The sequence below is a fragment of the Zingiber officinale genome, chromosome 7A (assembly GCF_018446385.1).
Source record: "Zingiber officinale cultivar Zhangliang chromosome 7A, Zo_v1.1, whole genome shotgun sequence".
In the NCBI taxonomy this organism is placed as follows: domain Eukaryota; kingdom Viridiplantae; phylum Streptophyta; class Magnoliopsida; order Zingiberales; family Zingiberaceae; genus Zingiber; species Zingiber officinale.
In genome coordinates, this window is record NC_055998.1 from 86,069,534 (window position 1) to 86,141,622 (window position 72,089).

Sequence of the window (72,089 nt, forward strand, 5' to 3'; positions counted from 1 at the left end):
AGGATGTACTCGGCATCTTCCCAGCTGACGCATTTTAGGAGCGGACGGGAGAAGGCCTTCTTGTAGAGTTGATCTCCTACGAGAGTGAACCGACTAGCCCTTCTCTTCAGTAAATGAGCTTCTTCCCGGTCGGAGGGGGAAGCTCCCGAGCGCAAAAACTCCACAATAATTGTCCTCCAGTCGCTCGGGTATGTGATGCCCTCCCTCCGATCGACATGTGCTACTAAAGATACTTGCTCGATCGGCTTCTGAGAGCCGACCGGGGATAACGCGCTTGCCAGCTTGGCCAATTCATCCGCCACTTGATTCTCCGCCCGAGGGATCTTCTGAATAATCACCTCCCTAAAGTTGAGCTTAAGTTTTTCAATAGCTTCCACGTAGAGCTTGAGCCTTGTACTATTTATCTCGAAAATCCCCGAGATTTGCTGAGCGGCCAACTAGGAATCTGAATAAAGGATGACCCGGACGGCTCCAACGTGCCGAGTGGCCTGCAATCCAGCAATAAGGGCTTCATATTCTGCTTCGTTGTTGGTCACTCGGTAATCTAGCCGGACGGAGAGCTGCATCGCTCTCCTTGTGGGGACAGCAATACTATGCCAATACCGCTCCCGTGTCTAGTGGATGATCCATCCACAAACACTTTCCACACAGCTTCGGGTTCCGAGTCCTGCACCTCCGTCACAAAATCGGCTAAGGCTTGTGCCTTGATAGCCGAGCGGGGTTGATATTGGATATCAAATTCGCTTAGCTCAGTTGTCCATTTGATGAGCCGTCCGGAAGCTTCTGGATTTAAAAGCACTCGTCCCAACGGGCTATTGGTCTTGACGATAATCGTGTGCGCCAGGAAATAAGGACGAAGTCTCCGAGCGGCCAGGATCAGAGCAAAGGCCAACTTCTCGAGTCCGGTGTAGCGGGTTTCAACATCTTTCAAGATATGACTAAGGAAATATACAGGTTGCTCCTCACCTCCCGACCGGACTAACGCTGATCCCACAGCCTGCTCGGTTGAGTGGCCAGCACAGGTAGGGAATTTAAGTACGTCTTCAGTTCTTCAAAGGCCCGATCGCAGTCTTCATTCCATTGGAACTTTGTAGCTTTGCGGAGGACTTTGAAGAACGGAAGGCTCCGGTCGGCAATCTTGGAGATGAAGCGTGATAGCGCTGTAATCCGACCGGTCAGCCTCTGTACTTCCCTCATGTTCCTGGGCGGTGGCATGTCCTGAAGAGTCTTCACCTTGCTAGGATTAACTTCAATACCCCGTTCGGTCACAATATAGCCCAAGAAACGTCCTCCTTTGGCGCCGAACAAACACTTATGAGGATTTAGCTTGACCCCATATTTTCTGAGTGTACAGAAGGTTTCTTCCATATCTTCGCATAAAGTGGCCGCTCGGAAAGACTTGATGAGGATGTCATCTACATAGACCTCCAGGTTGTGTCCGATTTGCTCGCGGAAGATCCTATTCATCAATCTTTGATATGTTGCTCCGACATTCTTCAGTCCGAACGGCATCACCGTATAGCAATACGTCCCGTCCGGTGTAACAAAGCTAACTTTTTCCTGATCCTCCGGGGCGAGCGGCACTTGATGATAGCCTTGGTAGGCATCCAACATACATATAAGCTCGCATCCGACTGTAGAATCTACGAGCTGGTCGATTCGGGGCAGAGGGTAGAAATCCTTCGGGCAAGCTTTGTTCAGATCTCTGAAGTCGATGCACACCCTCCATTTGTTGCCCGGCTTGGAGACGAGCACCACATTTGCTAACCAGCTTGGGAATTGAACCTCCCATATGTGGCCGGCCTCTAAGAGCCTTTCTACCTCCGCGCGAATGATAATATTCTGCTCGGCGCTGAAATCTCTTCTCCTTTGTTTTACTGGCCGAGCGTCCGGCCGGACGTGAAGCTTATGCGTCGACCAAGCGAAGACGTCATGATTCATCTGGAGGCATTTGACCACTTCTTCTTTCTGTTCGTCCTCCAGGTCGGCGGCAATAAAGGTTGTAGCCTCCGATCAGCTCGGATGGATCTGAACCTCCTCCTTTTCATCATAAATTAAAGCAGGAGGTTTCTCGGTTATGGCGTGTACCTCGATCCGTGGAGCCTTTCGCGCGGCGCTGGATTCGGCTCGGACCATTTCCACATAGCATTTCCGAGCGGCTAACTGATCTCCTCGCACTTCACCGATTTTGTCCTCGACCGGGAATTTGATCTTCTGATAGAACGTCGACACAGCAGCTCGGAATTCACTTAACGCCGGTCGCCCCAATATCACGTTGTAGGATGAAGGGGAGTCGACCACCACAAAGTTTGTTGTCCTCGTTCTCCGGAGCGGTTCTTCCCCTAAGGAGATAGCCAGTCTTACCTGTCCGACCGGAAGAACCTCATTGCCCGTAAACCCGTAGAGGGGGGTTGTCATGGGCAGCAGCTCGGCTTGATCGATTTGTAGTTGATCAAAAGCCTTTCTGAAGATGATGTTGACCGAGCTGCCAGTGTCAATGAAGATACGGTGGATGGTGTAGTTGGCTATCACCGCTTTGATGATAAGGGCATCATCATGCGGCACTTCAACTCCCTCCAGATCCTTGGGCCCGAAACTGATCTCAGGTCCGCTCGCCTTCTCTTGGATGTAACCCACCTCATGGATTCTGAGCTGCCGGGCGCTTGCCTTTCTCGCCCTGTGTGAATCTCCTCCGGTCGGCCCACCCGCAATAATATTAATTTCTCCCCGGGAGGTGTTGTTTCTGTTCTCCTCCTCCCGAGCGGACTGCCTAGGTCGCTCATTGGACCTTCGAGAGCGATCTTCATGCCTTGGAGGGAAACGCTGTTCGGGAGATCTTCTATATGTTCGCCGACCGGACTCTTGATGCCGCTGCCGGCGGTCGGGTGAAGGCGATCGACGAGGGCCACCCCGTCGTACGGGATGGGTGATTGAAGGCAGGCCCCGACAGTCGCGGGTGTTGTGGGAGTCAGTATTATGGAAAGAGCAAAACATTGGGGTCCATATCCTCTTTTTCTTCATCTTTGGCCGCTCGGCCGCTACCTCTTAGACCACCGGGGACTTTACATGATGTGCCCGGGATGCCTCAATTCTTGGTCCTCTTGGTGGCTGATGGGCAGCGGGCTGCTTCCGTTCGGCATGGGTCGGACGTTCGGCATGAGTTTCCTTCCGTCGGGCAGCCTCCGCCTCTTCCACATTTATATACTCATTCGCCCGGTGTAGCATGTGGTCGTAGTCTCTGGGCGGTTTGCGAATGAGCGCGCGGAAGAAGTCACCTTCCGCAAGGCCTTGCGTGAAGGTGTTTACCATTGTCTCCGAGGTGGCTGTGGGGATGTCCATCGCTACCTGATTAAATCGCTGTATATACGCCCGGAGAGATTCTCTTGGTTCTTGTTTGATGGTGAACAGGCTGACGCTTGTCCTTTGATAACGTCGGCTGCTCGCAAAGTGATGAAGAAATGCCTTTCGGAACTCCGGGAAACTAGTGATAGAGCCATCCGGTAGCCTCCGAAACTACCTATGTGCAAATTCCGATAGAGTGGTGAGAAATACCCGGCACTTTACGCCATCGGAGTACTGATGCAAGGTGGCGATGCTGTCAAACTTCCCCAAGTGATCGTCGGTGTCAGTCGTCCCATTGTAAGCTCCGATCGGCGGTGGTGTATAGTATTTTGGTAACGGATCCCGATGTATGGCTTCAGAGAACTGTCGGTGAACCTGCTCGGGTGGTGCGTTCGCTTGGGGAGCTTTGCCCTTCCTATGATCCCGAACGGGAGGCTCATCGGATGAAGATCCTTGCTCCCCGTGAGCGGGCGCGATTTCTGGGGGAGTACGGAAGAGTGCCTGAGGGAACCCTCCTGTTGAAACATATTCCGAGGCCTGCTGAAGCCGAGGTTGTTTGCTGTTGCGCTCGCTCAGCCTGTGCTTTCTCCTTTTGCTGCGCCACTGCCTTGGCTGCCCTCGCCTCGACTATAGCGTCAAACTCTTCTTGTGAGAGTGCCACGGTATGTAGTCTTCCAGCCTCGTCCATTGCCTCTGCTCGGATGCAGGTGCGTTCCCACAGACGGCGCCAAATTGATCCTGTCCGAACCTGGGTCAATGGACGCTGGGGATGTGGCGCTCCCTGCTGTATCCTCGAATGCTCCGGCGAACCTGCAACAAAACCGAGCCGGGAGGGGGATGTCCCGGCGACGGCCCTCCGACGCTCAAGTCAGGCGAAGGAATAAGAAAGCGGCTGAGAAAATGGAGACTTGTCTACCTTCGGTTGAAGAAATGGAGGCCTTATATAGACCTCTCGAAGGAGCCTGGGCACACCAATCGAAGCGATCACCTGCTTTCGACCATGCCTAGGTGTGGGCCTGTCAGAAGGGCATCCATAAGACCATACTGCTACTGTATCAACCTGTCCGTGACGTGATGGTGGGGCCTTTAATAGTGCCATCTTGCGTACAGTCTAATCATCATGCCTTTGCTGACATATCATATCCCGAGCCGAGCGAATAGGCCGCTCGGCTAACCACTGTTCCCTCGCCACGATTCCGGCCGAGCGGACACCTCCGCTCGGCCACTTGGCTCCAGTTCTTCTGCTTTGGCGTTGGAAACCCAAACCTTTGGCTGGGTAATCTCTGGTTCCGCTCGGACGGGACCCCATCTGTGGGTCCCCCATTCTTACCACCGGATCAGACGGCATGGGAGAGAGTCGACGGGCTCGATGCGTCTGAGGGACGAGGATCTGTGGAAGAGTACGCGGGTGGACGAGAAGGAGACTTGTGGCGTTTCCGAGGGACGAGAAGCCAGGAGCGGAAGCTTGTTCGAGAAGGTCGGAAGTTGGGTTCGGGTGAGCCCTATTCCGGATGACCGAAATCACCCAAGCGAACGGAGCCGGAGAGGAAGACCCAGACAGAAGCAAATGGAGCCGAAGCTGGAGGCCCAGAGAGAAAGTCAACTAAAAGTCGGCTTTTCCCCTTCGAGGCGCCCAGAATGATTCCGGGCGCCCGGAGCAGTCCGGGGCTCCCGGAACGATTCCGAATGCTCGGAGCAGTCCGGACGCCTGGAACCCAAGTTTTAACCATTTCGATGTGGTCTTTAACCGTTGCTTCGGAGATAAGTTTTTATCCCACTCCAGACACTTGGAACCCTTTCACACATCCCGACCAAGGCTATAAATACAGTCTTGGTCCCAGAAGCTATCAACAATAAGCATTCTTACAACAACATTTGTACACATCTAAGTTTTTGTTTAGCTTCTTAGTTTGTGTGCTTTCACTGCTATAAAGAGACTTCTCCGCGTAAAGGAGATTCTTAGTGCGATTCAATTTCCTTGGATTAACAACTTTCCTGATTGTAACCAAGTAAATCTGTGAGCCTCGTCTTTTCAGTTTATTATTCATTTTTATACAAGTGTTTGTTTAAGTTATAAGTTGAGGAATTTATTTTTGTTTTGATTTATGCAAGAGCTATTCACCACCCCTTTAGCCAGCCGCCAAGCGTCATAACAAGTGGTATCAGAGCTAGGACGCTTCAGGAGGACTAACCGCCGATCGAAGCACCAAATCAATGGTCGGACTAAGTATATACCCATCGAAATTCGAAGGGGAGTTCACGAGTTGGAAAAAGAGAATGCAGGTATTCTTTAAAACTGATTTTAAATTGCTTTTAATAATGAAGTTCAGTTTTGTAGCACCTGAAAATGAGGAAAAATCCCAGTGGACAAAGAAGGAGCAGGTCGACTATGTGGCAAACGACAAAGCAGAGTTCCATCTGCTGAGTGTCCTACCGCCACAAGAAGTCAACCAGCTTTGGGAGAAGTTCCTTGAGCTACACGAAGGGATGTCCGAAGCCAAGCTCACGAGACAGGACTTACTTCGCAACCAGCTCACCAACCTTCAATTTGAAGAAGACAAATCCATTGCACACCTTCACTCGAGAATTAAGGAGCTCATCACTGGACTTTCGAATCTCAGAGAAAATGTAAGCAACCGAGATTCGCTAAGGTAAGCTCTAAATGTTTTCTCTAGAAATACGAAATGAGCACCATTAGTAGATGCCTACTATATCTCTAAGGAATTAGAATTTGTTACCTTAAAAGAGTTATTCTGAACGTTTAAAATCCATGAATCAAGATGTGCAGATTAAAGGAGCCGAAGTACAATATTGCCCTCAAGGTGAAGATGGATGAATAAGAGTCAGAATCTTCTTTCGACGACAAGAAAACAGCGATGATGGTAAATTAATTTAAAAAGTTATTTAAATCTAGAAAAACTAACCATTTACAGGGTAGAAAGAGAAGAAAAATCAGATGCTACCACTGCAATGAAGAAGGGCACGTTAAAGACAACTGTCGTAATTTGAAGAACAAGGACAAAGGCAAGAACAAGAAGCCAGTCCACACGAAAAACATAAAAACCTGAAGGCGACGTGAGACGAAACGTCGTCTGAATTAGAGATTGAGGATTTCTTCGGACTCGCGTTAATGACAAGCTACCAAGACGACGAAAATGAATCAAGCTCGTCTGAAATGAGCATCGATGAAAGGGAAGCGACATCGAAAGAAAGCAGCGCTTCAGGGGGAGTTACGGATAACAGGATTGACATGGTAAGTCAGGTACGATCTCTTCCTCCTGATAAATCGTTTAAGTTTATAAAATATTTATCAAAGAATTATTGCAAGCTAGAAAAAGAAATTAAAGAGTTAAAATTAATTATGGCAAAATCTTGTCCATTAAAAGAATTTGATAAAATAAAATTAGAAAATGATAATTTACAAAATGAAATAAAGAACTTGAAAAATCATGCATGCTTGCAGTGGCGTAGCTAGGATTTTCACTCAGGAGGGGCAAAGCGACGGAGTCGGCGAACGATGACAGTGATGCTGGCAGCAAACAACGGTGTCGGCTAAGCGAAAGAAATCAATTAAGTAAATTTCACCTCAATTAAAAGGTGTTTTTTATGGAGCATCGGTGAAGCGACGCGTTAGCCAAGTGAAGACAACGACCATGTAATAAATGACAGTGACGATGGTAGCAATCGGTGTCCGACGATAGCGACTTAGGCTATAACGGTAGCGACATGTCGCGAAAGATTTTATGGGTAAAATTAGAGTTAGAAAAAAAGAATATGAAAGAAATAATAGGAAGAAAAAAATGAAAAGAGGAAAATAAAAGTTCGGGATTAGAGGAGGAAGAAGAAAAATGGATAAAGAAAAAAATTGACTTGGGAAAAGAGGAAAATGGGTTAGGTTGAAAGGGTTTTAATTGGAATTTTTTTTGCTAAAAATACGAGAAAGTTTCAAAAATTATGACTATACATTTTTTTTTAGTTTTTTCCCCACCGTATTAATATTTTCCTTGAATTCCAGGGGGTGCGACCGCACCCCCTGAGCCTTATATAGCTACGCCCCTGCATGCTTGAATGTTAGAACTCAAAATTATAATAGATTATGCTGACATCTTAGATTTCATAAGGGATAAATTAGAAAAAATTCAAAGAAATATGTTCCTAAAAAATTCTTAATTAATCTAGTTGACTGTAACCTATATTGGGTTCCAAAATCTTGTCTAACATGAATTTTAATTAGACTTAGCGCTTTTAGTGAGAAAATTAAATGTTTGAATTTCCTTAAGAGACTTTGTCTAGAAAGTGGTTGTTGCTCATATAACCAAGAAGACCTAGTATCTCGCCACAGCGGAAGTCGATTAATGAAATAAAATATTTAATTGATTAACTGATAAAATATTTAATTATAATTAAATAATACTTTAAATATTTACTCAATTTTTTTTTTGGTTCTTTTTAACTTAGAATTAAAAAAAAAGAACTTAAAGTTTTTTTTTAAAACATTATTTCTACAAAAATTAGTTTTTACAAATTTGTTTAACTTAGGAAATTATTGATATTTTTTATATTAAAATTTTTTTTATTTATAAAATTTTTCTAAAACTATTTTAAGTGCTAGCAAAATAATTTTTAAAAGTTTCAAAGTTTTTCAAAAAACTTGATAAACTCTTCAAAATGTTGAAAATTAGTTTTTTTAGCTAAAAGCTTTCCTAATTTTTTTTTTTGAAAAATTTAACCCTTAGATTTTTTTTGGTATCCCATTTTTTATGTGATCAAAGGGGGAGAAGGGAAGATTAAGTCTAGGAGGTGATAGTTTAACCTTTTTAAATTTTTGCACTTTAATTGCAAATTTATTGCTTTTACTTTATGTTAGTTTACCCTAACTTAACTTGGGTTGCTCACATCAAAAAGGGAGAGATTGTTGGTACCCCAAGGTAGTTTTGATGTGATTAAACAAGTTAAGTTAGGTTCTATTGTGTTTAACCTTGTGTCTAAGTGTACAGGAACTTAGGAGCACAGGGCATTGAGCAAAAGACGCAACTAACGAGAATGACGACACGGGAGAGATTCGACGACTAGGTGCGTCTGAGGGACGAGGATCTATGGAAGAGTACGTGGATGGACGAGAAGGTGGCACATGGTGTTTTCGAGGGATATAAGAAGCCAGAAGCGGAAGCTTGCTTGAGAAGGCCGGAAGTTGGGTTCGAGTGAGCCCTATTCCGCATTGTCGAAATTACCTAAAGGAGCGGAGCCGGAGCGGAAGACCAGGACCGATGCAAAAGGAGCTGAAGCTGGAGGCCCGGAGAGAAAGTCAACTAAAAGTTGACTTTTCCCTTTTGGGGCGCCGGGAACGATTCCGAGCGCTCGGAGCAGTCCGGGCGCCCGGAACCCTTCCGAGCGCCCGAAACTCAAGTTTTAGCCATTTCGACGTGGTCTTTCATCGTTACATCGAGGATAAGTTTTTATCCCACTCCAGGCGCCTGGAACCCTTCTAGGCGCCCTGACCAAGGCTATAAATATAGCCTTGGTCCCAGAAGCTATCAACAACAAGCATTCTTACAACAACACTTGTACATATCTCAGTTTTTGTTTAGCTTCTTAGTTTCTATGCGTTCACTATTGTAAAAAGGCTTCTCCGCCTAAAGGAGATTCTTAGTGCGATTCAACTTTCTTGGATTAACAACCTTTCCGGTTGTAACCAAGTAAATCTGTGAGCCTCGTCTTTTCAGTTTATTATTTATTTTTATGTAAGTGTTTGTTTAAATTATAAGTTGAGGAAGGTATTTTTGTTTTGATTTATGCAGGGGCTATTTCCCCCCCCCCCCCCCCTCTAGTCGGTCGTCAAGGGCCCTAACAGTTCGCTGTACAAGTTCATCAGGAATATAAAGTAAACGTTTAATAAGGAGGGAGTCCGAAGGCTTACTCCTCTATTGCCAAAAGTTCATATTCCAGAGATAGTGATGATGAATCCATCACACCCAAAGGGACTCTCTTCGATTTTGAATATTCCATAGAATCTGACATAAGAGAGTCATATTCCATATTTGCAAGTCACGTAAACCAAATCCTCCTTCTACTTTGGATAGACATATAGAAGCCCAAGAGATTGGTGGATGTTTTGTTGACCATACAAAGGAACGAGAGATGTCATATCTTGTCAATAACTTCACTTGGTTTTAGAAGGATAGACAACCAAAAACATTCTACTCCTTGAAGTACCAATCTTATAAGTTCCAACCTTCAGACATGGGAAAGTGTGTGCTTCGATCAAGATACAATCTTCTTCCTTATGAAGTCAAGAAATGCCTCATAATTTGCAATCCTCAATTTCTCCGTTGCTAATAGAATACCAAGATATCGGAAGGGAAATGTGTCTTGTTGAAAACCAGTTATATGTAGTAGCTCCTCCCTTAGTTGGTCACTAACCTCGACCATATATAAATTGGATTTCATCGAATTTGCTCGAAAGCTCGCTTTATCACCAAAGATTGTTAGGAAATCCATAATGAGGTTAAGAGTAGAAACATCGGCCCTTGCAAACAATAAGAGGTCATCGACATATGCTATATGTGTGAGTTCTACTTCTTGACCTTTTGGATGATAATGAAAAACACCTAAACATAGGCCAAACAACAAAGGGGAGAGGGGATCACCTTGTCTCAAGCCTCTTCTTCCACTAAACAAACCATGCAATCCACCAATTAGACTAACAGAGTAAGAAATCGTAGTTATGCATTCCCTTATCCACCCATAAAATTGTAGGGGAAACCCAAAACTAACAAGTGTGAACATAAGAAAACTCCAATCAACCGTGTCAAAAGCCTTGCGCAAATCAACTTTGATTATACACCTTGGAGAAATCCGCTTACGAGCATACTTTCTCAATAATTCTTGGGCTAAATGAATGTTATCACATATGGATTGACCTTTGATAAAAGTCACTTGAGCTGGATCCAACAATATATCTATAACTTTTGCCAATCTTGCCGTCAATATGTTGGAGATGATTGTTGGGACCTTGACGTCCGCAAGAGGGGGGTGAATAGCATCTCACCAAATTGATCACTTCTTCCTACACTTGTTAGTTACACAGCGGAAATACAAACAAATATAACAAATAGAAAGCAAAACCTAGAGGCAATAACCAAGACAATCAAACCTCTAATACGTTTATGTAAAGTGGTTCAGAGATTAGGGCTCTTACTCCACGGTTGTCCGTAAGATGGACGATCCCGATCCATCGGTGGATGACTCCCCGACAAACTCCGGCTAGCTCATATAGGTCCTTGTGGGTGGAGAAATCTCACCACAACTCTCACAAGAACACTTGAAACGCTAGGGCACAAGTAGACTACTAATAGGGGTTAACCACCTCTATTTCGTCAACCTCAACCAAGCTCCCAAGGCTTGGTTATATAGGACACGGATTAAAAAATTCCGCCTACCAGTCGACTATCCTCTTGTGAAAATTTGACCGTTACATCCCAATGACTCGATATCATTCGACTGGTAAAAGTACCAGTCGACTGCTCCACACTGGCTGAGCGAACAGAAGCATTCTGTTCGCTCCCAGTCGACTGCCCAGCCGACTATACCAGTTTACTGATGAAACCACCAGTCGACTACTATAGTACTGCTACAGTAACGCTACGGTAAAATCCTAATTCTAGGATATTACCCTTGAGTACATTCACTCAGCACTCGTCCTCGCCCAACCAACCTAGACCTAGCCTTCTAGCCTCCTCCATCAGTCTTGCGTCTCTCGGATGTCTCCCCATCTTTCACGTCTTATCTTCTGGAGCTTCCATCGGCCTTGTCATTATTGTCGGGTCTTCCTTTGCCAAGAGGTCGCACCTCTGAAACTTCGTCCATTGCCAAGTCACACTTGGACTTACGTTGCCAAGACTACATGCTTGAACTTACACCTCTAAGACTCATCCTTGAACTTTCCTCCTTTGCTAAGATCACACTTGGACTTTCCTTGTTGTACCTACATCCTGCACACTCACAATGCATATCAAATACAACAATAAACCTAACTTAAATCTTTTTCCAAACATCAAAACCTAGGGTACCCAGATTGTTCCAACAATGACCTTGTAGAAAACCGTACAACATGAGATACGCCTAAATCCAAAACTCTTAGAGCTTAATTAGATTTAGGGATGAGGGCTATCAAGGTGTGGTTCCATTGCTTGAGGAGCCGACCATTAATGAAGAAATCCTTTATCACCTTGATGAAATCAACCCGTATATTATCCCAAGCCGCTGTGAAGAATTTTGCATTGTAACCATCCAAACCGGGGGCTTTATCGACGCCTATATCAAATAGATCCTTCTTGATTTTTTCCTTCGTGATTATGGCATCAGGGCTGATGCTTGGGCTTGAGATAATCTATTCCCATGCAAGGAAGAAACCTTAATGGGAGAGCTTTGGTTGGCCTCACCCAAGAGACCTTGAAAATATTCCATAAATTCTTCGGTGACTTCATCCAAACTAGTTGTTTATTCTCTGGATTGTTTGATGAGTGTAATAATAGTATTTCTTTTGTTATTTCGCTTAGCCAAGTCATGATAAAATTTGGTGCATCTATCACTATTCTTGAGGTAGATACTCTTAGCACATTGTTGGTAGAAGAGCCTTTCCACCTCTGCTAGCATTATTCCTTTCTTTCTTATTGTGCTATAGTCACTTGAGGGCTCTTCTCCATTAAGAAGGGTTCTTTGAACATTTTCTAACTCTGATTTTGCTCTTGATGCTTGCTCCTTGATATATTGAAAATGAAGCTTATCAAATTCCCTTAGTTTACCTTTCAACTATGTAAGTTTTGTCTTGAGAGTAAATTGTGCATTGCCATATACGGGTACCTCCCATGTATTTGCCGTCAAGTCTTTAAAATCATCATGTAATGTCCACATATTATAAAATTTGAAGGGCCTATTGGATCCTCTCTGTCTTACAAGTTGAAACTATGCTACAAGAGTGGTCCGATAGATAACTTGGGGGCGTAAATTCCACATAACTTTCATAATCCGCAACAAGCTATTGTGAATTCACCACAGCATGATCTAGCTTGTAAGAAATCCTTCCATTCGTCCATGTCAAATGACACCCAATACAGCGAAGATCAACCAAACCACAAGTGTCAACAAAGCACAAATCATGTATCTCATAGTTAGAAACTGATTCCCCACATTCTTTGTCTTGGATTGCCAAAGGTGAGTTATAATCTCCTATAATGAGACAAGGCTCCACAATCATTTCTCCAAGGAGGGTAAAAGAAGTCTATAAGGGTCTTCTTATCATGATAGAATAAAGATCATATACAAATGTCACTAAAGAAGACCGAGTCGTAATTAAGCAACGAACACGACAATGCATATATTGATCTATTGTATTGAGAACATCCAAAGTGACCCTATGCATATCCCATAGAAGCAAAATACGACCTCTATTATAATAAATGAAATTATTTGTCATCCTCATACCTGAGAATTTTCTTCGCATGATGACATCTCTTCATTAAACTTGGTTTCAATAAGTGCTATAACTTGAATTGTCTTTTGCTTGAGGTGGTGGATGACCCCCCATGTTTTAGGACTTTACGGAACCTCCTAATGTTTCAAGATGCAATCTTCATCGTCCACGAGATGAGCGGGTTGCTCTAACCCATAAATGCCTCCCATTGTGCAGAGTCTCCACATGTGCCAAAGTTGAAGTTGGTAAAGATGATAGTTTCACTTCATGTTCTTCCACAATAGGTCCCGGAATTAGATGAGGGATGAAGGTACAGTCTGAAATGATAGTGTTTGTGTCCTCCATGCCTAAAGTGACAGAAGTAGCATCACTTGAATCAATTTCCTCTTGATACGTAGCAACCTCCCTGACACCGGCTTGAATATCGGTTGAATTTGATGATGAGGCCACACTATTCTCGGATGGAAGGGGTGATACCATAGCCGGTTGCGAAAGAGGATCAAGCACATTTGGACTAACAAACACTACATGGGGGTGGTGATGATTCTATCTCCTTTGGAATCAATTCTTCAACAATCGTTGTAGTCAATGCAAGGTCTTATTCCGGACATAATCCATTTGTGGTTAAGTGACATCAACGGCTTGTGGAAGCCCTTGAGGAGGAATTGATTGCCTTTTTCTATACCGAAATTATTGCCTTCCTCTTGTAGATTGTGAGCGATTGGGACGACGGTCATTTTGTGTCAATTTTCGGTCGAAATTCTTGCAATCCTCTTTATAATGTCCAAGTCTTCGACAATCATTGCAAAAATCGGGCATTGCTTCATAAATGATCCTTAGGTCAAGTTAAGCACTAGTAGGTAATGTAATTGGAACCTCTTTTATTTTCTCATCATGAACTGAGATCTCCACCAAGAGCCTAGCAAATGTTAATCTTTTCCTTGTGGGTCAATTTGTCGGTATACATCAGTCTTCCAATCTCCGAGCCAATGAGTCCAAGAACTTTGGGGACCAACAGTCCGATGACAATCCATGAATTTGTACCCAAGTGGGGATATACCTTCCATCCTCATCAAACCAAAAATAATGCGACATAATCTTTAGAAACAAAGGAATCGCATATGCAAAATATGGTCCACCAAGTAGTATTTTATCACGATCTTGTAATGTATCAAAACAATATACAACCCAACCACTTTTATGCATGAAAAATTTGTATGGCACTCTCGATCTAGATGCAACTAAAGAGAATCTATTCCTTCCCGGATGTCTCCCCATGAAGCAACCAACAAGACAAAATCCAACCGAATCTTCCACAATCTCAATGTCTTCATACTTAAAACTCAAACGCTGCCCAGTTGGTTGAGATTGTTGTAATCGAGTCGCCATCTTAGTTTGTCGAGTATCCTTGAATATGTTTGCCCATGAACCATACTTCTTTTGTCCCTGAGGAACTGTTGCTTGAGTAACCTTCTCATAAGTAGGTGGAGCTTGACTGACTTCATTTCCGATAGCAGCTTCATCATCTCCGACGGTGATGGAGTTAACTCCTCCGGCGAGGTTAGGTAAGGGAGCTGTTTGAGGGAAAGAAACTTTATCCTTTGGGAGGGGAGGAAAGTGACTTGGAGGGTCACTTGCCACCTCATTCATCACCTCAGCATCTTGAAATTGATGTGACATCATGACTTAAGAGGAGGACTGTCCAACCGAGAAGTATTGATTGGAGCATTGCACCTTCAAGATTTGATGAGGGTGGTAGGTGGCTTAGAGCCACCTCATCAGCTATAACATCCACATCAACGTGAGGAGCAGTAACATCAACGTAGGGAGCGTCTTCGGCAAGGTCAATTACTGCCATGTTGACCACATCTCCCAAATTACTAGATTTATACGCTTCATATGGGGCCTTGGTTTGACTTAAAGGGAATAATTGAGTCTTTTTTCCTTTCCCCCATTAGGAATATTTACCACGTAATAAGTTTGAAAACCAAATTGGATGAGGAGGTGGCAACCAATTCAACGTGCTTGATTTTATCATCATGTCTAACTACTCACTCGTTCCTTTGGATGGGTCTAATGACTAGCGCATGAGATATTGCCACCATAAAGTCTGGGGTTCGAATCTCGGCAAAGTCGAGGTAAATGCATCCCTTATGTGCTAGTCATTATTCCAAAGGCTAGTAGCCGTCCGTAATTTACCTCCTCCGTGTTGATCTTAGAACGAGTTGACGGTGGCGCTAGGAGCGAACGTATTCACCTTATGCCACCTTGATTTTTTCACCGTGTCCAACTACTCACTAAGTAGTAATCACCGTGCTCTTGCAATGTGCTAGCCCAAATTGGAAAAGAAGTCAACGTGATCACCAATTAATAATTGCCAACTAAATTTCCAAGCAAAATACAATTGTTGAACACCAATTCAAGTATCACCCAAAATAAAACGTGTGGTCCCCCAGCCAAGCACCAATACAAAATTGTCACACTAACCTTTCAAAAATTGGACCACTCCAATTAATGATAGAATCCTATGCATTTATTGTCCATTAAGGCTGATTAATTCATCAAGGATTTTTTTTCTGGAATAGGTTGGCTAGAGATGCAGTTTGCCAAAAAAAATCTTCAACAGTGAACGTTGCAATGGAAGTTTGACCAGTCAAAGCCTTCTTTTGAGCACCCAAACAGAGGGGGAGAAGGGGAATTCAAAGAAAACCAAGGAGAAGAAAGCCGAGGAAAATACAAAGGAGAAAGGGGAGGAGAGGAACAAATTTATCCAATAGATAAACAATATCTCCAGTGAGCCCCTATACTAGAGAAGACCATTCTGATATAGCCAGTGAGATATCCCCTTGGCATCCTCCAATTCCACCCAAGAACCACTGGAGAAAGGCCATCCACCACAAGTGGACGACCGCCACGAAGAGGAAGAGTAAATCGGGGAAGAGTCTTCCAAAGTCGTCAGAAAAAAAAGCCTAGGAGTCACTCATCTCATCGTGTGGAAGGTGACCAAAAATCCACAATGAACTTACAAGTGATAGAAATAGGCAAACTTATGCTTCTATAAATAAGGGTTATGGTCCCAGTTTGCAAAGATAGCTTTATGTTTTGTATCCTATCAATAAAACTCTAGATATTAGGAAATATGCAAATTGAAGATTATTCCCTAAAGACAACGGTAAACTATGAATTCTGGTATGCTTCTGCAATTCTAATTTTTATGGTTTCATCGACAGGTTCTTTTCTATCTCTATCGTGTGTGTATATATATATATATATATACACACACACACACACACACGATAGAGATAGAAAAGAACCTGTCGAAGGAGGTGTTTCAGGGCGGCTTTATGCTGGAGGAGACGGATTTTCCATCTAGCAGTCGTGGTGTAAACTAAGCGCTTTGCCGACCTCACTGTCAACGATGCGGAGACGGGATCTTCACAGGGGTTGTCATGGGCTTCGACCCAGACAACATTCCCCACAAAGAGAAATGTTTGTGTAGCCGTGGCACGGAGCCGCCGATGAGTCCCAACTGGTTTAGGGCATCCATAGTCGTGGAACCTCTCCATGAGTTTTTTTGTTAGCATATCCGCGCCATGCCAAAAATAAAAAAATCTCATACATCTCTCCACTATCAAAAAAACTTCTAACCAACTTCTTTATAGGCCCACACTTTTTCATTATATTTTAATTTATATATAAATAAAATTTAAATTCATATATTACCATTAAATAATATTAATAATTAAAAAATAAATTACATTATTAGAAATAAAAGACTTAAAATAAAAATATTTATTAACTTTTTAAATTTAAATAATTATATTAATTAAATATTAAAAAAATAAATAAAAGAAGGGAACTGGGAGCCGCTTCTTCCCTAAAATGAGGGAGCTCCTTTCCTATGTGTGCACTTATATGCCAAGACACTCTTTATGTATTTTATGGATAATTATTTAATAAAGGTAAGAATTTATTATTAATTATTTACTTTTCTGTATGTATATGATTAATGATAAAGTTTCAGAGATTAATGGGTATATTAATCTGAAAATAGTCCTTGATCGGATAGATATCTAGAGGGGGCATGGATATCTAGATCAACGCTGAGTATGATTAGGTCAAGATAGATCGAGAGATGGATATCCAAGTTGTAATTGGGGGTGCCCTGAGTTTAGAGGTACACTGGACACGATCCGCACAAGAGGTGTAACACCCATAGGGTACTTAGCAAGATTTTTAGATATTTTTATCATGAATAAAAATAGGCCTTAGGTAAACATTAGCCAAAAATAAAATGAAAAAAAAATATATATATACAAAACCTAGGACTTGAACCTTGGATCTCTCACTAAATACATGAATATGTTAACCAATAGACCAAGAGTAATTATTGTTAGAAAGGAGAGGGAAATCATGGTTAAAGGTAAAAAAGTGAAGGCTCTCTTCACTTAGAAGGAGAAGTTGGAGTTGCCTTCTTCCTCTCAAATGAAAAGATGAGCCTTGCTTCTTCTTTTCATTAAGAGTGAGTAAAAGAAATGAGAAGGAAAAGTGCATTTTCCCTTCCTCCTCTCATGTAGAATAAAAGGGGAAATTAAAGAAGAGATTTCATTTTTTTTTTCTCTTCCTCCTCCCTCCTCTCCACCGTGACCAAGCCCTTCCCCACCTTCATTGCCGAAACCCAAGCAAAGGAAGGCTCCTCTCTAGGAAGGCTCCACAATCAAGGTTACTTCCCTAAGGAAATCAAGCGAAAGGATGTGAGTATCTCCTCACTGCAGTACAAGTAGTTGTCGATCGTTTTATATGTAGATGTTTTTGAAACCTTAGAGATTCTTCTTGAAATTTCGGCCAAGATAAAATGGGTGGTCACTTAGGGTTAATAAGTTACAAGTTATGTTTTATGTGGGAAAAAAAAAGAAAGAAATCTAGAATCCCCTTGAATGTTTCGGCTAAGACTAAAAGTAATGGTGGAAAACAAAGTTTCTTTTGACAACATGCTTGTTTATACTCCTTCATGATATATGAATTTTTATATGTTGATAGCTTAGGTTTTTATGCTTCATGTGGTAACAAAAATGAGGAAAACCCTAATGTAAGTTTCGGCCAAGATGGATTATAAGAGTTAGGGCAAAAATTTTGAAAAGGAAATATGTTGTTTATGCTCCTTCATGATATATGAATTTTTATATGTTGATAGCTTAGGTGTTATGCTTCATGTGGTAACAAAAATGATGGAAACCCTAGTGTAAAGTTTCGGCCAAGACATGATACCAAGCTTAGGGTCAAAATTTAAAACCCAATCATGCTTATTTATGCTTATTCATGAGGTATGATATCTTGTATGTGGTTAGGTTAAGTCATTATGTTACATGTTGCATTAGAAAAATTTAAAACCCCATTTATAGGGTTCGGCCAAGGTGAAATGCAAAGCTTAGAGGAGAGTTTTGAAATCTAATTATGTTTATTTATGCTTACTCATGAGGTATGATATCTTGTATGTAGTTAGGTTAAGTCATTATGTTACATGTGGCATTAGAAAAAAAAAACTTAAAACCCTAAATGTAGGTTTCAGCCAAGAGGGAATGTCAAACCTAGGGCAAAGTTTTGGAAACCTAATCATGCTTAGTTATGTTTCCACATGATATATGATCTTTTGTATATTGTTAGATAAGTTTTCATGCTACATGTTACACAAATGAAACTTAGAACTTCACCTTAGGGTTCGGCCAAGCAAGTGTAGAGACTTAGAGCCATGTCTTGCAAACTAACCATGCTTGTTTATGCCCATTTATGATATATGGTTATTTATCTATGGGTGGCTTTAGTTTTATGCTTCTTATAGTGGAAAAAAGGGGAAATCCAATTAGTAAGGTTTCGGCCAAGGTGGATAAATGGGTTTAGAGTGAATCTAACCAAGCATGCTTATGTTTTCTCATGATGTATGGTCTTTGATATGTGATTTGTTAAGTTCCATGCTTCATGATATGATATGCTATGCCTTATGTTATGAGATAAGCTATGTTCCATGATATGATATGCTATGCTCATGATATGATATGCTATGCTCATGATATGATATGCTCATGATATGATATGCTATGTTCATGATATGATATGTTATGCCTTATGTTATGAGATAAGCTATGTTTCATGATATGATATGCTATGCTCATGATATGATATGCTATGTTCATGATATGATATGTTATGCCTTATGTTATGAGATAAGCTATGTTCCATGATATGATATGCTATGCTCATGATATGATATGCTATGTTCATGATATGATATGTTATGCCTTATGTTATGAGATAAGCTATGTTCCATGATATGATATGCTATGCTCATGATATGATATGTTATGCTCATGATATGATATGTCATGCTTCATGATATGATATGCCATGCTTGATGTTATGAAGATCACATGTTATGCTTTATGTTATGATACGAACATGTTATGTTTCATGATATATGTATGAAAGGCTTATGTAAGAAGAAAAGCCTAAGAGTTGCTTCCCTTAAGTTGGGATCAAGAGCACTTTTCATGGTATGACAAAGAGATGCTTCCCTTAAGATGGGATCAAGAGCTCTCTTTATGATATGACAAGAAATTATGACATGTATGATAAGCTATGATATGCATGATGACATGATATGTATGACACGATATTTTACTTTGTATGACTTGTACCAAGGGTGGGCTCCATAAGCGCCCCGAGGTCGATGGTCTATGAAACGGGCCTCGTAAAAAGGGATGAGCTCCTCAGTACGCCCCTAGGTCGATGGTATATGAAACGGGCCTAGATCCCTAGTAGGTTCGGGGCTAGCTACCCTGTCCTAGGGATTGCGCGTATTTATATATGTATGTGGTACAAGCCGGGCCCTCATGATGATATTATGTTCAAGTATGTATATGATATGTTTTAAAAGAGACATGATGCATATGTGCATTCCATGATACATGCTTTAAAAAAAATATATATACATCTTGCATCTGCATGCACATATTTTATGAATTATTGTTTATGCACTATTATGAACAGGTATGAGTTATGATATATGCTTACATGATATGATATGTTTCATGATATGTGCTTACATGATACGATATGTTTCATGATATGCACTCACATGCTATGCTATGCTATGTTATACTTCTTATATGATATGATATGTTTACGTTATGTTTCCCTCATGCTATGTTATGATATGTTATGTTTCTTACATGATAAGATATGTTCTATGTTATGATTCCCCATACTATGTTATGCTATGCTATGTTTTACATGCTATGTTATGTTATGTGCTTTGTGTTTTATGAGTAGGAAAGGAGCTCATTAAGCCTTTGGGCTTATAGTTTTATGTTCCTTGTACTACAGATAAAGGCAAGGAATGGATGAACTAAGGGGAGCAGCAGGAAGGGCAATGATGATGTGTGTGGAAGTGACATGGTGGATAGATCAACTATATTTGGTCAAATTGTGCATGTGACCTAAGTTTGAACCCTATGCTTATGTTGATAGTTTGAGCTAGTATGTTATGTTCTTATGATATGTTGCTCATGTTAGAATAATTATGATATGGTAAAATGTTAATAAGTTATGATTCACATGCCATGTTTAAGACAATCAAATGCATATGATAAAAATTTTAAGTATGTCTTCCGCTGCCATGAGTTCATATGCATTAGTATGTTAGGTGAATGTAAATAACCCCGTCCCTCTAGGGCAGTCAGAGTGTCCATGGAGGGGCGGGCGTTACAAGAGGAGACCACATATTAAGCATCATTGGTTATTCCTCTTATGAACGAGTGTAACTGATCTTTTGACTTGAGACCTTCATTTATTTTATGTGTGGACTTATATGCTTTGACGCCGTTAAAAACAATCTTTAATCGGATTGTGATTAATACTGTAGTTGAGTGTATGACAAAGCGTAGAGAGAATAGTGTTGAGTCAATAGATGATTCATCGCTCTCTTGGATTATGAGTTAACATCCTGACCACTTGATATAGATATTAGTGATTTGAAATCCATGGTCATAGGAGGAATGATTTATCATTCAAGAGGAGTCTATTATATCTTGGAAATCAAATAAAACAATTAATTTAGTAATGATCTATAATGTATCGAATTACTTGGGATGTATGCTTAGATTAAGAGATTGAATTACATAGTAATCGGTTCATGGTGGTTTATAGTTTATGATTGATATTAATTTTATCGCGTTGAGTGGCTAAAAATTATTGTTAGATGGTTACCTTAGCCTGTGTATGAATTTACACTGCCTTCTTGTATAAAATCTAGAGGGTCACACACATAGCACGTAGACATGAACAATAATATCAGAAATTAGTCGAGATCAAGATCAAATATGGATTTATTTGATACAAAGAAGAGAGAATTCGAATAGCCATAATCATGATAATTAATGGAGAATTTAAAGAGTCATCATAATGATAATTAATGGAGAAGTTGAAGAGTCATCATAATGAAACTCATAAATGAAGAATTTATGGAGGCTATAACTCTTCATCTTCTTAATTAATGAAGATCATAAATGATGAATTTATTGAGAACTTAACTCTTCGTATTCCTTGGAGGCTATAAGTAGTCATCCTCGGAAAAATTCAAGAGTAGTATTCCTTCTCTCCATTTCACCTTCATCAACTTCTTCTTCGTTCGGAAGAGATCGTAGTTCCAAGGATTTGTCGATCAAAGAGGCTAGCAACTAACGGATCGTATCAAGTTCATGATCTAGTGCATGTGGATACCGTTAGAGGAGTTACACGTGAGACTCTTATCTATCTATAATATCATTTAAGTCTATCGAAAACTCAAAATATATTTTTATATTATTTTTATGTAAAATTATATATACCACGAAAAGACTTATGATTCATTATATATCTTTCGCTACTCTCTGAATTCAATATCTGTCACGTTTACAATGGGAGCTCCTTGGGAGCTCCCATTATGAGCTTCCATAGTAGATGCTCCTAAGGGGAGGGAGAGGAAAGATGGAAAGTTAAGAGGAAGCAAAGGAAGAGAGATCAGTAAATTAAAGAAAAAGTGGCATACGGCTGGCGTTGCCCTCGCTGGTCACAAGTGATCACGAAACCATGTGAACACCTGACCTGCTGCTACGGACGTGACCAGTGAGCATGCCAGGCCAACTGAAATCGGATCTAACTATAGTCAAATTGACATGTGCTACGTATATCTCCTCCTCCTCTTCCTTCCTTTAGTGTCATTATATATATAATTTATTATATTTTTTTATAATAATATAATTTATTATTTTAAGTGTAAGTCTTTCCCAATTTTAATTTCTGAATATGTCTATGGTAAAAGATAATCTAATGCATGAAACTTACGTGAATACAAAATTATGAAAAAAGATTAGATCATATTAAATTTATTATATGCAATTTTATTGCAAGAGTCTATTTTTATGAGACGAACTACAGCAATTTTACTCTGGTTAAAGGCTCTCTTTTAGCTTCTTCTATTTCCAATGAAAAAATTTCTAAGAAAAATATTAAATAAAGTGAGTAATGTATATCAATTTACTAAATTATAAGGGTTTTTCGTATTCTATATGTTAAGTTTTAATGGGTAGAGATTAAATTATTTTATTTTATTTCTATGATGAATAAAAATAAATAAAAACAAGACTAATAAATAGGTTAAAATTCTTTAACTAAATATATTTTATCTTCGTTTATCTTAAAGCTCCGTCTCCTATGTAAAGAAATTTTATAAACAAAAGGAGTATCAATTTTGATCTTTTGCGTCTCAATACATATATCTAAAAAGGAATTTTATATATATATATATATATATTATAAAGCCCAAGGCATTTCTATCCAAAGATAGCTTTGCCTACGAAAATATTGCGGTCCTCCGTTCCAAATTCACTAAACGGAGCTCGTTAGAGATAGAAAAAACAAACAAGTTAATTAAGATAAACTAAGAAAAATATTAAAACAAGAGGGATTAAGGCAAGGATGGAGATGCGAGGGAAGGCGGATGAAAAGTTCAACATGCCGATCATATTCGACGAGGAGCCAACCGACAAGGAGATGACGAAATATGCTAGCCAATACAGTATCTTCAATGACATCCTTCCTTCACTTGGCGGTCGAAACACTCATCCAGTCCAGCTTCATAAATTTATCGTCTCTCCCTATGATAAAAAATATAGGTACACTAATCCTCATATCTAATTTTTTTTTAAAATTAGATGGATTTATCTGAAAATTCTAAACTTATCTGGGTTGATTTGAAAAACACCAGAAAATGATTCAGGCCTGACCGCTACTTTCTGAAGGTTAAATTGAGAATACTTAAAATTTCAGAGGCAAAGTGAAATAATTTTTTTTTTTCAGTTTGAAATAACTGATTTGCGCGCGCAGGACTTGGGAGAGCATCTTGTTTATGCTGGTGCTCTACACGGCGTGGGTTTCCCCCTTCGAGTTCGGCTTCCTCCAGGAGAACAACGGCCCCTTCCGGCTAGCCGACAACATCGTCAACGCTTTCTTCTTCATCGACATCGTCTTGACCTTCTTCGTTGCCTACCTCGACGAAGCCACCTATCTTCTAGTCGACGACCCAAAGCCGATCGCAAAGAGGTACCTGACCAGCTGGTTCATCCTCGACATTGTCTCCACCATCCCTTCTGAGTTCATGCTCAAATTGCTGCCTCCCAATCTCCAGTCTTACGGCATCTTCAACATGTTCCGCCTCTGGCGCCTCCGGCGAGTTAGTGCCATGTTTGCTCGGTACAATTCAAACATTTTCGCTCTTCTTTAAAAAAAAAAAAACTACTCTAGACTCATCGGAATCGGCCTTTATGATCTATCATCAGATGGGAAAAGGATAAAAGCTTGAGTTACTTTTGGATTCGATGCGCAAAGCTCGTCAGCGTAAGCGAAAATTACCAATTCTACATTCCCTATTGCTTCAGGCAAACTCCTCGTCACACTTTCATAGGTTACAATCTTCGCCGTGCACTGCGGTGGTTGCTTCTTCTTTCTACTTGCGGCAAAGTACCCCGATCCGAAAAACACCTGGATCGGTATCACGACCGCAGATTTCCACGAACAGAGCTTGTGGGTCAATTATGTGACATCGATGTACTGGTCTATCACCACCGTGGCGACCGTTGGCTACGGCGACTTGCACCCCGTCAACACCTGGGAGAAGTTCTTCGACTTTTTCTTCATGCTCTTCAGCATGGGCTTAGACGCCTACTTGATCGGAAACATGACCAATTTGGTCGTTCACGGCACGACCAGAACCCGAAAATATGTGAGTGAATTCTACTTGTACACCTTTCAAACTTTAGTTAAAACGATTCGGTTGTGCCACACAGAGGGATACGATTCAAGCGGCGTCGAGTTTTGCTCGAAGAAATCAGATTCCAGAGAGGCTGCAGGAGCAGATGATCTCTCATCTCAGCTTGAAGTTCAGGACCGACTCCGAAGGGCTGCAGCAGCAGGAGACGATGGATGCTCTTCCGAAAGCCATCAGATCGAGCATTTCGCACTTCTTGTTCTTCCCCCTTGTCCAAAATGTCTACTTGTTTCAAGGGGTTTCTCCTGACATGCTATTTCAACTGGTAAATGCTATAAGCATACGTATCGTGGGCATTGATTGCAACTGATTATATATCGATCCTAAGGTCTCCGAGATGAAAGGCGAGTACTATCCTCCCCGAGAAGATGTGATCTTGCAGAACGAAGCGCCGACCGATTTCTATATCCTCGCAACCGGCACCGCGGAGCTGATCGATAGCCGAGGTGGATCAGAGGAGGCAAGTTGTGTGATTCATTGTTGATGCTATGCATTGGTTTGACACACTGGCATGTGTGCACACAGATTGTTAGGGTGGTTAAGAAAGGTGATCTAGTCGGCGAGCTCGGAGTTCTCTGCTACCGTCCTCAGCTGTTCACGGTTCGGACGAGATCGCTGTGCCAGCTCCTTCGCCTGAACCGCACCGCCTTCCTCAGCATCGTTCAGGCGAACGTCGGGGACGGGACCGTGATCGCCAACAACCTGCTTCAGTATTTCAAGAGGCAAGGGGATGATCCATGGATGCAAGGGCTGCTGAGGGAAATAGAGAGCATGCTGACCCGAGGCAGAGTGGACCTGCCACTCACCCTCTCTTTCGCCGTCGTCAGAGACGACGATATCTTGCTGCATCAGCTACTGAGACGAGGTCTGGATCCGAATGAGTCGGACAACGAGGGGCGCACGGCCATGGTCTGAATCTAGAACCGTACATGTTCATGTGTTCGATACGAAGTTAGATCGATGGAGATTGACTTAGTGTTTGGTTGGTTGTGGCAAATAGCATATCGCGGCGTCGAAGGGGAACGAGCATTGTGTCAAGATCTTGCTGGATTATGGTGCGGATCCGAACAGTAGAGGTGGGGAATCGATTCCTTCTGATTTTGTTGGAGGATCGATCTGATGGCGGCTGAATTGATGCAGATTGCGAGGGGAATGTGCCGCTGTGGGAGGCGATCCTGGGGAAGCACGAGAGAGTGGCGGAGATTCTGGTGGAGAATGGCGGCGAGCTCTCGGCTGGTGATATGGGCCGCTGTGCCTGTGCGGCCGCGGCGCAGAATAGCGTGCAGCTGCTTGAGGATATGCTCCGGTGGGGAGGAGATGTTGTGGCTGCGGCCGAGAACGACGGCAGCACCGCTCTCCACCGTGCCGTCTGCGAGGGGAATGTTGCGGTGGTGGAGTTCCTGGTCCGGCACGGGGCTGATGTGGATAGGGCCGATGCTCAGGGGTGGACGCCGCGGGGGCTGGCCGACCAACAGGGCCACGAGGAAATCAAGGCACTGTTAGACGGCGCGAAGGGAGCCGGCGGTCCCGGCGCAGCCAAACCACCTCCTCCGGCTGGACTCCGGAGGTTTAGCAGCGAACCTTACATTCCAAAACTGAACGTCGGGGGTGGAGCAGCCGTCGTAGCTTCTGCCGAGCAGCCGCGGTCGCCTAACTACTCGAACTCGCTGATCGGGGTCGTGTCGGCTGCCAATTTCGTAGTCCGGCAGGCGCAGAGCAGGACGCCGCCGGTCATAGAAAGCCCTCCAAGGCAAATGGGAGGCAGTGGCGGAAGGCGGCAGCATCAGGCGAACTTAGCGCGGGTGACGGTGAGCTTCCCAGAGAGGGGCGACGCGGCGAAGAAGCTGGTGGCGCTGCCGAAGTCGATGCAGGAGCTACAAGAGATGGCGTCGAAGAAGTTCGCCGTAAAGGGCAAGGTGAAAGTAACGAACAAGGACGGGGCGCTGGTGGACGACGTGAAGCTGATACGAGACGGTGATCATCTCGTCGTCGCCACCGACAGATAACGCCGACGTGATTGATTGCGGCTGCAACTCTGCCTGCCTTTTCAATTAACCGCAGGGGCAAATAGGGAAGAAAGTACGAAATCATTTAATTAATTCAATTATAATTCAAAAATTCAATTTAATTAATTATATATCTTACTATTTAAAATAAATAAATAAACCATTTAATAAATAATTTTAATGAAACCTAAAATAAAATTACATTAATGTCCTTTTCTTTTTACATGATACAAAGTGTTATTAGTAAATTCAGAAATGACGTGACTATCAAAGTCAAGATGATATGACAATTAGCACGTCACTCTCAATAAGACTTGGCACCTCATCCAACACTAACAGCCTGTTTGGAATGATATGGAATTCAATTCCTTTTAGAATTGGAATTGAATTCCATGCTTTGGAATGATTTTTTAGTTAAGAATTGATATGGAATTAATTTCAATTCCATCAAATAAGACAAAAGTAAATCACACCTCTTTATGTGTGATTTAGATAGGGAATTCAATTCTTCATATTATGTTCATTGTGCCCTCATTCTCTCTTCTTTGTAAAAAAAGAAAAGGAAAAAGAGAGAAGGATAAAATGGTAAAACATAAGAATTCCATAACTTAAGTTGCAATTCATTCCAAACATGAGAATTGAATTCAATTCCTTATGGAATTCAATTCATAATGGAATTCAATTCAATTCCATGACTTAAATTATTTCCAAACAGGGTGTAAGATCTTCAATAAGAGGAATGATCGGATCAAGAGTCGATCGGACTTGAGAGACCTAGTGCTTCACATCTATATTGATGCATATTATATATCCAATCAACCGTAAATTGATCAGGTTTAAGGGATGGTCGGACTACTACACCTGCCAAGCATATATCCGGTCGGGCATACGAAACAACTCCCCACTTGTATTATGGCTCTCAGTATATAGCTGGTCGATTCAACAACCGATAGAACCTGTGGGTCTTTTCATATACCAGTCCTCCTTATAGTCAACAAGTCATAATGTCGGTCAGGTTTATACAGCTCAGTATTTCTGTTTCCTATATGAATACAAGAACAGAAGTCAAGTAATTCTTATTACAGATCCAATCGGATAATAGTACCGATCAGATCTCTCGAGACTTATCCCACTTCTTCAAAAGCAAATATCCCAGCATATGTCCAGTTGATTATAGAGTCGGCCGGACCTAGGGGACTTGGCCCCTTATTACTTCAATGTCAGATCCCAAGCACCACATCATATATAGCCGAACGTCTCAATGGCTGAATGACCTTATAGGACTTGGTATCCAGCTGCTCATATATATATCTGCCAATATAAAATACATCCGGTTGGCCAAAGATTCGATCGAGATAATTTCAGGGGACAACATTAACAGAGAATCACAACAACTTGTCAAGGAGTAATAATCATTTGTCAGGGAATATTTTTCGATTACAGCATATACATTCAATGTAACCTTCTTATGAAAGTGACTATATAACTTCTATCATTATTGCGGAAGTTACATAAGACTATTCATATACATATAACAAAAGATTAATCGGTGGATAACTGTACAAATGCTAGATTGTACACCTTTTATTATCCGACATCTTCTGACACTGAATATTTCTTGTCACCTCATCATTGTGAGATTATCAGAGGTGATATAAAAGATGGATTCTCTCCACTAGAGGTATGTTTTTATACGCACTACTTACCAAAACACAAAATTTCTCTCTATTATGATCACTCAATTTTATCATAATCTTTCTCCACTTTTCGTTCGATCATCTACTAACTTGAGTATCGGAGAGCCTACGATAGGGACCCATTCCCTTATTTTTGTCATAACATTCTGTTGGTTCGTTTGAGTGTGCGCATAGAGGAGGAAAGCACTCGGAGCCCTTTTCCTACTCCTGCTCATCATCTTTTTCTCCTGTGCAAAGTTTTCTTCTGGTCAACAGCGTTGCCACCTACCTAGCGTGCAATCTCCTCCACTTTTAGACAGGATCACATTGAAAATAATTTTAAGACTTATAAGTAATTTTCTCTGTTTATTTTTATATAAAAAATAGGGGTGACAATTTTTGACCCGACACAAAAACACAATCCGAATCGAACATGAAAAAAAATCAAATTAGAGTCAGGTCTTATTGGGTTCAAGTTGGGTACGGGTCAACCTGATTGACATGATTAATAAACGGGTTAGGTTTGGATCAACTTGAAATGACCCGATTATAACCCACAAATTCTTTTATAAATATTTTTGGATCAAGTTCGGGTTAGATTCTGGTTGAATTCAGGTTAAAATAAACATTTTATAAAACGGAGCTTTTCAGGTCATGTTTGGATTGAGTTCAGGTTAAGATTATTGGTGCAGGTTGCATTGATGATCAGATTTTGATGTATGACACATAGGTTAAAGTTAGATATGCTATTTGTTTAACCTTTTGACCAAGTGTTCATGAGTTGACTAGTCTAAAAAACCTGACATCAGGCTGAAATCTAGCTAGGTCCGCGAGACCTGATAACTGATGTGAAGTCCAGATAGATCCGCAGGACTCGATATATGGCAAGAAGTCTGGTTGGGTCCGTGATATCTAACAACCGGCCGAAATCCAGTTGGTTCTGTGGGACCTGACAATTGGCGGGAAGACCTTGTAGGTCTCTTGGCGACCGGCTAGGGGGGTGAATAACCTGCACAATAAAAATAAACAAAATCTCATTTCTCAAACTTTACAACTTTATTAACACTTGCATAAAAAGTAATGCAAATTAATTAAAGAAAGAAGAGGTACAAAAGCGTTACTTGGTATGCAATCACGGAATTGCTAATCCAAGGAAGTTGAAACTCACTAAACAATCTCTTTCAGGCGGAGAAACCTCTTACAGCAGTTGAAGCACTTAAATACAGAACAAAATTCAAGAGAAATCGTTTACAAGTGTTGATTTAAGCTACTCAGACCAGGACTATATTTATAGCCCTGGTCGGGGCGCCTAGAAAGATTCCAGGCACCTAGAGGGGGATAAAATTTTATCCCCGTCGTAACGAAATGTGTCACGTGGCGTTTGGCTGAATTTTCAGGTCCGAGCACCCGGAGGGGTTTTGAGTGCTCGAACCATATCCGGGTATTCCGCTCCGTTTTCGCTCACTTGGATCCGAATCTTCCGCTCCGACTCCGCTCGCTTGAGTGATTTCGGACATCTAGAATATGGCACACTCGAACCCATTTTCTGGCCTTCGAGCAGTCTTCCTCTCTGACTTCTCGTCCCTCGGAAACACTACACGCATTCTTCTCGTCCGCTAGCGTACTCTTCCGTAGCATCTCATCCCTCAGACGCACCAAGCCGGTCGACTGTCTTTCGCATCGTTCTTCTCGCTTGCTGTGTCTTTCGCTCGACTTATTGTGCTTCTAAGTTCTTGCACACTTAGACACAAGGGTTAAAAACATAACAGAACCTAACTTGACTTGGTTGATCACATCAAAACTACCACGGGGTATTTACAAACCTGGTGGGTCAAAGACAAAGTCAAGCGATTGCAGTTTGTAAGTGAAAGTAAGCAACAAGAGGAGAGATTCGGTGAGAACTCGTTCCCGGTTGAGAAAACTATAGGCGTCGGTCCAGCTTAGGTCTATTTAGGAAACCTAAGCTGAGACCTTGACTAGATCATGGTCTTGGGGAGACAAGATATAATTACTACTCCTATCTTATTATGTTATGCTAACTTTGTTTTGCAGGATAAGCATATTTTTATTGCCTGGACTAACCCTTTTTGTATGGAAGATGCTAAAAAAAGGGAGTCCGGGCGCCCGGAGCTAGTCCGAGTGCCTAGACCAGCTTCGCCCAGGCGGCTGCTAGGCACCTGGGCGATCTGGGTGCCCGAAGCTGGTCCAGGCGCCCGGACCAGAAAAAATATCCAGAAGCTGAGTTGGAGTGCGATGACTGGACGAACCCATATTAACGGTCCAGACGCCCGGAGGGGGTCAGGGCGCCTGAAGCGGATAAAACTTCGCGGATGAAGTTTCAACGAGAGCTCGTCGTGTCAGCATGGTCCAGACACCCGGAGGGGTTCCAAGCACTCGGAATAGACCTATATAAGGGCCTTCGACCTGCAGCTTCAGAACATCAACTATTACAAGTTTCATTCTTACATGCTGCTTTGAAAAGTCTCCGGTGTCTAACGACACCGAAAGGTTGCTTTGAAGTTCGAAGAACGAAAGATTTCAAATTCCTTTCTGTTTGTCGATAATAATTATTTCAGTTATTATACTCAATACTTGTAACATATTATTCGAACTGATAGTAATTGCTCAATGAAAACGATCAACAATCGTGGACTTTAGAGTAGGAGTCATCATAGGCTCTGAATCAAGTAAAACTTAGCTTTGTTAGTATTGTTATTGTTTTCTTTATTTCATTGCATAACTCATTTTAACTCACTAGCGTCTTAAACGATCCAACAAAGATGAACATGCTTTTATAAATGGATCATTCCAAGTCAGGTCAAGTTCGGATTGGATTCAGGTTATGGGTCATTTCAGATCAAATTCGAATCAAATACAAATAAGCGAGTCAGATCTGAGTTGAACAATTTGACCCCAAATATTAACCAGGTCATGTTCAGAGTTTGATAGTCCAACCTGTCAATCGGCCAACCTGAACCCATCAACCCGAATTACCACCCCCTAATAAAAAATATGCACTATCATGATTCTCTTTAGTCTATATCTTAGAATTAACAACAACATAAGTACAAAAGTTTCTATAAATACCTTAGACAACGATGTTAAAAAATATATCTTTTTCAATCCTTTAGTTAAGATCAAGTATAACATCTATTCTTATCAATTTAATATATAATATAAAAAATAGGAGGGAGAGTCCGTTGCACATGCCACGCGTATGTGGAATAACTAGTTATAATCAATTAACTGACATACTTAAATTGTAGATATATTATAATCAATTAACAAATATATTTCTCAATAAATAATAAAATTAATCAATTTTATAGTAAAATTTAATCCGTTCTGTTCCATCTTAAAAAATCGATTTAATCAAATTTAATCATTCCGTTCTATTTTGAACGGATTGCTCACCTCTAAATGGAATTCATGATCTATTAATTTTAATCGTTTCACTACAGATAATCAAGCATAATTTATCAAAAAACAATGAGAATACACTAGATTAAATATATAGAATTGCTATTTTAAATATAAATTTAGAGAGTAATAATGCATATGCACTGATCTTTTAGCAACCTCTAGAACTTCCAGGGTTCAAATTTTTGAATAATGCTAAACGAAGAGGCGACTTTTTGACCAATATATCGAAAGGTTTTGGTTTTGCTGTCCACCAAGTTCCCCTTCTCAGATGATTCTTATTGCAGATGAGCAGGGCCATCCTCATTGCACTCCGTTTGTAGCTTTGTTATATCGATCTCAAGTTACGCCTTCTAAGGATGCATTAAGGCACTTTCCACTCGAACATATTCCTCGGTTTAGAATATTCTTGGCACAGCTGATTCGAAGAACAAAAACCGTTAGACTCTGGCTTGATGCTTGCTTAGAACAAGTACTATCAAAGGCTTCCACAAAAGTTCTCAACTTTTTGGGAGATCTAACACTGACAGGACCAGAATTAGATACACTTTTTGCATAATCTGAATTGTGAACATTGCCACCAACAGAATCTCCCCTTTCGTCACAAAAGTAGTTGCTAATTTTGAATATGCACTTTGCGTGAACGGCATTGTCCTTGGATCGTTTGTTAGCAGTGTAATCTTTCAGCTCAAATTTGGAGATCGGCTACTGACCTTTCCGATTTAGAAGAAACTTTGCTTCTACACCAACTATCTTATCGTCAATCTTTTCAGATATCGTGCAGGTTTGAACATCAAAAGTGCGGTAGAATATATAGTCAGCCATTTTCAAGTCTTCATCTGATGGTTGTGCATTCCTCTCGTCTTTCGAAGTGCAAATCACACAACAGTTGCCGACAATGGCTTCCAATGGGTTAATGTTGAAAAGACCGACACCTTCTCCGGTGGCTAAAAATATTTCCTTCTCTAGCGGAGTATCTATCAAATAGTTCTCGAGTTCATTTGGGCGGAAAAACCATAAAATCTTCACTTTCTTCTTGTGGTCTGGTTGTTCCCATATCTTAACTATTTTCCCAATATAAGGCTCACACTCATCCTCCTTTAAGAGGTATACCGAGTCATACAATGAGTAAGTGTCACCATCGATCATAAATGACCCATAAAATTGAATATTTCTCTTAGCACCCCCAATTCCTCTTTTTTCGCCCCAACAAAATTTACGAACATCGTTAGGGCCCTTAAAGTGATCCATTTCTTCTCCGTTTTTTCTGAAAGCCAAACTTTCCTAGAGCAATTTAGATTATAACGAAATAAAATGTAAAATGCAAATATGAATTGTAAAGTACATAAGTCTTAGATTGGAAGTTCTACTGTAACCATAAGACAATTATTAAAAAAAAACTCAATATGCTAAGAAATTCAAGGTGCAAGACACACAGTGCAAATCATTCAAGTGTTGTTTCATTATGTTTTTGTCGTGTGATCATTGTTTGAGAGCTGTAGGGAACTTGTAGATGAAGTAGTAGGCTGCAGTTAAGGAGAACTCGCAGTGAACAGAAAGAAGGGTAAGAAGAGAAAAGAGATAAAAGGAAGAAAAGAGGAGAGAGAAAGGAGAAGGAAAGTGGACTCTGACCTGTGGGATTTGGTGAGCATTGTGCAGTAAAAAGAAAAAAACCAAAGAACAGAAGCAGCAGCAAATGAAAAAAAAAAATGGGTGGATGATGTCGGACAAGATAATGATTATCCTGCGAACTAACGAAAAAAGAGTATCCTCTAGATTTTTCCGAAAAAATAAAATTTTATTTAATAATCGAGAATAATTATTCAAACAACTAAACATATGCTTATATAGACGTGAAACCTCAACGCAAAGAAATAAAAAAAAATCTTAACTTATAGACCCCAATTCCTAACTTGCAAAGAAAAAAATAATCCTAAAAGAAAAGAAAAGAAAAGAAAAAACAATCTTAAAAATCCCTAAACGGACTCGACATTCAAAAATACAAAAAAAAAAATTACTAAAATTACCTTAAATATTAAAAAACACAAAAATTCCTAAAAAATAATATGAAAGATATTCAAATCTTCCAACATCAGAACTTGTTCTCGAGTTCAGAGTAGTATCAGGTGGCACCCAGGAGAAAGATCATCTTACACTAAATCGACAAAATCTACTAACAACTACTGGACTTTCACCTCCTTATCAAAATCGGTTGAATCTCCATAACGGTGTGCAATAACTTCACATTCACTTCCAGTCTAAGTCAACGGTTTGATCTCTTCCTCTGCAAACCAGTTTTGCCTTGACAGAATCTTATTTGCAAATGCAAAATCCAAGTCAATCACTATACTAATTTGAACCTATCAGAAGGCAACCCTTGGGACCTGTTACAGCTCGAATAGCAGCCAAAATAGAATCGACTGGTAGGGAGGTAAAAACATCACCACATATGGCAGCCCCTTGCGCAGCTGCCGCAATAACAACTTGTGATATGCGGCCTAGCTCATTAAGCTTTCTTGGTTCACTCACTATTGACTTTTTTTTGCTACTCGCATTTGATGCTGGTACTGGAACAGGAATTTTGGCAGGCGGTCGATCACCTACAACTTCCACACCAACAGGCCAACATGGGAACAGCCTTTCCTGCAGCAATCATCAACTCCATCATCACAGGTGTGGCACCAAGTCCATTAATCATCAGAACCACTCTGCTGTCCTTGGTGATTGGGACATATTGAGTTTCCGGTGACAAGATCTGCTTGAGAACATGAGAGACCACTACATCAACTGGCTGAAGATCAACAATAGCAACGCCTGGTTCTCCATGAATTCCAAGTCCAAGTTCCATCAATCCTGGACCTAGGCGATCTGATGTGGCCTGGCTAGGAAGTGTACAAACTGATAGTGCAACTCCCATTGTACCCACCATTTCAGAAGCATGCTTGCTTCTGCAGTAATATTAGCAAGGGGTAGAGCAGCATCTGCAGCGGCTCTAGCAACCTTATGAACTAGAATTGTTCCTGCTAATCCTCTTCGTCCAGCTATACCACAAGGTGGTGGAAGAGCACAATCATCTCGAACGACAACCATCTCAACTTTATATCCCTCTGCTTTTGTTTCACTAAACTCACCACTTTCAAATTGGGATTCTTCATTGCCATCATCCTCTTCTTCCAAGACATCCTCGTCGAGTTCGTTATCATCCATCTCATGTTCATTTTGATCTATGTCAGGATGAGAAATTTGATAAACTTCATCCTCCTCCAAGTCATTCTTGGCTTTGATCAGCCACATCAATTTCTTCGCCCTCATCATCAAATCCGTCCAAATCATCACAGGAGTCGAAACTATCGTCCTCCATGGAAAAACTTAACCGACCCTAGAACGAAGTTTGAGTGTGACCAAAGGAAATAAAGTGACCTTTCATCTTCTTCTTCATCTTCTCTCAATCTCTGATCTTGGCATTTCCTTGTAGGTTTCGTGAGCGTCGCAAGTGCTTCTACCATGCCGATGTTAACCTCTGAGTTTGAAAGCAACCAATTTTACTTTCACCTAATCGGGAACTTTCTTTACCGGATTAGAATTGAGGTTCATATATTGGGATTTTTTTTTCCTTTCTTTGTCTTAAGATCTAGAGTCTATGTAAACATTTGTCTATTTGTATGAGAATTCATCCCTCTTTTATTTAACAAAGTTTCATTTTCTAGTAAATTCGACTAGTTTTCCTTGTTTTTGGCGTTCTCTCTTCTTGAGTTCTCCTCCAATCTCCTCTCTCGTTAGTCCGCAGGATAATCACTATCCTACTCGGCGTCACTTTTCCATATATTTCCAATGTGGGACTTTGATTATATTTCCATCAATCCTCTCCTTAAACGAAGGACCACTATTAGTCTCATGGTTCGGGCCTTCCCGCAAGCATCCAGTCACTCTTGACATACTTCGGGCCTCCTTGCAAGCATCCGGTCACTTTTGACTTGCATAGGACCTCCCCGCAAGCATCTGGTCACTCTTGACCTGCTCCGGATCTCCCCTCAATTTCATTCAAGGTCACCACACATGGCATTTGATCTTGACCATGCCTCTAACTCTTGCTTCTTCCGATGGTTAGTCTTGTGAAGAGCAACCTCGTTCTAATACCATTTGCTAGGGCCAAAAAAATTTATATATCTCCACAATTATTTGATATTGTCCACTTTGGTCAAAGCCCTCATGAATTTAGTTCTGGGGCTCTACCCAAAAGGCCTCATACCAAGAGATATCTTTTACGTTTTAAACCTATGATATTTTCCATATATTTTCAATGTGGGACTTTGATTGTATTCCCAACAAAATCTATAACAATCTTATCCCGCGTGCTACAACCATGATGCGAGGCTTCCTCAGCCGAAACCTATCGGGCACGACCACAATCACGGCTGTTAGGATATGTAGAAAGCTAGAGGGGGTGAATAACTTCAATCGCTTCTTTGAACTTGATTTGCAGCCGAAAACTTAAAGCAATGCTAACACCTCGATTTCACCTCCTTGAGATGACCCATCCAAGAGTCCAGTTCTCACGATCTCATTTACTATGAAATCCGTCCTTGGAAATTTTCCAAAGTCAGAGAAGCCGCGTACAAGCTCAAGCACACGAATGCAACAAGAAAACAAGAACGCAAATACAAAATATAATCGAGAATGACTTTAGGGTTTAAAATGAGTAACCTTGCATTGCTTGCTCATTTCTTACTTTGGACTGTCGCTTGGTGGATGGAAATGCAACAACACTTTGCTCTAAAACTCCCGACAACTAGCTGAAACAAGTGTTCTTCAAATCTTTGTGAAAACCCCTTTTCTAGAGTTACTTAGACACTTTCTAATCGATTGGCTTACCACGTCAGCTTGACCATTCAAAACCTGCAAAATGAATCTTTTTACCTGACAAATCGATTGGTGAGTCATACCAATCGATTCGGCAGTTTCTAATTGATTGCCCAATCGATTCAGAAGCTTTTTGTTTTCACGAGAATCTCTCAATCAATTCCAACACCTATGTGCTCTCGCGAACAAGTTTCAATCGATTACCCTAATCGATTAGTGAACTTGAATCGATTGCTCCAATTAATTCTAAGCCCTTCTGTTCTCACACGAAAACACCATTAATTGATTGCCCTAATCGATTAAGATAAGGCCTAATCAATTAACCAATCGATTTCGGAAAGCACCTAATCAAGTCCCAATCGATTGAAACATGTCTCAATCGATTGGAACAGGTCCCAATCAATTAGGAAATGGCCTTATGCTAATCAATTAAGCTAATCGATTGTCTAATCCTAAACCTTGAACTCAAGTTTAGGGTTCCTTTGCCCAACCCTACTCGTTGGGACTTTCCGTTACCTAACATCCTGTCACCCTTGACCTACTAGGACTTTTTCATTAACTGTCTGGTCAACCCACTTGGACTGTTCATCTCATGCAAATGTCCAGTCCTCCATGACCCACTTAGACTTACTGTCCCATGTTAAATGTCCAATCTTCCGTGAGCCACTTGAGCATTTCTTTTGTTAACTTCTTGTTAGACTTTTGATCACCAAGTGTCCGATCAACCTTTGACTCATTTGGACTTTTCCCTCGCCTAGGCCCGCTAAGACTTTCCATCCACAACCTAGCCCCGCTAGAACTTACAGTGTCTAGTTTCCAAATTCCAACTAGGTCTTCACGCCTAGCCCCGTTAGAACTACTGCTGTCTAATTTCCAACTAAGTCTTCACTGCCTAACCTTACTAGGACTTCTGCCTAGTTCACAACTAGGTCTTCACTGCCTAGCCTCGTTAGGATTTCGCATTGGCTAATCCAGTTAGGATTTTCGTTGCCTAACCTCTCGTTAGGGCTTTCCCAGTCAAGTGTTCGGTCCTCCCTTGACCTACCACACTTCTCTCTCACATATTGTCAAACATCGAAACTCAAGCTTAGTCAGCCTTGACCTGAGGACGATTGCACCAACAATGACCACAGCGATATTCCATTGGATCTTATGCTCGACTTCCTCAATCGGAACCTGCCAGCTCTAATACTAACTGATGTCGGACAAGATAGTGATTATCCTATAGACTAACGAGAAAGGGGGATTTGAGGAGAAGATAAGAAGAGATAATCGCTGTCCTTCAGTTTTTTCCGAAAAAAGGAAACTTTATTTAACAACCTAAGATAATTCCTCAAACAGCTAAACAAACGCTTATATAGACACAAAGAAATAAAAGAAATCCTAACTTATAGACCTCAATTCCTAACTTGTAATTTGTAAAGAAAAAAAAGTAATACTAACAAAAAAGAAAAATTCTTAACAGAATCATAATCTTAAAATCCCTAAACAGACTCAACATCTAAAATATAAAAGATAGAAATTACCAAAAATACATAAATACCAAAAATACCTTAGATACTAAAAAAACTCGAAAATTACTAAAAATAACATGAAAAATATTCGAATCCTCCTGCATCAGTGAAGAAGAAAATCTCAGTTAACTTTAGGGGGAAAAAAGAGCTTTACTTTCCTCCTCCATGAACTGAATCCCTTCCCTAACCTTGGGGTCATCATGATACTAAGGTTTTCATTATTCTACGATAAATTTTATTTGATTATTAGATTATTAGGGAAAAAAAATGAAATAGGGGTTAGAGCTCCAAACAACATTTTTGTAGTTTAGTTACAAGATACTTATTTCTTAAGATAAGAGTCTGATCTAGGACAATATCAAGGACTAATTGATACTTAGTAATCCATGTGATTAAGCATATAGAATTTCAGATGATACAATTGTTGAACATACTATTTACATCAGTGACTAATGTTACTCGTTATCTTTGAACAAAGCGTGAGAAGCTACAGATTGTAAAACTAGTCATAAGGTAAAGATTATAATATCTGACCCACCAACAGGGGTTAAACATTAGTCATGCCAACATCACATCGCGATATGAAATTGGTTCCATTTACTGATAACTACCCCAGGTCATCAGGCTTAAATCTGAAACCAGAACCAACACAAAATATTTCAACTAATGGATAAGTTCATGATTTCGGTTCCTTGTGGTTTTAGATCAATGAGCATTGAATCATATAACTGAATAGTTCTTCAAGGATATATGTATTATTATATTTGTGCTACTTTAGCTGGTGTGTGTTCTACTACCAAATGAAAGCTGCTACTAGCTGAATTGAAGTATATACTGACTATGAAATGAACAAGCAACGTTACCTGTGAACTACCGGTGATGAAGGGAAGACCACTGGCTCTCTCCTGCGACGAGGAACAAGCAAGCACGCAGCAGGAACGGGTAGCCCACAGATCGTCGGCTAGTCAGCGTTGTTGAACGATGGCGAGTCTGCGAGCATAAGGGTAAGGATTGGCAGACGATGAGAAACTGGAGAATCAAACAGTAGAGAAGGAGACGACCTCCAACTTAGAGAATCTATGGAGAGAGATTGGGAGTGGACGGGGGGAGAGGAAGAACCTCTCTTCGATCGGATTGCGATCGAAGCGGAAGATCTGTTGCAGAAGGAATTGTCGCCGCCAACGAGCTTCGCGATCCAGACGCCGAAGTTCGGTAGGGTTTCTTTCCTTTTTGCTCAATTTCTCTTAAACCAAAAAACATATATCCTGTTTCTATTATACCTCCCTTTTTTCACATTTAAATTTTTTCTTTTAACTATTAAAAAAAAATTATTGTCCTAATTTAATTCAAATTTGATGATATAAATACATTAAAAAGGTTCGTAGGAATATATTAATTTTAATTTAAAGTTATTTAGAGTTTTTTTATCAATTAGTTTTGTCAAAAATTTATGGACCTAAATAATTTTGAATCATTTTAAACTAAAATTAATATACTCCAACAATATTTCTTAATTTATCTATTCTTTCATATCTGAATTTGATTGTATAAATTAAAAATGGTGAATTTGTAAAATTATATAGACTTGATAAAATTTATCATAAACTAATTATAATACCTAAGACAATAATATTCATTAATCAACACTTCCAATAAATTTCTAGGACTACTCTCGTTCAAAAATAATGAAAATTTTAAATTTTCATATATGTAGGTCCATGTTTCGTCTGAAATTGACTAACAAATTTAGAAAATTCTGAATCACTTCAAAATTGATAGCTTAAATTAAGAATAGTGAATTTTTAAAACTTAGTAAAATTTATCACAAGCTCGTTATAAGACCTAGGACAATAATACTTACTAACTAACACCACCAATGAGTTCCTAGTGTTAGATTGAGTGGACCGGCTAGAGAGGTTGAATAGATGATCTGCAAATTAAGTTAGAAATTCTCTTGTTTCTATGTAGCAAGGACACACTTAATTAAATAAAAAATAAGAACATAAATTTAAGTAAAGAAGCAAGGAATTACTTAGTTATAACCTAGGTGATTGTTAATCTAAGACAGATGAAAACACCAAAGAAAAACTCCTTCGACTAAGTCAGAGGCGGAGAAGCCCCTTACAACAATTCAAAGTTCAAGAAAAGAATATAGAAACTTAGTACATAGTGTGTTATTGAACTCCTAACTATAGGGTGTTATTTAAAACGTTCTGAAAAAATGTTACCGTTGCTGACGTGGTATTAGAGGTGGCTCCAAATCCATCTAGGGCACCTCCAAGTGGATAAAACGTTATCCTCATCACAACGATAGCCTAACGACTATTGTTCATTGGAGGCGCCTTGATTATTGTTCATCCGATGCGCCTTCAATTCATTGGAGGCACTTCCGGTCCTTTTTGTGGCAAAACTTAACTGAATGTCCACGCTCATTTGGGTGATGCTCTAGCCGTCTAGATTTGAGCTCACTCAAATCTAACTCTTGTCTTCTTCTCGAATAGACTTCCTCCCCGACTTCTAGTCCCTCGAATGCACTACGCGCGTCCTTCTTGCTCCATCGGTGTACTCTTTCACAGCTTCTTGTCCCTCGGATGTACCAAGTCTGTCAACTCGTTTCTCGTGTCATCCTTCTTGCTCACTACGTCTTTCACTGGACTTCTTGTGTTCCTAACTTCCTACGCACTCAGATACAAGACATCAAATACATAGAGTCTACCTTAACATGATTGATCATATTAAAACTAACTCAGGATACTAATATTTTCCTTATTTTTAATATGTATTAACCCGAGTTAAGATTAGGGTAAATAAATAATAATTTAAAATTGTTTAACACAATTAATTTTGTAATTTGGTACAAGCAAAAAATTACAAACTTAAATTTTACAATCTCTCCATTAACTTAATCCCCTATAATTTCTCTCTCTTTCATCACATAAAATAAATAGGGTAAAATTTAAAAAATAGCAGAGGAAATTTTGAATCTTTTTCTAGGAGATTACATATACGAGGAAAGTTGAATATTTTTAATGCAATTAATTTTCAAAGAGATTAATTTTTATAAATTAAAGAGCAGATTTCCAAAAGAAATTGAAAATTATTTTTAACCATTGAAAAATAATGAAATTTTTTGGCAATATTAAATTTCCATGAGTAGACAATTGTTCGTAAAGAGAGAAATTAATTTGCTTTATAAAAATAGTTAATTTTAAAATTAAATACTTAAAAATAAAATTTGACTTTAAAAAATCATGCTAAGTTTTTTTTTTTAACATTCGAAATAGAATGGTTATCTTTAAAAAAAATCGAGATTTTAAAAATCAATCCCCCAAAAATTTTAATTTGAAAAACATGATTTTTAGTAAAAAAAATTAAAATTATTTCTACAAACAGATAACATTTGTCTCTATCACAAAAAATTTAAAACAAATTAAAATTAGACAGAATGCTTGCCATACATAATTTTTCAAAATAAATATAGATTTCTATTAATAAAAATTTCTAACAAAATAAAAAATCCAACATGTCAAAATAGATTTCAGAATCTAAACTAAATTTCAACTTAATAGATTCATCAAGTATTTTCTATATATATATATATATATTTTATACTTTTACAATTTGACAAATACCAGTTAACCACTCTAACACATCTAGAATTTTGAATTCGTGACAAATTTGAATTTGAGCATTCAGAATCCTTTAATATTTCTATTTTTTTTAGTTTTACATTTTCAATTTTGATTTTATCAAAGTCTCTAGTAGGCATGCATGTTTATTTTATATACTTGGTCCTAGTTTACATAAGGTTCTACATAGCATTTTTATAACATCATAAAGTTGATCAATAGGTAAGAGACGTTCCTTACTTACCACATCAGATTTGTAGGTTGATGATCCCCTTTCATCGTTGCTCTCTTCTGAAATGGCTTCGTCGTCTTCTTCTTAGTGGCTAGCCATTAGTGCGAGTCTGTCGTATTGTTTCATCTTGGTCTCTTCTGATGATAACTCGCTCCACGTTGCTTTTAGGTTATTATGCTTGGATTTTTTTGACCCTTTACATTTTTCCTTTTATTTGGTTTTCAGTTTCAGACAATTATCTTTGATATGTCCTTCTTTATCGTAGTTGTAACACCTATTTCTTCTGCTCTGTAGAAGCTTCTTAGCTTGTGTCTTATAAAAATTATTAGATTAAAAAAACTTTTTAAATTTTCTTATCATGTAAGTCTCATGATCCTTGTCGAGGGATGACTCTGAATCCAATTTGACCTTTTTGTTTTTAGGGCAATGTTGTTGTTTGACTTTTCTATGTCTTTAAGACTTGTACATCAAAATTCATGAAGTTTGAAAGTCGAAAATAAATTTTCTAACATATTTACCTCAAAGTCCTTGGTGATGTAGTATGAGTCTACTATAGTTGTCTATTTCAGTGTTCTCAGAAATGCATTTAAAACATACCTTAATGAGTCATGATTTGTTACTATTTTATCGAGATTGTTGAGTTCGGTGATCAGTTCCTTGATCTTTGAGTATATTGAGCGACCTTTTCTCCTTCTATCTGGAGGTTGGTTAGTCGATTTTTGAGAAGATCTCTCTTGGATAGTTTTGCTTAAGTCATGTCTTCATGAAACTCTAGGAACTTCTTCCAGAGTTCTTTAGCAGATTCGTAGGCACCGATCTGTTTGAGCTTTTGGGGCGGTAGTACGTTCAGTAGGTGAAACTCTACTTTGTTGTTGGTCACGAAGTCAACTTGTTATTTTTTGTTCTAGTTAAGCTCTTCCTTTTTTTTTTCTATTCTCATCCTTAGGCACTTTAAAACCATACTTTATTATTAGTAAAATATTGAAATCAGTTTTTAAATATACCTCCATTTTATACTTCCAAAGTGTGAACTCCCTCTTAAATTTCGATGGATAAATAATGGATATGACTATCATCTTATTGCTTTAGTCGATGCTTAGTCTTTCTAAGGCGTCTTAGCTCTCATACCATTTGTTGGATCGTTTGGACCGACTAGAGGAGGTGAATAGATAATTTGCAAATTAAGTTAGGAATTCTCTTATTTCTATTGAGCAAGGACAGACTTAATTAAACAAAAAATAATAACATAAATTAAAGTAAGAAAGCCAGAAATTATTTAGTTACAACCTACGTGGTTGTTAATCTAAGGCAAATAAAAGCATTAAAGAAAAACTCCTTCTTTGACTAAGTCAAAGGCGGAGAAACCCTTTACATAAATTGGAAGTTCAAGAAAAGAATATAGAAATTGAGTATAGAGTGTGTTATTGAACTTTTAACTCTAGGGTTGCTATTTATAAGGTTCTGGAAAAAAGTTATTGTTACTGACATGGTATTGGAGGCTCCTTCAAACCCATCAAGGGTGCCTCCAAGTGGATAAAACATTATCCTCATCACAATGGTAGCCTACTGACTATTGTTCATTAGAGACGCCTTTAATCAGCTAGAGGCGCCTCGACTATTGTTCATTTGAGGCGATTTCAATCTATCGGAGGTGCCTTCTATCTTTTTTGCGGCATACCTCAACTGAATGTTTGAGGTGCCTCTGATCTATCCAAGGCGCCTCAAACACTGTTCACCTGAATAATCAATTTCACCATTAACTATTCTTTTTCTTGTGCTCGCTTGGGTGATGCTCTGATCATTCAGAGTTGAGCTCACTCGAACCCAATTCTGACATTCTTCTCAAGTAGTCTTCCTCCTTGACTTCTCTTCCCTTGTATGCATCGCGTGAATCCTTCTCACCCCACCGATGTACTCTTTCATAGTTCTTCGTCCCTCAAATGCACCGAACTAGTCAACTCGCTTCCCGTACCATCCTTCTCACTCATTGAGTCTTCCGCTCAACTTCTTCTATTCCTAAGTCCCTACATACTTAGATACAAGACATTAAACATACATGACCTACCTTAACCTGGTTGATTACATCAAACTAACCCGGGGTACTTACACCTAAGACTCCTTTAGTTTGTTAAATATGAAACTTTTAAATTTTGAATGGTATATATCTTGTTGAATCATCATGGGTCGGCTAGAGGGGGTGAATAACCTTGTAAAGTAAATTTACAACTTTCTCTTTCTTTTATCTTTAGCAAGGATACAATATTAGATAACAGAAAATAATAACATAAAAAAGTAAAAGACTCCAAATTTTATTTGGTTACAATTGGGGAAGTTGTTAATCCAAGATGATGAAAAAGCTCCACTAAAAATAACTCTTTCGTGAAGGAAAGCAGAGTAGTCTTTTAGACTTTGAAAGATCATAAACTTATTAGGAAAATGATTACAGTGATTGTATTTGAACTCCTAGCTCCAGAGTACTATTTATATCATTATGGGAAAAGTTACCGTTAGGCTGACGTGGTTTGGAGGCGCTTCCAAAGACATTCGAAGCACCTCCAAGTGTTTAAAATGTTATCCTTGTCAAACATTAACTTTTTGGTTATTGTTCACTCGAGATGTCTCCGATCAGCTGGAGGCTCCTCGACTATTGTTCATTCAAAGCATCTCCCATCCAACGGAGGCACCTCCAACTTTGCTTACAACAGAAGCGCTGCCGGTGCACGAGGCATCTCCAAAGACATTTGAGACGCCTCGAGCATTGTTCATCCGAAATGTCAATTATAGTATTGACTATTCTTTTCCTCGCGCTCACTTAGGTGATGATCCAGTCATCCTAAATTGAGCTTACCTAAACCCAACTATGACCTTCTCCTCAAGTAAGCTTCTTCCTCGGCTTCTCGTCCCTCGAATATGCCGCGCGTGTTCTTCTTATTCATCGGTGTACTCTTCCGCAGCTCCTTGTTACTCGGATTCATTGAGTAAGTCGACTCACTTTCTATGTCATCCTTCTCGCTTGTTGCGTCTTCCACACAATCGACTTCTTATGTTTTTAAATCCCTGCACACTCAAACAGAAGGAATCAAATACATAGGGCTTAACTTAACTCAGTTGATCATATTAAAACTAACCCAGAGTACTTGCAAATTTATCTGTCAATTTTGTCTGAAAAATTAGTTGATAGACCTAAATAACTCTGAATCCTTTCAAATCAGAATCATTGTACTCTTACAAGCCTCCTTAACGTATCCATGCCCTCATATTTAGAATTTGAAAGTGTAAATTTAGAACAATGAATTTTTAAATGGGATGAGAAAAATTTGAACGTGGAAATAAAAAATAATAAATGTGAAAAAAGGAGAGGGATATAATGAAAATGTGATATATGTTTTTGGAATTATGAAAGTTGAGTAGGTGAAATGAATAATACTAAAATTTAATCATGCGATTTAGTAAAATACAAAATATAAATGAGCTTCATTAAATAGAATATTAAATTTATTAATAAACATTCGATCCATTTACATTATAATAACCACCTAATGACTATTTAAATTAATACTTATATCTTGTTTAGTTGGATAAAGAGGAATGATTCTCGCAGCGAACTCGGTCAGCGAAAACTCATCGCGACCGAGTTGGCTGCTTGCGTGGCGGTGCCCACCTCAGCGCGAAGCCCGTGCCCTAACTTTTTCTCCTCCCCCTTTCTCTTGCGCGAAAAGCCCATCGCATCCTCTCCTGCCCTAACTCAGCTCCTCCTCCTTCCTCTTTCGCGATTCTCCTTCGCGAAGCTCCCGAGCCGCTTCTGAGTTCCCTTTCGAGAAGAGAGAAGCGAAGCCCGTCGCTTCCTCCCCTGCCCTAACTCAGTTCCTCCTCCTCCTCCTCCCTCTTTCGCGAGCGTTTCTGAGTTCCCCTTCAAGAAGAGAGAAGCAAAGCCCGTCCCCTTCGCGCCCTAACTTCTTCGGTTCTCCTTCCTCTTACTCCCAATGAGTTTTCTTTCTTTTTTTTCACAGTTCACGTTTTTGCTCCATTTGCATGCCCTAACTCCTCCTTCTTCTTCCCTCTTCCTTAGCACCAGTAGACAAGGAGCAATTTGAGTTTGAGCACCAACTAGCATATAGCACATCAAGTTTTGTGTGAAATCAGGCTTCGCTCTACTTTGTCGGTCGCAACTTCGGTAACCCACTTTTTTCTTTTCATCTCTGCTGCACCTCGATTTTTTGTTGAAGTAATAGCACCAGCAGACCTAGCTACGGGGTGAAGTAATAGCACCAGCAGACAAGGAGCAGTGAGCACTCTTTGAGGTAATCAACTTCTATTCCATTTGTTGTTCTTCTTCTTCGGCGCTTCATGGTTCTTACAATGTTCAGGTTCTTAAATTGGTCAGGTTCTTAAATTGTTCTTACAATGTTCAAGTTCTTACAATGTTCAGGTTTTTAAATTGTTTAGGGTCATGTTCTTAAAATTCTTACAATGTTCAGGTTCTTAAATTGTTTAGGGTCATGTTCTTAAAATGTTCAGTTTAAGTTCTTAAAATGCTTAGGTTCTTGAAGAATGCTGTAGATTTATCAATAACAAAGAAAGAAAATATATTTGCGGTAGTAATGTGAAATGAAAGTTTTTTCTTCAGTATCAACTCATAATCATATTTAGAATTGACCATAGTATTTGAATATGTGGATTTACCTTCGAATTCACTGCTCCTTTTGATTGCTAATATCCAAAAGGTATTATTGATTTGCCCTTTTATTAGGTTGTTATTTCATGGCTGAATCAAGTTACAGCAACATCGACAATACAAGATTTCAACATGTAACATGTAGGGAATGCGGAGAAAGAACAATGGTGTGTGTTTCTAAATCAAACAAAAATCCTGGAAGATACTATTACAGATGTGGGCAACATGGATGGCAAAAGTGGGTGACGACTGATACTACTTCATCCTGCAAAATTGAAAGTGAACACCATGCTTCTCATGGGCATAATCAAAGAATAATCAATGTACCAAAATTCATTTGGATATTAGTGATGGTGAACTTGATTCTCTGTGCCGTAATCTAGATTGGGTTGTTAGTTCATCTGTTTAGTTAGTGTTAAGTAATGTTTGCGTTGTAATGTACAAGCTGTTAAGTAATGTTTGTGTTGTAATGTTTTGGCTATTAATTCATTTGGATATTGTAATGTTTGTGTTAAGTAATGTTTGTGTTCTATGTGATGCCATTGATTTGAGAATCATTCCTCTTGTATAATTTATGTGATGGTTATGCTAATACTGTGGTAATAATTTATGTGATGCCATTGATTTAGTAATGTCTGTACTATCCATTCATGCTTCTTGATTCTAATTAGTGTGTTTTGCCCAACCTAGCTTAACTCTATCAGCATGGTGGGATATTGCTATATGGCTGTTCATTGACTCTGAAGAAAGACCAATATTAAAATTTTAGCTTTTCAATTCTCAATATTTTTGTTACGTACAATACTTTTTCCAACATACCTTAAAATATTAGGCGACTAAAATTTCTTGGTTATGACGTACCATAGGTGAGCCTTTCTATGATCTCCATTCTCTACTTTTTTTTCCTTGACCCAATATTGTTATTAGCAGTTAGTTATTTGCCTTTACCATAGTAGAATTCCATAGCTTGTAGTGTGTTCTGTTTCGGGCTGGAAACCACCAAAACCCACATGAGCACTGGATCGGTCTGCAGACCGATCCAGTGATACTAAGGATTCACTGATCGGTCTGGTGACCGATCAGTAACCACACAAAAAGTTTCTGTGGGTTATCTGATCGGTCTGTGGACCGATCAGTAACCATACAGAAACAGAAGCATTCTGTGGGTTATCTGATCGGTCTACAGACCGATCAGAAAGAAGCGATGGGATGCGCTGGGACTCAAAGCGATAAGCGATAAGGGGATCGGTCTGTGGACCGATCCACGCACAAGCTGATCGGTCCACAGACCGATCAGACTCATCCCAGACCGATCTCCTGATCGGTCCGGAAGGCTATGGATCGGTCTGTTGACCGATCCACAACATGTATCGTACCAATTCCATCAGAAGAATAAGAACAAGCCCTTTATGCTGTATTTCACTGCAAGGTCTTAACAGAAACCTCATGTAATCATGTTATATATTTCAAAAAAGAAAATTTTGAATGAGTCTCAGAAATATTCTAGCAATCTTTCTCGTGAATCAGTGATGGAGCAACTCATCCATGCAAATCAGGGGCTGAATTTTCAACAGCAGAATAAAGATTTATTTAATGTAACTCCAAATTAAGCTAGAATAACACTTCCATAGACTCCAGATAGAAGCTAGAATAACATTGTCACATTACAAGTAAGCTATGCCAATTCCATTAAAGTAACTCCAAATCTAAAAAGACTCCAGATACATATACATACGAGCTCAACAATTATGCCAAAAAAAACAACAATGAACTAGGCTCCAGTTACATATGCAGGTCAGACAACAGCTTCAGAAAAAGCTTCAGACCCAGTAACTCCCTGCAGCAGGTTCAACCCTCATATATCATAAAAGCTCCAGCAGAATTTTACTCAGGACAACAAGCTGCAAATTGAAAGAGTCGGCTAATAGGATAGCAATTATGCAAAAGGAAAACAGAAACCAAAATATGCAAATTGATATTGACATAGATTACAAGCAATCAGCCACCAATCAACTCCCTGCAGTGATTTCAGAACAGCAGGTCATACAATAGTTTCAGAACAAGCTTCAGAACCAGCAACTCCCTGCAGTGATTTCAACCCATCATATATCATAGAAAAAAAATTTAAACTAGCTAAAACAAGACCACACAATTATTTTAGGTATCTATTATATGTATCATTTACCTTCTTTCGGGTCTTTGCAATTGATTTCTTCATAATTTGTTCAACCTTAGATTGTTTCCTCTTTGTAGGTGGACGACCTCGAGATCTTACTTTTAATGGAGAATGTATTGCTTTTGCACCGGATGTAGATACTTCTTTCAATTGTTCAGCCCTTGAATGCTCAAAATCAATAGCAATCAATTTTTCCTTCGTGTCTTTCAACATTTCCACCAAAACTGAACAACTGTTGTCATTTTTTGCTCCAAGTTGTTGAACCTCTTGTATCAATGGAGTGAGAATATTATACCGATGTCTTTCTCCATCACAACCATAATCATCATAGATGTTACTGATACTTTGATAACCACGCTTAATATCTTTGCGCGTAATACTTCTTCAATTGCAATTGCCATGGCGCGACATTGGTCTGTGATTATAGCCTTTGGAGCACGTCCGAGCATACATGACAACCAAGATTTGAACAACCATATGAAAGTTGCTAAGTCTTCACTTGATAATAATCCACATCCTAGCAAAATAGATTGACCATGATGATTCACCCCAACAAATGGAGCAAATGGCATGTCATAACTATTAGTCAAATAGGTTGTATCAAAAGTCACGACATCAGAAAAGTATTCATATGCAGCCCTACATCTTGCATCTGCCCAAAAAATATTTCTTATTCGAGATTCCCCATCTAAATCAAGCACATAAAAAAAGTTAGAGTTCCTACTTTGCATGCGACAAAAATAATTACTCAAAGCTTCAGCATCTCCATCCCCTAACCTCAACCTTCTAACTTCTGAAATATAATTTCTACACTTTCTCTCATCAAATGCTAAATTCTCATAGCCTCCAGCCTCAACTACAAATGATTGAAAACTTTTACATAAAGTTATTCCAGCTTGATCATTTAACTCTAATTTTCTCTTTGTAGCTGAATCCAATACTTTATTACATCTAAAATGTCGTGACTTTCCAAGGCTCAAAATATGATTATGATCAAGGCATACACTAGTTATCACAAAGCTTCCATCATTGCGAATAACAACATTAATCTTAGCTTTGCAATTCGTCTTAGTAGAAGGTTGAGGGTATAAAACATTTTTTGCTTGAGATACTTTTCTATCATTTTTGGCACATCCAATAGAGAAATATTTTTGCTTTCCATCATCTCCATTTCTACCACCTAATTTGCAAATACCGAAACCAACATTCTGAGCATAGGAATTATAAAAAATACGAACTTCTTCTTCAGATAAAAAAGTCATTCCAATCTCAGGGAGCTTGACTTCATTTACACTAGATGGAGATGGGTCTTGATCCATATGGTCATTGTTATCCGTTATCTCATTTGAATTAATTTTTCCTTCTTCCATGATACTTTCTTCACCTACATTGATTTAAAAAATACAGGGCCAAAAATAAATAGAAAACATAGACAGGATCAAAAAACATGAAACAAAGTGGAGAAAAACAAAACAAAGCTAAAAAAAAGAATATAGACCTTCAATTCTTCACCCGGTTCATATAATTTGTAAACAGTAGACTAATTTGCAGGCATACAACTATGAGCATGAACAAAATTCAAGCAAACAGTAGACAAAATACCCTTTAACTCAGTCAATTTTTAATCAAGCACGAAATTGAATGTTGAAATCGAATCGGAGAGGTGCAGCAGAGATGAAAAGAAAAAAGTGGGTTACCGAAGTTGCGACCGACAAAGTAGAGCGAAGCCTGATTTCACACAAAACTTGATGTGCTATATGCTGGTTGGTGCTCAAACTCAAATTGCTCCTTGTCTGCTGGTGCTAAGGAAGAGGGAAGAAGAAGGAGGAGTTAGGGCATGCAAATGGAGCAAAAACATGAACTGTGAAAAAAAAGAAAGAAAACTCACTGGGAGTAAGAGGAAGGAGAACCGAAGAAGTTAGGGCGCGAAGGGGACGGGCTTCGCTTCTCTCTTCTCGAAGGGGAACTCAGAAACGCTCGCGAAAGAGGGAGGAGGAGGAGGAACTGAGTTAGGGCAGGGGAGGAAGCGACGGGCTTCGCTTCTCTCTTCTCGAAAGGGAACTCAGAAGCGGCTCGGGAGCTTCGCGAAGGAGAATCGCGAAAGAGGAAGGAGGAGGAGCTGAGTTAGGGCAGGAGAGGATGCGACGGGCTTTTCGCGCAAGAGAAAGGGGGAGGAGAAAAAGTTAGGGCACGGGCTTCGCGCTGAGGTGGGCACCGCCACGCAAGCAGCCAACTCGGTCGCGATGAGTTTTCGCTGACCGAGTTCGCTTCGAGAATCATTCCTCGTTGGATAAAATGATAAATGAGCTTTAACAACACTTGAATCAAAATGTTTGATTCAAATACACAGGTAAAATAACAAATAATTAAGTGGAAAGCTAAAATAATTCTTAATCCATTTGTTCATTTACCCATCCTTCAAGTTGTCCATCTTTTCAACCTAAACAAACCTCAAATTCCTAAGTTTGCCCCAATAAAACCTCCTCTCAACTATATACGGATCGAGATGGTACGACAATTTAGATAGACGGATCATATACAAGCCGCGATTCATTGACCTATAACACAATCCAAATATCCGACCCATTTAATATATGAATCGAAATTCAAATTAATCTAACTCGCGTATCACTAAACCAAATAGTCAAAATTTATTCCAAATTCACTCAAGCCCACACACCACATGAAACTTATATACACAGCCACATTGCAGTTTGATGCTCCTCTCCTAGCATATGAACAAGTGATCATCATCCCTAATGGTGCATATCTCATCAATTTCAGCACCATCAGCTGAAAGAACTTTGCTCCTTTGCATCCCAAATGAACTCTCTGCACACAAAAATTCAGCAGTTGTTAACTTGTGAATTCATCTCATGTCGATCGAGAATGCTCTCAACTTATCGTATATACCTGCGAGCCTCAGTAGCTCCTCCATTGAATCAGGGAGAAAAATGAGCTTCCCTGCGATGATTGTGTCTTCCTTCTCAGTCGATCCGGGGCGATATCCATGGATTGTCACTCTCTTGGCTAACTCACTTGAGGTTGGAGTGTAAGCTTCAGGCTGTTCTCCTGCATGATCCAACCAAGTTTTTGAGACCTTATTCATGGATAACTTGAGCACTTGAAGGGAAAATTGTTGGATTTTATTTCTCCATTATTTTGTAACATATTACCGACAAATTAATGCTTAGAAAAATTCCTTCAAAAATACCTTCCAAGCCAGCATCAATGTATTCTTGTTCGTCCGAGGGTTCTTCTTCGGTCACCTGGCTCAGCACTTCCGGCACGAATGGGACCTCTTCGACTAAGTCCTTGCTGAGTTCCTTGAGGAACTGAGGCAGTTCAAAAAACCAACCAAAGTCAGTCAGATGGCAATACAATGTGGAGCACAACAAGCCCTTTGCAGCTGCTGAACCTGAACAAAGTTGGAAAAGACCATCTTCCCGTCGGCACTATAAGGCTGCGCAATCTGCATGAAGTGCCGATGGCTTATCCGAACGACTTGGCAGAGCCTCTTGCTGCGAACCGTGAACGGCTGCGGAATGTTGAAGATGACCCCGATCTCTCCCAGCACATCGCCAGCGCCTAGTGTCGTCAGAAACTGAGAATTACCTCATGTCAATCAACAATAACAACAACAATCAAGTCTTATTCCACTGAGTAAGTGAGGAACTTACCTTTTCTGTGCCGTTCTTTGATGTCAAGACAACCTACAAGATCGCCGACCGGAAAGTTAGAGGGAGTAGGAGTTTGAAACATTAATTGGGGGGACATACCACTGCACCAGAGACAATGATGTAGAAGTCTGTTGGGATCTCATTCTCTATGATGATGTCCAATTTGGGGGGGAAGTACTCCGCTTGCATCTCCGAAACCTGAGAGAAGTTTATGACATCGCGTTGAGCTAGCTCGATAACTAACATCGTCACGATACCGAAACAGAGAGACCAAAATGGTCACCAGCTGAATTGTGAAGTCTTTGGAGACTCCCTTGAAGAGGTATGTGCCTTCCACTGTGCGTTGGAAGAGGTACTGTGCGATTGTCGATCGGATGGCCTTGGGCAGGTCGGCGATCACTTCTTCCTGTTGCAGCTCCATGGTTTTGAACTTGAGCTGGAGGTGCGCCATCATCTGCTCCCTCATGCCCTCCGGCAGCCGGTGCTTGCTCGCGAATCGCGAAATGTTGTGTATGGTGTCTCGCTAAATAAGTTAACAGGTCAATTCTCTTATTTCATACAAGTATAAGTATGTATGTATGTGAGTACCATGAGGAAAGTACGGGTCGCGGCGTGGACGATGAGATTGGTCATGTTTCCGATGAGGTAGGCGGTGAGGCCGATGTTGAAGAGCATGAGAAAGATGGTGAATATCTTCTCGCCGGTGTTCCACGCGTGGAGGTCGCCGTAGCCGACGGTGGAGAGGGTGGTGATGGACCAATACATGGAGTAAGTGTAGCCCAACCAAATGCTCCGATCTTCGAAGTTCGGGACTGTGCTTCCGATCCATGTGCGTTCCTTGTCGTGGTAGTGAATTGCCATCCAATAGTAGACACAACCCGCTGAGTGCACCGCAAATAGTGTTACCTACAAGGAGCCAAGTGATTGGGTTCGAGCAAGACTAGGATAAATTAAAGCAATCCTAACTCGATCGATCTTGATATTCGAGGAGAAGAGGCAGGTAATTTTGTGTGGACTTACACAAATGAGCTTGGCACATCTTGTCCAGAAGTAGCTGAACCTGATGTCCTTCTCCAGCCTGCAGCATATCAATGAATTTGCTCGGTGAATTAAAAGAATAACGCCATTTTGTTTTTTTTAACCCAAATAATAATATTAAATAATTTTAAATAAAATATAGCATTATATAAATTCAAATTTTAGTAAAAAGTTGACCGAACCATGACCTTGCAAAGAGCTTGCTGGCTCGCCGGAGCCGCCACAGGCGCAGCAGGCTGACCACCCCGAACACCGACCCGCCGTTCCTCTTCCCGGTGAGAATCCGGTATATGATCTGGAACGGCACCGTCGACGCCACGTCCATCACCAGCCCCGGCGACCTCAGGTACCTCTTCGCGATCTTCCTCCGGTCGTCCACCAGCAGGAACGTGGAGCGGTTGAAGTAAGCGACGAAGAAGGAGACCACGATGTCGATCCCGAAGAAGACGTCGACGACGAGGTCGAACACCAGCAGCGACCCCGAGCCCACCTGCTGGAACGCCAGCTCGAACGGGGACGCCCACGCAGAGTAGAACACCAGCACCATCAGGAACATCTGCCACAGCCTGCACCCAAATCCAATCCACAATCCGATCAATTGTCTACAAATCAATGATCGTGAATCGCCGTAGCTCCGGCGGCGAGGCGAACCTGTATCGAGGATCAAAGGGGGCGATGACGAATCTCTTGAGCTCCGGGTGGCTGCCGTCGAGGCCAGCTCCGAAGGCGGGGAGGAGGCTGCTGGAGAGGGCGGCGAAGCTCTTCAGCTGCCCGCTCGTGTGCCGTCTCGCGATCAGCCGTGGCGCCGCCGTCTGCTTCGCCTCGCCCTCTGCGGCGGTCAGCTGCTGGTCCGAACCCTCCGGCGCGACTCCGACTCTGCTGTTCATCGTGATTAAATTGCGTCGACGGCCGGCGATCTTTCCGGTCGGAGCAAGAGCTCCGATCCCTAAAGGTCTTTATAAATGCAAGAATTCTGATCAAGTTGTTGTTTTTTGTTGTGAATTATTGCAGGAAAAAAATGTCAACTGCTGATGAGGTGCCAAGCACGAGCTTAGAAAATATATTTGTTGTTTAGTTGACTTTAGGGTTCTTTAGTTGAATAGAAAATTGAATCTAAACCTTTTCAGGATCGATTAATTTGAATAAATTTAAGAAATATATAAAAGAAAAGATTATACAATTATACGAATTGAAGATGATACGGACGGTTAGGAACGATCCCAGATATATGACAGTTAAAATTAAGATGGAGTGACGGTTTAAATTAAGGGAAGGTGATAGTTAGAGAGTCATTCTCAATAGGACTTGACCCCTCGCATAATGCTAAGGTCTTCAATACAAGGACGGTCAACCCAACGGTCGATCGGATCCAAAAAACCTAGTGCACCTCGCTTGTACTAAAACACTTAATATCTATTCAACCAACTATCATCCGTTTGGGTTCAAGAAAGGACTAGCCTATCACAAGGTCGATCGAGAATAATATTCAGTCAGGTCCTGAAAATTCAGCCTTTTGCTCTAAGTGAGACTTAATATGTAGTCGGATAAACATATGGATCGTTACTATTCATTCCTCCATCCACTTGTATATGGGCGGTTGGGTATAAAGTTGACCAGAATTACAGGACCCAATAAATATATAATACAAATCTCAAAGAACCCTAATCGGATCTCTGGAACTCAGGATAACACTTCAGACACTTCAGGGACAAGCCTTCTAGCAGAAAGATGATAAGCTAAAAGCACGAATTGGGCCTCTTGGGCTCAATTTCCCATTCTTTAGAAGTATCCCTGCTTATGGGCGGTCGGTCATAAAGCCGTTCAAAACAAAGATACTTGGTTCTCTATTACTTCATAATTAGATCTCCAGCATTACACGACATATATCCGAGCAGCCTTAAGGGTCGAACGCCCTACCATAATCAGATCTCCAGCATTACACGACATATATTCGAGCAGCCTTAAGAGCCAAACACCCTACTATAATCAGATTTCCAACATTACACGATATATATTCAAGCAGCCTTAAGGGTCGAACGTCCTACCATACTTAGTACTCTACTTTTATATATACACCCGGTCGATTGAATATCTAGTTGGGATATCTTCGGAGATCACATTGTCAGAGAATCGTAACAGCATATCAGAGAATAACAACTGTTTGCCAGAAAATATATTTTTGTTGTTACATGAGCATTCAATAGAACCTTCCTTGAAGGCAATTCTACATTTTCTATCAACCGATACATTGTGATAACATATTCTTTCAACCCCCACATTAATGACGTAAGTTACAAAAAGAGTGTACATGAGTAACGGAAGATTTATCGGACGGTGACTATACATCTCTCATGCTGCATATATTCCCTTACTCGATAGCTTCTAAAATCGATATTCTTTGCCACATCATGATTGCAGAAGTTATTAGAGGTGATATATAAAAGGGGTCATCTCCGTTGGCAAGGTACGCCTTTTAGATCATTTACACACGCGCATTCTATTGTTCTTCTCTTCGTTTTGCTCGCTCAGACATCGTACTGACTTGAGCATCAGAGGGTCTTCGTCAGAGACCCCTTACTTGATTTTTGGACACTGATATTCTATTTGCTCGTTTAATGTGTGTGCAGAGAGATTCTTTACTCTAGACGACAACCTTCCTTCTGATTAAAAGTCTTCTTCCGGTTACCATCTGAGTCACCTATCCAACACACTATCTCTCCAACTTTCCGATCAGATAAGAAGAGATTGATTAGTTGCAAAATGTTTAGAGTAAATTAATTTCCATAAAAAAATTTAAGTATTCAATTAGATATTTTTTTTGTTTTGTTAAGAAAAGTATGTGTCAATGTCACATTCTATTGATTTAATATAAAGTAATTAACTTTAAGCAAAATTTATTGTTATTATTATCATCAAAGTTGATGTTTGTACTACTTACCAATGTCTAAATCTGATCCATCACAATTATCTAAACAAATATCATATTTATATGTCTTTTAAATTAAATAATCTTTGATGAGTTAGCAAATGTTCTTTTATAATGATGTGGTTAAGAAAATTTTATCAAAAACAATATAATTTTTTCAATGACAACTAATACATCTAAGCATGCATGCCCAATTTTAATGTTTTAAAAAGCAAAATTATTCACTTCTAGTTTGAAGTTGACTTTATTCAACATCAAACAACCTTTCTACGAACCCACTTCAATTAATGTATATTAAACACGCTTCATCTTCTCAAGCACCAGAGATTTTGTTTCTTTAATACATCTTCTATGTCAAGTCGATTGTTCTCGTCGTTACGGGTTTTCTAGTGGGCTTATGAGTTCCTTGCGTTTTCAAAGGTTTCCCGACATCAAATACATGTAGAAATTAATCTATTTCTTAAGTAGGTGAAACTAATACAATCGTTCTTTTTGTCTTAGTATATTTTTATGTTCATAAGTTGTTCATATTCTAGTTTTCCCCTTGTAGAGACAATATCTTCTTAGTTGTGTTGGAATGTATACTAAAAATCTAGTTTTTGTAAACATTTATTTTAAAATAAAGAAATCACATTGGTAAAAAATATCTACATTTATTTGTTAAGTATAGTTGTTCAATTAATTTATATTGTAGATAACATGGTATGTGGTGTCACACACAGAAGATCATGTTATCGGTTCTTTATAAATTATAAATAGTAGCTCGAGACTAAGATGGAAAGGAACAAACGATTGAAATAGTCGTAGTGTAATAAGGTGTTAGTTTATCTTGACTGATAAATTACACTAGCACACTTTGAGTGTACTGAGCAGGACCATTTAAGGTAAGTTCTTTTTATACTGATTTAATAAAAGAACAAGACCTTAGTTATTATGGAAGTGTGTGCTCTTAATTCTAATATAATAACAAGCACATATATTTAGTATTTATTTCTTTGACTTATCAATGGGTGAGATTTAGCTCGATAAATCAATAAGCCCGATAAGTTAGGAAATGATATTACTTATAGTGTGTATTGTTGATTAGAGAAGGAAATTGTGTCCTAGTAATCTAGGTTGAGAATGTCTCTAAGAGGAGCTCATAAGGATTGTCATGTTAAACCCTGCAGGTGGACTTAGTCCAACATGACGATAAGGTTGAGTGACACTACTCTTGGACTAAGATATTACTTAAGTGAGTTGTCAGTAACTCATTTAATTAGTGGACATTCAACATCTTAAACACAGGGAGACTATCACACTCATAATAAGAAGGAGCCCAAAATGTAATTTGGGATTGGTGCGGTAGTTCAATAATAATTCTTTAGTGATATGAATTATTATTGATGAAATTAAGTTGTGTGTTTGGGGCGAACACGGGAAACTTATTTTCATCGGGAGACCAAAACCAATTCCTCCTCTCGGTCCCTATCGTAGCTCTTGTATATAGAGATTTATACCCACCACATGCCCACTTCTTACCCAACCCAAGGGGGTCGGCCAAGCTAGCTTGGAACCCAAGCTAGGCCCGGCCAAGACCAAGTGGTTGAGCCAAGTTGGTGGTCGGCCAATGCTTGGAATCCAAGCATGATGTGGTCGGCCACATCACATTAAAAGAGATTTTATTTATAAATTTTTCTTATGTGGATTCCATAGTTTTAAAAGAGAGTTTAAAATTTAAATCTTTCCTTTTATAGCTTTCTACAAAAGATTAAGAAAAGATTTAAAATCTTTCCTTATTTGTAGATGAAAGGTAGATTTTAATTTTGAGAAAATTTTCCTTTTTTTTTAACCATTTTCATGATTTAAAAGAGAGTTTAAAAATTAAATATTTCTTTTATAAGTTTCTACAAAAGATTAAGAAAAGATTTGATATCTTTCCTTATTTGTAGATTGAAAGGAGATTTTAATTTTTTTAGAGATAACTTTCCTTTTTGAAAATCATCCACATGTTTAAAGAAAGATTTTAATTTATAAAATTTCCTTTTTACAAACCACCACGAAGGGAAAAATTATTGGAGAAATTTTTATAAATTTTCGAAAACAAATTAGGAAGTTTTAATTCTTGTGTTGATTAAAACTCTCCTTGTTTGGGATTAGAAGGTGGCCGGCCATGTTTATAATGAGAAGAAAATTGTTTTTTTTTAAATAAATTTTCCTTTTCATGGTAGAAAAATTAAGGAAGTTTTTATTTAAATTTCCTTATTTGCCAAGACCAAGGATTATAAAAGAGGGGTAGAGGTGCCTTCATGGCTAGAGAACTCTATTCTTTTTCTTCCTCTCTTTTCCTCCTTGGTGTGGCCAGCCCTAAAGGTTCTCCCTCTCCTCTTCTCTTCTTCTTTAGTGGTCGGTTTCATCTTTCTTTTGGAGTTGGTGATGGTGGCCGGTTCTAGCTAGCAGAAGAAGAAGAGAAAGGAGGCTTTGTTTCTAGCATCCCTTGGAGCTTGGTGGTGGTGGTCGAACCTCTACTTCTCTTGGAGAATTGATGGTGGCCGAATCTAGCTTGGAGAAGAAGGAGCTTGGTGGTTCTCGTCTCGGAAGATCGTTGCCCACACAACGTCCGAGATTAGAAGAGGAATACGGTAGAAAATCAAGAGGTTATTTGCTTACAAAAAAAGGTATAACTAGTAATTATTTTCCGCATCATACTAGTTTTCTTTGTATAGTTATTTTTGGAAATACCAAACACAAGAGGTACATGATTCTAGAGTTTTCAGATTTGTTTCGAATTTGTATTTCTTTTGTTTTATTTTTTCAAATTTGTGATTCGATTGTTCTTTTTGGTTAAACCTAGAGTTATATAAGGAAATTAAATATTAGCTTTCCTTAAAAGGTTTTGTCTAGGCGGTGGTGGATGCTCCCATACCCAAGAAGGCCATGTGTCTCGCCATGTAGTCCTGGAAGCCAATTTTAGAAATTAATATTTAATTGAATTTAGAACATAGGTTGATTTGGATCAATAGTGTTAAAGTTCCGCTTGCGATCCAAGTCTAAACCATTAAGAACAAATAAGTTAAATTTGGAATCAATAATGTTAAGTTCCGTTTACGATTCCTAATTTAACTTCTAAAGAACACAATAGGTTGTTTAGGAAAAGATTCGACACTTATACAAAATTTTTGTACAATGGAACCGGTACGATCTTCCTAGGACTAACCAACAAGTTGGACTTGTTGAAAAATTTGTATGAATGAGCAATTAAATTTAGATTGTTGGATTAAGATGAACAAATATGATTCATCCAACTTGAAAGGGGATAAGTGCCCTTTTAGATGACTCAATCTCAACCATTGATTTTAAAATAGAAGTCATACAAACGAAGATGATTGTATTCTTTGGGAAGGGACATTGTGCTTCTTAGGAAGAGATGTGATCTAATTCATCTAATTCAAATTAGATGGATGAGATATAATTGAACCAAGAGGTTCTTCTATCGCTTTATTTGGTATAAATAAGATCCCTCACATTCTTATTTCATTTATTCCAATTCAAAGCAAAGCAAGAAGTGTATTCCATGCTTACATTTGGAGAGTTCGAGTAACTTCTTCGGTTTAGAGGTCTTGTAATTTGTAGTGCTACTATTATAAGATAATGTTATTATATCTTGGGAGATGATTGTCGTGTTTTGTGAGCACCGTATGCGGAATAAATTTATCTTAAAGAGATAAAGTCTAATTCTAGCCTCGACTTTGTCAAAGCAGTGTTATCCTGTCATTTTCCCAATACTCAGATTGCACCACCACCAGATCTAACAGTTTTAAAATGACTATTTCGTGCAATCTTGATATATTCATCACCGATAGCTCCTGTTCCACCGACACATGGTGAGAAATCGGAGAAATTTATAGATACTGATTTCAAGATGTGGCAAGAAAAGTGTTTAGCTAACCACATTGAACTTTGCGAGGTTTTTACATGAAGATGCCCCTTCCATATCTCAAGACGAGACTGATAAAGAAATGAGGGTGACACATGATGTTTGTGATATAGTGACTTCTTAAGTTGAAACTATAATCTTAATTTTTTGGACAACACGTATATAATGTGTATATTCCAATAACAATAGAAAATGTCAAACTGAAAAAAAATTTATTATCAACAAATTCTTAAACTTCAAAATGATTGATTCCAAAATCATGACGACTCAAGTTCAAGGGTTGCAGTTGATCCTACATATTTTGCATGCCGCATGATAATAAATGAATCTTTTTAGGTTACCACGATAATCAAGAAACTCCCACCTTCGTGAAGAGAATTTAAAAATTATCTAAAGTATAAGCAAAAGGAGATGTGTAACGACCCGCCTTCTACTAACTAAGCTGTAAGGCTTATCGTCACATTATGCCGTGCTAAACTATTCCCTGACCATCGCTAAAACTAGACGCGGAAGCTGTACTAATTAAAATTTTGCTAAGCTGTTAACATTTCTTGGTGCTACATGTACTAAGGAGTGTAATCTAAGTATACCTAACATATACTACATCCCCTATGGTCAAGGAACTGAAATATATATTTCCCAGCTGTTATCAAACCTCCCAATCGATCCACGGATCGATTGGAATAGTCGGATCGATCCAGGGATCGATCCAGACGGCTACTGTATGCGGGACATAAGTTGAATCGATCCAGTGATCAATCCAGCACGCTACTGTGCTCGGGGCAATAATTTGGATCGATCGGCTGATCGATCCAGGCTGGTCAATCGATCCAGTGATCAATCCCAGAGCTCTCTGTTCGCGACGGAAATGGCTGGATCGATCGGCTGATCGATCCAGAGGCCTACTGTTCGCGGAACAGATTGCCCAATCGATCAGCTGATCGATTGGGAACCATCGAATCGATCAGCTGATCGATTCGAGTTACTGATTTCGTGCCAAATGTCTGATTTCAGCACTGTTTCGTGCCTCAACCACATTTCCAGTTCTAAGATGGCTAGGAAACACTCTAACGATGCCAATTAACATTCTAACATCATGTATTTAACATTCTAAGCACAATCTAAAGCATGGTTCGTTAGCTCATGGCGTTTAACATACTAAAACAAAGAATAATAGAAATACTAAAGTTCATATGCTTAATTGAAATTGCTGGATCCCTAGGATCTTTATTCCATGTTCCATCCACACACATCCTCATCAGTGCATTGACCTCCAGCCTCCGCTAGTCCATCTTTCCTTTACCTTTATCTGCAGTATAAGGAAAATAGAATCTGTAAGCTTAAAGCTTAGTAAGAAACCATCTACCTCACAAAAACATGCATACGATGCATTCATGCTTTTAAAACATGCTATTTAAAGCATATGCTGAACATGTAAAAGATGGCATGGCATACAATCATCCAAACATGTATATCGAACTAAACATAGAGTCATCATGCATATTCACAGGGAAACTAAGCTGGAGCATGATACTGAGCTAAGCTATTACTGATCTGATACTAAAACTGTACTGAATTCATATGACTATTTTATGAACTTTTGAAAACTATATACATAATATGTGAAAATACATAATCATGCTGTACTTACTGTGCGCGCATTCCTAACTAAACCCGGGTTTGCAAGTCCCGAATTTAATAGGGTTTACTAGGTTATCTGAACCTAGGGACGACTGTGGGAGTCCAACCCAATGGATATCTAATCCGGTACAGTGCCACCTGAAAAGTAAAATACTGAGTATAACTAAACTGTTCTAAATTGCTGTTTCTAGGTTATCTGAACCTAGAGCTAGGTTGTCTGAACCCAGAGGCGACTGTGGGAGCCCACCCATTGGACCGTAGTCCCATATAAGCTAGAATAACTGATTTACTGATTTAGATGCTTCTAATGCATTCAACTGAGCTGTTAAAATACCTAATTTACATTTTTACTTAACTAGCTATTTTATCAAACACCTAGTGTGCTTTAACTCCCCTCTCTATTAGGGAGACTACCTTTAGGCACCCAACAGCATCTAAACCTCCAACTGAAGGGGGAAAGACGTGTCCGGCCCATCTAAAGGTACTCACTAAATCCCTAAACCCGCGAGGAGGGTTAAATACGCCCTATATGTCGAAAAATCTGCATATAACTAAACTAATGCATAGAAAACCAAACGGAAGCTATTTATACTGCAGGTGAGGGGTTTCTTACTTTGTGTGCTAGATTTCTTACAAATCTAATCGCTAGAAATTTCGGTGGAGACGACCTCTCGACGATTCGCTCGCGTCCACGTGTTCTACTCGCAGAGGGGAACGTCCTGGTGCTGAAATCGTCGCCGGAAAGTGCTCCTATGGCCCTAGGGATGAAACCCTAGGCTTGCTTGGGTGTTGGCGCCGAGAGAAAGAGAGGAAGAAGGAGTTGGCGTCGGTGAGGGTTTGGAGAGGGAGAAGTTTCCGAACCAAACTAAAAATAACCCGAACCAACTTAAGTTCTTAATTTATATTAAGTGGGTAACTAGGCCCAACTCAAATATAAATATAAATGTTTCCCTTCTCTTTCAGCACGACCCTGCTGGGTTCACTGGTTACTAAGGCTAACTAAAGGTTTAGCGGACCCGAGAGGTCCCGGGTTCGATTCTCGCTTAAACCATTTTACTTTTCTATTTATTTTTTTGCTACTTCCAATACTCCAAAAATTCCAGAAAAATATCTAATAATTCCAGAAAAATCATAGGATATTCCTAAAATAGTTTTGAGAATTTTCGGGTGTTACAAGATGAGACTTGAGATCTGATTGTAAGACTGTGAATTAAAGTAGATAATAATAAATAATCAAAATCAAGAAAAATGCCTGTATTTTAAAGGTAAATCTGATGGAACCAAACACTAACAAAAAGAGAAACTATTCTAACAAAGGGTAGAACCAAGGGAAGACCAAGAAGTTCTAATGAACATGTCACAACTATGACAAACAAATCACAAGGACAAAGATTGCCTGTAAGTACCTCGGGATAGTTTTGATGTGATCAACCAAGTCAAGGTAGGCTCTGCATTATTTGATGTCTTGTGTCTAAATGTGCAAGAACTTAAGAATACAAGAAGTCGATCAAAAATTGCAGCAGAGGAGAAGGATGACACAGGAGCGAGTCGATGGGCTCGGTGCATCTGAGAGATCAGAAGCTGCGAAAGAGTACACCGGCAGATGAGAAGGATGCACGTGGTGCTTCCAGGAGACGAGAAGCTGGGGAGGAAGTCTGCTCGAGAAGAAGGCTAGAGTTAGGTTTGGGTGAGCTCAACTTTGGATGGTCGGTGAATCACCCAAATGATCAGAACAGCCGGACAAGTCGACATGAAGTTGACTTGTCTAAGCACTTGGACCTTGTCCAGGCGCTTGAACTCTAGGACCTCGAACCAGGTCCGAGCTCCTAGATTCCAGGTGCTTAGACTCTAGGTGCTCTAACCACCTTAGGCCAGCACAGGCTCCCCGTCTTGTCGAGACTTTGCTGGGAGGATGACGTTTAGAGTCCATGTTAGCAAAATTCCAAGCGCCTAGACCACATCTAGGTGCTCGAGTATCGAGAAAATCCTATCACGAAGTCGTTGCGATCCATTGTGAAGTAGATAAGGTGCACCGCTGGGCATGTCTAGACCTGCTCTAGGCATTCGGAGCTGCCACGTTAGCCAGCGGACAAATTCAACCAGTAGGCTATGAATAAAGCCTAGTACTAGGAGTTTATCACGACACTTATATTCGATCTCCAAATCTATTTTTCTAGTTTCTGAGATGTAAACCGCTGTACGAGGCTTCTCCTCCTCCGACCTTGTCAAAGATGAAGATTCTTACAAGTGCTTACTTCTGTCTTGGATTAGCAGCCTCCCTTGTTGTAAACTAAGTAAATCGGTAGTCTCATATTTCTTTTTTATGTATTTATTTTATCTTAATTTACAAGTGTCTATTAATTAAAGTCCAAAGATCGAGAAAGATTATTTTCAGGGTAATTCACCCCGTTCTTGCCGGCCTACATGGGACCAACAATTGGTATCAGATCTCGACCTCTCTAGAAGGACTAATTGCCTGTAAAAGAAAGGAGATGATGGCCAGTCTAAGCATATACCCACAAAAGTTCGAGGGGGAGTTCACACTCTGGAAATGACTAATGAAGGTATTTTTCAAAACCGACTTCGACATTCTTTTAATAATCAAATATGAGTTTGTATTATCCAAAGACCAACATGGAGAAGGAAAGGAAGAGTATTTATGGAACAAGGAGTAGAATGATTTCATGGTAAATGGGAGAACTGAATTCCACCCACTGAGCATTCTTCCACCTTAAAAAGTCTATCAGATCGGTAGCTACGACTTGATGAAAGAACATTGGGAGAAGTTCCTAAAGTTGCACAAAGGTACCTCTGAAGCTAAGCTTGCAAGACGGGACCTACTCTGGAATCAATTGACGAACCTTAGGCTAAAAGAAGGAGAGGCAGTCACTCAACTACATGCCAAATTGAAGGAGTTGATCACCGAACTCACAAATCTCGGAGACATGGTAACGAACAGAGACTCCCTAAAGTATGCTCTTAATGTTTTCTCGAGGACCTCGGATTAGACATCGATAATTAACTCCTACTACATCTCTAAGGATCTAGAGGTAAGTTCATTAGAAAGCTTATTTTCTACTTTAGAACTTCATAAATCTAGATGTGTATGTTTAAGACACAAAGAATAAAGGTTAACCCATAACTTGGCACTCAAAGCCAAGAAGATCGAGATGGAGTCAGAATCATCGCTCGACGAAGGCGAAGAAACTTTTCTGGTAAGAAAGTTTTCAAAATTTTTAAAATCTAATAATTCTGACAAGGGATAGGCAACAAGGCCTTCTTGGAGTAAAAGGAAGGTTCGGTGTTACAACTACTAAGAAGAAGGTCATATCAAAGATAATTTGCCTGAAGCTAAGAAGCAAAGGAAAGGACAAAGGGCCAAGCAGATACAAGCATAAGAACCTAAAAGTAATGTGGGATGAGTCCTCATCCAAATCCAAGCTAAAAGAATATGTCGGGTTAGCATTGATGGCGGATCACCAAGAAGACATCGAAAGTTCGCCCGACATGAGCATCAATGAAGGAGGAGAAATATCAGAAGAAAGCAACGATGAAGGGAAAGTGCCAGCCTATGAGAACAATACGGTGAGTTATGTTCCTCACCTTCCAAAAATTATTCCAGTTCATAAAAATACTTTTTAGAAGTTTTGTTACGCTTTCGCAAGTGCACGGATACGTCGTCAGTAATAAAATATTATCGATCCCACGAGGACTGGTTATAAGCATTAGTGATTGTTCACGTAGAATTAGCTAAACTACCGATGGTTGTAAGTAAACTGTTTCTTGAGAAGAAAAGAACTTGGGAAGTAGATGTGAGAACTGGCAAGAGAAAGAGAGTTTTACTTGGTTTGGGAAGAGCTCTAGAAGTTCGATTTCATTGTGGTGGTAACTAATGTATCATGTTCTATCCTTTCCTCATTGTCAATCAACATGTACTTATCGAAAGTTATAGCCACTACCCCTAAGTACTAAACAGAGAAGATCCCTGTGAAATCCTGTTACGGTTAACCCCTGTCACTAGGGCGTCTCGGTAGATCACAAGAATGCAAACCTGGTCGGTATCATTAAGGATAGAGATAGGGGTTTAGTTTGGTTTCTTACTTCCTTGTGGAGGAATTACCTCTCCTTTCGAGGAAGTATCCTAGATGTCCGTGAACGGGTTACCCATATCACTAGGGCACCTCGGGTATACGATCTGAGATCCTCTCTATACGAAATTAGCAATCCCAACACAATCAATTAATACGACATGGCAAACAAGCAAGTGCACGAATACGTCGTCAGTAATAAAAGATTATCGATCCCACAAGGACTAGTTGTAAGCACTAGTGATTGTTCACATAGAATTAGCTAAACTACCGATGGTTGTAAGTAAACTGTTTCTTGAGAAGAAAAGAACTTGGGAAGTAGATGTGAGAACTAGCAAGAGAAAGAGAGTTTTACTTGGTTTGGGAAGAGCTCTAGAAGTTCGGTTTCATTGTGGTGGTAACTAATGTACCATGTTCTATCCTTTCCTCATTGTCAATCAACATGTACTTATCGAAAGTTATAGCCACTACCCCTAAGTACTAAACAGAGAAGATCCCTGTGAAATCCTGTTACGGTTAACCCCTGTCACTAGGGCGCCTCGGTAGATCACAAGAATGCAAACTTGGTCGATATCATTAAGGATAGAGATAGGGGTTTGGTTTGGTTTCTTACTTCCTTGTGGAGGAATTACCTCTCCTTTTGAGGAAGTATCCTAGATGTTCATGAACGGGTTACCCATATCACTAGGGCCCCTCGGGTATACGATCTGAGATCCTCTTTATACGAAATTAGTAATCCCAACACAATCAATTAATACGACATGGCAAACAAATCTCATGTATCAAATTGAAACAAGACAAGCGAAATCATTCAAAGAGTGAAAGCATAAGCATGAATCTTACATTATAACCTATCCACAACTACTCCTTGATCCTAGAACAAAGAATCTACTCCATAAACGCAGGAGAAAAACCCAAAGACATAGTATAATTAAACATTCAATCCCCAGACAAGAAGAAAGAGGGAATAGAGATGCTTATTCAATAATGTCAAGTGATCTTCGGATCCAATCCTTTGCTTTTAGAGCTGATGCAGTGATGGAGGTGATCTCGGATCATTGAACAGAGGTCCGGGACGGCGTGGAACGACACCAAGGTGTATCTCCCTTTTTTCGGCTCTCCCCCTAAGGGGAAGGGTTAACATCCCTTTTATAGGCTAGGGTGCGGGCGCCGCACGGCCCGTGCCATGGCCGTGTGAGATCCGCACGACCAACTCCTCTCCTTCTTCGGGTAGAGTGGCACGGCCGTGCGAGATCCGCATGGCCATTGTTGGTTGTTACTCGGAATATCGTACTGGTTCCCCTGTACAAAAATTTTATACAAGCCCTGAACCATTCCTAACAACCTATTGTGTCCTTTAAAAATTAAATTTGGAATCACAAACAGAACTTAACATTATTGATTCCAAATTTAACTTATCTATTCTTAAAGGTTTAGACTTGGATTGTAAACGATGCTTAACATTATTAATCCAAATCCGCCCATGTTACAAATCAGATTAAATATTAATTTCAGAGATCAACTTCCAGGTTAAACATGGCGAGGCACTAGGCCTTCTTGGTTATGGGAGCATCCACCACTTCTTAGACAAAGTCTTTCAACGAAATTCAATATTTAATCTCCTTATAGTAATCTTTGGTTGGTTCCTTATAGTAAACTTAGGTTTAACCAATCAGAACAATCAAATCACAAGATCGAAAACAAAAAAAAAACATAAATCGAATCATAAATCCAAAAACCTAGAATCACTAGCCTCCTGTGTTTGGTATTTCAAGAAAGTTCATCAATAATAATTCATACCATTAAAGAGTTATTATTGAACTACCACACCAATCCCATATTACAATATGAGTTTCTACTAACATGTATAATTAGGTAGGTACTAACATGAAGTGCATAACAAGTAAACAGAACAAGCATGTAACAGGTATCGGGTAGTGACATAACAAGCATGTAACAGGTATCGTGTAGTAACATAATCATGCTTTATTATGTTCAGGACCTAGGTTTTTATACCTTATCTGATCTGTGTACCTTTGATTTGATTCTTTGTCATATGGTACAGATTTTGTAGAGATGGATGGGTTCAGGATATTCCCATACTTAGTATCATGCACCATCTCACATGATTGCATGTTGTACGATAGTTGGCTCCATTATTGTTGAACACATCTTCAGTTACATAGATTTGTACACACCATCACTTATGGGTTAATGGTATGTCAAGCAGGTGTGTGGAAGTTCTGCTGTTAAGCTCCGCTGGTTCGGTGACTTAGCGTGGTAGCCAACGGACAGTTCTGCTCTGTTAGGCTCCATTGGTCTGGAGACGCAGTGTGGTAACCGGCAGACAGTTTGCTCTGTTTGGCTCCGTTGGTCTGCTCATGGGTAGTGTGACACAGCGTGGTAGCCAGTAGGGATCCCTCCTCTGGACTTGCTCAAGGAGATAAAAGCATTGCGCTCCCCCACTTATGATTTGGGGTAGGAGGATAGGTGTACTCTGACAGCATCCCATCCACTCGATCACTCATCAGGAGCAGTGATGGCAGAGTCAACGGTTGTCACAGTCCTACCCACTCGGTCTCACTATCATGTGTGAGATGACTGACTGGCAGTAGGGGTGACCAGGATATGTCATTGACATCATACGCATTAATGCATTTATTGCTTGTGTTTGCTGCATATTAAATTAATACATTTGTTTGACATGCATACAGGATTTCTATATCTCTCGATTTATTATCCATACACCAGGTCCTAGTTAGTACAGTTGTTCTCCTATTTATTTTAGTTATATTTATCCTTCTTATATCAAGAGAATATACGCATGATTAGTGCTATTTGTTATTTTGCTTTATTATGCATATCAGTAGTTATCTGCTGAGGAGTTGACTCACCCCGTGGATATTTACTATTTTTAGGTTGACGCTGTCTGAAGGAGTTCCAGTCACTAGTCTCCTGCAGATCGTGAGGATGTGTTTTATCTTTTGGTTTTCTTATTACTATCTAGACTTGTTCTGGTTTTTGACACTTGGATATTGTATGGTTTTATTGTTGATGAGTTTTATTGGATATGTTTTGCTACATGCCTGCCTGGACGGCAGAAGAGGTGAGTTGATTTTATCATTATGATTTGTGTTTTATGGGTGTAGTGGAGTAGGATATAAGTTTTGAGCTTTATGAGTGTAGTTGAGTAAGATTTTTGACTTGGTTTTTCCTTATCATTGTATTAGTTTAGTTTTACTATTAAATTGCGTGGATGTTGCTTATTATTTATATATATTGTTCCGACCATGTTGGCCGAGGTATTTGGATGTTGTAGGAAGTTTCAGATTGTCACCTGTACATGGGAGATGCTGTCGAAATTTCTTCTGGCAGGGACTACCTAGGGCGTGACAATTTATTTGGTATCAGAGCGAGGTTAGCGCTTGGAGGTGGCTTGGTCCTCTCTGGTGATCAGCAACCGGCGCCGGCGCTCGGCCTCATCTCGTCGCCACAATCATGGCTTGAGCAGGGAGAAGGGCGGAAGTGGAGACGACTAGGGCAGAGAAGATTAGCCGGTGGCCGACACTTGGGAGAAGAGAGGAGTCGGCGTCTACGTCGGCAAGAGGAGAGAAGAGGTGGCTCTCATCGCTGGCGGCAGAGGGGGTGAGGGCGTGCGTGCGAGGGATAAGAGAAGAAGGAACAGAGGGGGATCGAGCATGGAGAAGTTGAGTCCACATTCCCCTTGGCCAAGGCTTAAACTGCGAGGCATGCGACTGTTTTGTGGCGCCGGTTGGGAGCGGTTAGGGCACGCGGGCTCGGCGGGGAAGAAAACTCAGCGCAAGAGAAGGCTCGGGTGAGGGCTCGACACGCGGGGAAGGAAGCGGAGAAAGAATAAAAGAAAAAGAAAAGAAAATAAAGAAAAAAACATTTTCTCGCTAAAATGGGATAGCCTAAACATGCTTTCCTGGGGCCCAATATTTATCCCCGTAAACTCGTTATACGTGTTGGTGCAACCTTAGGTCAAGGTTGACCTGGTTGACCCGACTCGAGTTGACGTGACTCGAGTTGTATTTTGATGTTTGACTTGGGAAGATTGTTGATGCAACCTTAGGTCAAGATTGACCTAGTTGAGTTGCATGTTGATGTTTGACACTCGTGAGAGAGTTGTATTCTTGATGTTTGACAAGAATAGGTGTTTGGGAGATTGTAGGTGCAACCTTAGGTCAAGGTTGACCTGGTTGACCTGAAAAGTCCAAGTGTGGAGACTTGGCAACGGAAAAGTCCAAGCAAGGAGCTTGGCACGCGAAAAGTCCAAGTATGGAGACTTGGCACGGAAAAGTCAAGCAGGGAGCTTGGCACAAGGAAAGTCCTGAAGCCAGGCAGTGGAAAGACCTAACTGGGATGTTAGGCGGTGTGGAAAGTCCCGTGAGTGAAGCCGGTGGGAAAGTCCGAGTGAGCTGGCCGAAGGAAAGTCCTAACTGGGATGTTAGGCGGTGTGGAAAGTCCCGTGAGTGAAGCGAGGGAAAGTCCCGTGAGTGAAGCAAGTGAGAAAGTCCTAATCGATGTTAGGCGGTGGAAATCGTGAGTGAAGCGGTGAAAGTCCCGTGAGTGAAGCCGGGCAAGGAAAATCCAGATGGATCGGGATGATCGGACACGGTGTTGGAAAGTCCAAGTAGGTCAAAGGATTGACCGGACACTTGGCTGAGGAGAGCAGGTCGAGGGAGTGACCGGATGCTAGGGATGAAGTACCAATAGGTCAAGGTTGACCGGATATTGGTTTGAAGTCTTGGGACTTGGTTTGGGCAAAACCAAGCTCGGATCGGTCACCGACCGATCCAGGATACTGTTGCTCGATCGGTCCGGTGACCGATCGATACCAACAAGCTCTCGATTCTTGATCGATGCGGTGACCGATCAGATATTCTGATCGGCGCCGCACCGATCGAGACAACGATCGAGGCGCAGAAGTTCGGAGAAGAAGCGATCGGTCTACGGACCGATCAGAGTCGATCGTGCCGTGGACCGATCAGCTTCTGATCGGTCCATGGACCGATCGGGGACGGAACAGAAGCGAAGGAATCGTCCCTGACCGATCCACAGGAGCCTGATCGGTCCACAGACCGATCAGCACTAGCCGTTGCGACACAACGGCTAGATTTCTTCGTGTTTTTTCTTCGCAGGTTATAAGATGCAATGCCTCCCTCACTTCTTTCTTCTTCTTCTTCCTCCTTCCTGTTGCGCTGTGCTTGAGCTTTGTTGAGCTCGTCCAAAGCTTCGCGTGAGCTTCCTGCTGCTGGTTTTCTTCGCTGAAGTTGCTGCTTCATCCAGTCGACAAGAAGGCAAGCTAGGGTTATTACATTCTTGTATTGTACTTAGTTTCTTGCTGTATTCTTGTACTTCTGTTTATCTTGCTGTTGCAAGACATTGTGGCGAGGTTTCTCCACCCAGAAGGAGTTTGATTTAGCCGGTTTTCCGGGGACTCATCCACCGACGGATTGATAGGCTTCGTCCACCTTACGGACACGCCGAGGAGTAGGAGTTTTATCTCCGAACCTCGTTACATCGACGAGTTTGAGGTTTGATCTTTCCGCTTTCGTTTCTTTGTTTTATTTTCCGCTGCGCTAACCCTTATTGTAGAAACGACAATTTGGGGTCGGCTATTCACACCCCCCCTCTCTAGCCGAGTACAAAGGATCCTAACAAGTGGTATCAGAGCGAGGCCGCTCTTCATCGGATCAACACCCGTGGGAGCAAAGCTAGAGAATGGATCTCTATGGAGAAGATGTCACCATTCCACCCTTCTACGAATGCGGCGACTTCGCGTATTGGAAGGTAAGGATGAAGTACTTTCTTATGACTAACATAATGAATTGGTTTTGTGTACAAGAAGGTTTTACTCCTCCGGTGGATAAGGAAGGAAAACCACTTGAGAAGAAGGAGTGGACAAGAGAACAAATTCACAAATCCGAAATCAACGAAGAGGTAACGAGAATAATTGAATTTTCATTGCCTACTAACATCTTGTGTAAGATAGGTTACAACAATGCCAAGGAATTATGGGATAACTTGGCCAAGTACCATGAGGAGAGCTCCACTTCAAGCCATGGAGAGGAGCCTAGTGAGCCAAGTAGCTCACATCATGGAGGGAGCAAATTAGAAGTTGAGGGTTACTCAACATCTAAGGACGAAGAGGAGGAAAGTTTTTCTTCAAGTTCGAAGCAAGAAGAAGAAGCTTCTACCTCCGAAAGAGATGAAGAAGAGAGCTCGCATCCACCCTCAACCCTAGGTAACTCGAGCAATTTAAGTTCAATTAAATTACACATTATGTGCTTTGAGTGTAGGGAACATGGACATTACAAGAGTAAGTGTCCAAAGAGGGTAAGAAAGACTCCACCGGCGCCAAAGGTCAAGGAAGCCGGAGTCCCGATACGCAAAGGCAAGGAGCACGTGGTGTGCT

The 72,089-nt window shown here is 40.2% G+C and overlaps 3 protein-coding genes across 3 annotated transcripts; 1 reads left to right on the plus strand and 2 right to left on the minus strand.

Annotated features, from left to right (window-relative positions):
• The first annotated feature begins 22,825 nt into the window (after positions 1 to 22,825).
• On the plus strand, positions 22,826 to 26,179 carry LOC121999494 (potassium channel AKT1-like). The gene is made up of 9 exons (XM_042554168.1): positions 22,826 to 23,022; positions 23,234 to 23,599; positions 23,686 to 23,743; positions 23,811 to 24,128; positions 24,193 to 24,438; positions 24,502 to 24,633; positions 24,699 to 25,082; positions 25,174 to 25,249; positions 25,314 to 26,179. The coding sequence occupies exons 1-9, from the start codon at positions 22,826 to 22,828 to the stop codon at positions 26,177 to 26,179; spliced, it is 2,643 nt and encodes an 880-aa protein (XP_042410102.1).
• Positions 26,180 to 31,311: 5,132 nt separating this feature from the next.
• On the minus strand, positions 31,312 to 38,609 carry LOC122001693 (protein ANTI-SILENCING 1-like). Its single transcript, XM_042556585.1, has 2 exons — positions 38,513 to 38,609; positions 31,312 to 32,542 (listed from the first exon to the last, which is right to left on the minus strand). The coding sequence occupies exon 2, from the start codon at positions 32,524 to 32,526 to the stop codon at positions 31,981 to 31,983; it is 546 nt and encodes a 181-aa protein (XP_042412519.1). The 5' UTR covers positions 32,527 to 32,542; positions 38,513 to 38,609; the 3' UTR covers positions 31,312 to 31,980.
• A 12,384-nt stretch (positions 38,610 to 50,993) lies between these two features.
• Positions 50,994 to 54,050, minus strand: LOC122001694 (potassium channel KAT4-like). The gene is made up of 11 exons (XM_042556586.1): positions 53,731 to 54,050; positions 53,268 to 53,645; positions 53,062 to 53,119; positions 52,630 to 52,947; positions 52,325 to 52,564; positions 52,141 to 52,239; positions 52,042 to 52,074; positions 51,780 to 51,965; positions 51,576 to 51,696; positions 51,275 to 51,433; positions 50,994 to 51,193 (listed from the first exon to the last, which is right to left on the minus strand). The coding sequence occupies exons 1-11, from the start codon at positions 53,964 to 53,966 to the stop codon at positions 51,090 to 51,092; spliced, it is 1,932 nt and encodes a 643-aa protein (XP_042412520.1). The 5' UTR covers positions 53,967 to 54,050; the 3' UTR covers positions 50,994 to 51,089.
• Positions 54,051 to 72,089: the final 18,039 nt, after the last annotated feature.

Excerpts from the sequence above, each read along its gene's own strand:
- LOC121999494 (XM_042554168.1), top strand. The coding sequence starts at position 22,826 with ATGGAGATGCGAGGGAAGGCGGATGAAAAGTTCAACATGCCGATCATA. Across the intron at positions 23,600-23,685 it reads GTTAGTGCCATGTTTGCTCG|ATGGGAAAAGGATAAAAGCT; the intron begins GTACAATTCAAA and ends ATCTATCATCAG. Across the intron at positions 24,439-24,501 it reads CTGACATGCTATTTCAACTG|GTCTCCGAGATGAAAGGCGA; the intron begins GTAAATGCTATA and ends ATCGATCCTAAG.
- LOC122001693 (XM_042556585.1), bottom strand. The coding sequence starts at position 32,526 with ATGGATCACTTTAAGGGCCCTAACGATGTTCGTAAATTTTGTTGGGGC.
- LOC122001694 (XM_042556586.1), bottom strand. The coding sequence starts at position 53,966 with ATGAACAGCAGAGTCGGAGTCGCGCCGGAGGGTTCGGACCAGCAGCTG. Across the intron at positions 51,966-52,041 it reads CAAAGAACGGCACAGAAAAG|TTTCTGACGACACTAGGCGC; the intron begins GTAAGTTCCTCA and ends GGTAATTCTCAG. Across the intron at positions 51,194-51,274 it reads GGAGCTACTGAGGCTCGCAG|AGAGTTCATTTGGGATGCAA; the intron begins GTATATACGATA and ends TTTTGTGTGCAG.